This window comes from Micrasema longulum, unplaced genomic scaffold (assembly GCF_059751315.1).
Source record: "Micrasema longulum isolate JH-2025_06_02 unplaced genomic scaffold, ASM5975131v1 h1tg003349l, whole genome shotgun sequence".
Taxonomy (NCBI): Eukaryota; Metazoa; Arthropoda; class Insecta; order Trichoptera; family Brachycentridae; genus Micrasema; species Micrasema longulum.
Window position 1 is genome coordinate 1 of NW_028280425.1, and position 67,364 is coordinate 67,364.

Sequence of the window (67,364 nt, forward strand, 5' to 3'; positions counted from 1 at the left end):
AACATGGGCAGAATGGTGAATGTTACCCAGTGTGTAAAGTGGCCACTTAAACCAGCCAATGACAGGTCATAAGCCCTGTAAATGCCTAGACTTCCAGATTGCCTTCTCAAAAATTTTTCCCTCTCTGTTGAAATAAATTTAAAAGAGTAGCCACTCTCTTATTTTGCTTTTATTTATTTATACATCAACGGTTCAAAGAACCTTTTACAAAAAAATAATATACCTTAAATAAGGTATTATAGAAGTCAAGGCATTTACAGGGCTTATGACCTGTCATTGGCTGGTTTAAGTGGCCACTTTACACACTGTGTAACATTCACCATTTTGCCTATGTTTGACCATCCATTTTTCTTCAATTCTTCCATTTGTTGATTTTAGTAAAGTTAAAGAGCTGAAACCTTTATTGTTGCGAAGAGATTCATCTGACTGAATTATTTCACATACTAGGCAACGCCTGAAAACAATTTTTCAATTTTTAAACTTCTTCTTGGACCAGTTGGTTTCATTACAATATTTGAGTTTGTCTACGAACATTTGGACAAACTCAAATATTGTACTAAATATAAATATAACACAGTAAAGTTGAGAATAACTTGATAATAATAAAAAAAATTAATACAACATAAGTACTTAAAAAAATAAAAGTTTTTTTAGCAATAAAACAAAAATAAAAAATAAAAATAGTTAAATTACTAAATAATAATACCTCTATTTAGTGAAATCATCATCATCATCTTTTGTTACAATGTGAGTTAAATTTAAGTTCTTTTGGTAATAAATTTAAAAATATTTTTATACATACCTATAGATTTGATCAAAATCGAAGGCCGGGACCTTATTTTTCATCCCCATACCACCCCCTAAACAATCCAGAAAACAAGTTGATCTATTGTGATTTAAATTAACTATTGATTGAATGGAAAAACAACTTTCTATGGTTTTTTCTCAATCAAATAGACACTTCAGGGGTTTCCCCTTTACAATTCAGAAGAAATAAAAATGTACATAACCATAGAACTATGCATAGAAATGTCAGCGATTAGCCTACCATGCAAGAGGTTTCTGGTTCGTTTCCTGATATGGTTGATATGAAATATTAAAGGATGTTTTTACACTAGAATATTTCACAGTCCCTGAACCGGTACCTGAAGCGTAAGACTGATCGTCTCACCTGCTTGTAAATTTCTACTCACTTATTTCTTTTATCTGGATTTTTGGTAATACTAAACTAATATTGACTGACATTCAATACATTATTGAAAATTGCATTCCTAAATAGAGCGCACCCATGTTGGTAAGAAGATCAGAGTTTGACATTTGCAAAAATAATTCTACCTTTGAAAATTAATTATTTCATGTTTTGGAATTCAAACATAAACAAGTACTTAGGTACCTACTTAAATTCAATATTTAAATATTGATTATTTCTAGATTTAGAATACAATCATAAACAAGTACCTAGGTACCTACTTACCAATGAAAATTTACATCATCTTTTTTCTTTCTATCCGAAAAGTTTTTACAGCTTTCACACACAATAGGCATTTAGGTTTCAAATGAAATATCAAGCTCATGTCAAAACCGGCTGACAGTTAAAGAACGACTAAATACGCGTTGGCGATGACTAAGCGTTTGGGCATGAGTTAAGTGTCATAACTTTAAAGGGGTTAAGGTGCGTGTATGTGTACTAATAGTTCAATGGTTTTATTTAAGAACACCGAACCTGTTTCTATGGTTACAGAAAAGCATTATGAAGTTAAGTTTTGTAAGCATACTTAATAATGTTTTGTCTTAAGAGAAAACGCTGTCCTACTTTTCTTCATACAAACGTACTCTCGTATTTTCTCTCTTGATTATGACACTGGAGCAGTGTTTTTTATTACACACTATAGATATTTACCTGTTTCGTTTTTATAAAAATTGTTTACTATGGGAACTAGAACCATCTAAAAACTAGTAAAAAAGCACAGCTTTATCGCTGTCTTCGGGCGCACGGTATACAAATATAACTATTTTTGAAAAACGCAGAACGTAACCGATACAGAATTTTATTCTGATACTCTGTCTGAAAAATAACAAAATCGGTTAAGTTTTGAGGTGTGGAAAACGGGATAACGAAACGTCGATTTTGTCTATTCTAACAAAAGGTCTGACATGCTGTTGTCTTTTTCGCACAGTATCGGGGAGGCATTTGCAAGACGGTGACAGGAAAGCAATGTTCGAATACCTATTTATCAAAATTCTCTGTCCTCTCAATTTATGTAAACTGAAACACAAAAATAATAATATAAACGTACTTATGATATTTGGACTAAATACAATAATTAATAGCAGCCTTTCGATTGTGTTCATTTAATCCATATACGATTATGTACTTAAATCTAGCAATCGCAAAGCATTGTCGGGTTCAGCTCGTAATAAATAAATGGATAAAATTATCATATAACCTTGGAGCACTTTTAACTGGGTGCATTAAATTATGGTAATCATTTGGTATTTGAAGCAGTAGACAATAGGTCAATCTACATTTTGTAGAGCATTGACATTGTTGTGGCTAAATTGAGAAGTGAGGTCTTTGTCTGTGTGGACTAGTCATGCCGTTGGCTCTATGCCAGTTATGTGCAGAATTGGCCAGATACGGTACACATGTTACATTTACTGCAATAGGATCTTATCTGCTTGTCGCAAAAGGGAAAATTTCATTTGCAGTTCTCAAATTAGAAGCGAAGTGTGGAGTGCCTTCGACCTAATAACGCTCAGCCTCATAAAATGAGGGTTATCACTCTAGGGCTCTAGCCCGTCCAGGGCACTGCAGATTGAACAAACACCGCGCTGGAATGAACCTTTCTAAAACTTCTGGATGTAGGTTCTGCAGTGCAGATGAAGAAACAAACACCTATACACATTATATGTGAATGTGATGCTTTAAATCATAAAAGGAGCCTCATCCTCGGGGGACCACTGGTTAAACCTGAGGACGATAAAGAACTCGCCTCTTACTTAATAGCCCGATACTTTACGGATCTGGGCTTAAAGGGGGAGATTTAGCAAAATGTAAACTCTCGTCTTCCACACGATAGCCAGGCTCTTTTTAGACATGGGCTTGGAGGGCGAGAACTATTTACGGGGACCCGTCAAAATAGATCTTCACAGGTCGCAGTGACGTCAGGCGCTTAAAGCATAGCACTGACCCCTACCTCTGAGAATAAGAATAATGGAATTAGAAAAACACGGATTAAATATTTATTAACAGTTGTGGGGATCATAGTCCATTGATCGATGACACACACGCGTGCAATGATTTCACCCGAAAAAAAGAGCAACGACCGATGAAGGGAGTCTACTATGGCCTTAATTCTCCAATGACCCGTCTTTGTCGTATTGTTTACTCAAGACAAGATCTAGACTTTTTTGATTTAAGTTTACAACGATTTAAACGAGCACTAAATAAATAGTCCAGATCTTGTCTTGATCTCCCTTTGTTTGTCAATGCTTCTTTTCTTTTTTTTAATATTTTAAACTATTCTTTTATTATAATATTTAAACCCTATAAATTGTATACATGGACAATGTCCGTTAATAAATAAATAAATATTATATTCTGCAAGACTAACAGTATTGCACACAAAACGTCCGTCTACTTAAGAGTAACGTCATGCAGTACATTTACGCCATAGAGACATGAAGAACAAAGGAATGTGGCCTATAAAGAGACCAAAGGACGTGGTAATGCCCAGTCAGCTGAAAAAATCAGCTCAAGCAAGTCAGCCCAAAAAAGCAAGCTCAACCAAGTCAACTCAACGCAGTCACTCAGTTTCCGCATGTAATTTAAGTGCAGTCACTTCAACTCGTTGCTGCCAAGTGATGTATCTTATTCGACATGCAATAAATACACATTAAACACCAACATCGTTTTTTCTGTCCACCTCCAACTGGGGTAGGATCGCCAACCCTAAACCAGCGAAATCCTACACATTGATTAATCGACCAATTAATACACAGAAACGCGCTCTGAGCCCTCAAAAATTATGATATTTACTGATACCCAATCGCTCAGTGATGCCCAGCGCGTCCGTTCTTCGACCGCCAGCCAGGTGCGATGTTTGGAATCGAAACGAAAATGCCACCTTGTCATGGAAATCATTTTAAAAAGGATTGTTTATATTATCGTGTGAAAAAATGTGTTGTTCACACTTCGGCGGAATAACATATTTATTTATTTTTATTTTATTTATTCATATTTTTTGCTTACAAAATATAATTAATAATAAAAATAATGTGACCTCACTGGGGTTTCCCGTGCCGAGGACACTTAACAATATATTTTTTTTAAATTACATTTGAGGATAAACAAAGAAGACTAACTTAAAAAAACGAAGATAATTAACAAATATTTAGACAGTTTAAAAAACACTGTATTTATGTACATCTATATTTTTTATATTACAAAACACACAATGAAAATAACAAAAACCTAACATAAGCTATACACTTGTGGAGCAGTTGATTCAATATTGGTATGGGCGAATGAGACAATCCATTTTACTTCTACCTAGCTCCACTATCCATTTTTTATAGCCTTTTTAAACATTTTCTCGTTACTAATTGTTTTAATAGATAGTGGAAGTAGGTTATATATTTTAATTGAATAATGCTCAAAATCCCTTTGTCCGAAACTGGTTTTAGTTTGTATATATTGTCATTTGAAGCCTATTGGTAGAGCTTCATGAAGTTGGCTGTAGTATTTCCCGATGTTAAAAGGCTAAGATGACACAATCAGTCGGGAAACAGCAAGATCTTATTTAAGTCCATATTTAATATTTTTGCCGTTCTTATACCGTTCATTCCGCTGTACATGTCCAAACCAACGCAGAACTCCTTTCTTAATTTTGTCTAAAATGCTTGTCTAAGCCTTGTATAATGCACAGATCTCGACATCTACCGTGCATAATTTTACCACACAGAAAATACAGAGATGGCATTTCGACAGCATTCAGCCAACTTTCACCCTCGAGTTTCTGATCCCATAGTCAGCATCCATGCGTAAGGATTTTTTCCTCACTGTTTTCTAATATGTCTCATTTTTTGTTTCAGTTAACTCACTACCAGATATTCAGAAGTCACCATGATCCCGTACAAGACACCAACAATTTTAGACTATGGAGATTGTAAGTAATTTTTCTTTTTTTTCCAGAGATGTTGTGTATTTATCTATGCTCATTAAACTGGCAATCTCTGCCTGTTGCGACTCATAACTGACAGGTATCAATAGACAGAATCTATGGATTTTCTGCTTCTTTGCCTCTGCTTACCTAGTAGCTTACCTTATTTGGTACAACCAGGTACTTTGGCCAGACATATAATTTGACTAACCCAGATCATAGTACGAATGCTGGCTGTTAGGCTCTTTCGCAACTTCTGAATAAAGTGCGAGACAGTTTCTAGGAAGAGTTAGCTCGGCTGTCCGAAGCGCCACGTGTTTTGGCCACCCGGAACCATAAATCACCCCCGTGAAGCAATAACACCGACGCCTCTCAATCTGTAAAGTCGTGCTTGTCAACCCGCGTAACCAACGATATTGTATTTCCGCGTTTACATTCCTTAGCCAACAAATTTACTTGTGTAATAGACATTTTTAATACGACAATTATCAATTTTAAAACGTTCTTAAATGCACTGTTTGAAACTTATTATTGATGCCGTAATAGAACTTTTTTTTCATACAATTCTTTCTCTGTTTTTGATGTGTATTATTATTTATTATTATCTTTTTCTGAAATTGATGTATCAAATATTTTTGTCTACCAGATATTATGTTATTATCTTATATATACTTACTGTAAACTAATTTTTATTATTTGTTTTTAACAATAATTTGTTGATACCATTTTTTTTATACTTATAAGTAAATGTAAATGTAATTATTTTTTTGTTTGAATTCTTTACAAGTTATTTACAATTTGCTTTTTAATTCAATTACTTTTCTTATATCCATTTTTTTTTTCATATCCACTTTTCTTATATCAAATTACTGTAATCAGTGTGTCACTTTTCAGTAGTGATGTTATGAAACGGTTGGCGTTCTTACTTTCACTGACCGCGGAAAGTTGTATTTCTCCACCCAATAACAAAACTGACAAGAATCTATGGAATATTGCTTTGATTACTTCATTTAGTTTATCGTAATTTGCTCATTTCTATGTTATGGTTGTTTTTACGAACGTTTCGATTTAGAAAAACCTAGAAAGTTGACATAATCTCTGGTTGAAATGTCAAATTATACTCTTTTTTTTTCTATGGTCAAAACGTTGCGGGGGCTTTAAAGCGGAAACCGGAAATACTACTCGTAGATATAAGGAGTGACGTCATTATTTACGATTTTAAAACGAATACTATTTTTAACATTTTTTTATTTATTTTTGCGTGCGTTTTTGAGATATATCATCCTACTCCAAATTTTTTAAATATTCACGTGTACACGAAAACATTTTTAAAATTTAATTCCGGGTTGGGCTGGAATTCCTCATTCACACATTTAACCACCCCTCGCCTTTATTGACTATGTTTCCTTTGCGACCCCCTCACCCCACTCACCCTCTTAGAACCGCGTCTGTTAACACTCCCTTAGCCGAGCGATGTCTTCCCACACATTAAATCTTAGACTTAATTATTGTAACTTCCACTTATGTGCTAAATTTTAAGAAATAAACTCTACTTAATGTCCTGCCCGTAACACCTTAGATAAAGGGGAAAAAACCCCTGCTCTAAGTTTTACTGATTAATTTGTTAATTTTTTGTTTAAATTCTATTACATTGTGAACAATAATCTGTGTTTACTATATTAGTTTTATATCACCCGTCGATGGGAGGAGTGCTCTATATTTATAGTTGGATAATTTATATAGCGCCATTTTTGTGAAAATCACCTCAAGGGCGCTGTACAATTAATAAATATCCCAGTACGTCTTGCAGCTACAGAGCGCATGGACGGTTGGGATTCTAGTTCCTCGTTTTCAATTAAGATCAATAAAAAAATATAACCTATAGGAGCTAGATTACAGGACGTCTTGCAGCTACAGAGCGCATAGACAGTTAGAAATTTAGCCCCCATTTACACATTTTAAAAATTGACAAATAAATTTAGTGTATTAATGATATTTAAAAATAATAATAATAATATTAATAATAAAAAGAAGTATGATTACAACACGTCTTGCAGCTTCTAAGCGCATAAACGATTGGAATTCTAGATCTCATTTATAAAATTTAGGTATTAAAAAAAATATATTAAAGCTAGATAACCAATCATCGTGCAGCTACAAAGCGCATGGACGAGTGGAATTCCAGCAAAGTTAGAATGATATCAATAAATTTATAAAAAATAGAGCATAGTAGTAAGTTTGTCAAGTGTTCATGCCAAGAACTAAGCAATAAAAAACTAAATAAATAAAGCACTGTTTCAACTCCATGGTTAGCAAAGGGAGATAGATGTCCGAAGAGAATCTTTTGTAGACAGTAGGTAGATATCGTCACCATGTGATCCACTAGGCTGCTGGAGAATTTCTGGAAACGCACGTGTGTAGACTCTCCCAAAACTATAGTAGTGTTCTTGTAAAATAATAAAATTGTGTAACACTAATAACAAAGTTTTATTTTCATAATAATTTATAACCAGACGTGTTATAATTGTTATTATTTTATAGTTGTTATTATTGTATTTCTTCTGATCCATAGATGTTTATCATTTCTTCCATTTCTTATTTTTAATGTCTTTTCTGATAACAAACTGGTTATTTTACAGTAAAATAATTCATATTTCGTGTAACACAATCTATACTTTATCAGCATTTATAATGTAATAATATTGTATAAGCTCTTGGTATGTTATCAGTATTATTAACAGGTTTTTATCAGAATATTAATTGTTCACTTGTTCAACACTTTGTAAATATCGAGTACGATGCAATGGATGGGGCATTTTATAAAGCATATTCTTTTATGTATTTTATTTCGTGTGTCTGTGTGGAGCAAAGATTACAGATATTTATTCAAAATAGCATTTCTGATCTGTATTTTCTGTTTAATTTTCTAAACAATTTTATTTTATGTATGCCGACGACATTGGACTATTCTATAAAAATCAAACAGATGTATTAACAAATAATGACATAAACGAAGACCTTACTATGTTGACTAAATGGACAAACACAAACTTACTTACACTTCATGAAAAAAATGCAATATTATCCATTTTGAATCTAGAAAAATGTCACAAAGTAGATGCTTACATAAATAATGAACGACTTACTGAAATTGAACATGTTAAATACTTAGGACTAACAATAGACAGACAATTGACATGGACAATTCATATCAACAATTTAATTAGCAAAGTGGCGATATTATCGAGTCTTTTTTTTAAATCAAAAACTTTGTTCCAATAAAGGAAAAAAAATGTATAAAGCCTATGTAAAAACTAAAATATGTTATATGCAACTACTATGGGGAACAGAAAACCAAAATGACATAAACAGACTACAAAGACAGCAAAATAAAATATTAAAGTTAGTATATGACCTTCCCTATCTAACAGCAACTAAATAACTTTTTAAACAAACTAAACGATTAAATGTAACTGAACTCTTTAAACTAGAATCCTTAAAATTTATTTATAAATTAGCCACTGATGTAATTGTAGACGAATAATTAAAACTCTAAAAAAACTGTAGTAAACATGAACACAATACGAGAATATCAGAAAAATATCATATACAACCTTTTAAAACGAGAAAAGTACAATCGAGACTAATAAACCATGGACTTAAATTATACAAACTACCAGACAAAACTAAACAAAAGACTCAGACAACCTTGACAAAAGATGTTAAAAATATTAATATTAACAGTAGAATGTGAATTTTAAAAGTTTCGGCCTTTAAAACGAGTTTCGGCCGCGGCCGAAACCTGCGGTCAGGATGTGTCGGATTACGTTCGGCCGTACTAGGGTGGAAAATCAGCACTGAAGGGGCCACGTGGCCATGCGGAGCGGTACGGTGAAAGTAACGTTCTTCTAAAGAAACATTCTGGACAAAAAAACTTCGAAAAAAGTGTATTTCTCATTATGTCAAAGTCTTGTTGAGTATGGTATTATTGCGTGGGGTGGGGCCAGGAAAAGTGCTATTCAAGCGTTAGAAATTGCACAAAAGTGTGTTCCCAAGGCTCTACTCGGGGTCCCTCTCAGGATCAGGACACCTACAGCTGAGGCGTTCGAACGAGTGGGTGTTCTGAACGCCAGGCAACTGTATGCTAAGGCACTTCTCGTTCACACTCATAAACACGGTGGAAATAAAATTTACAATACTAGCTATGAAACGCGTCTTAAAAGAAAACAGCAACTGGACATAGGAGAAAGATTGATATCCATGTGCGAGAAAAGAATCCTGCTGTTTTTTGGGCATATTTCCAGGGGAGATTCTGATAGTTTGGAGAAAACTATTCTCCTGGGAAGTGTCGAAGGGACAAGGTCGCGTGGACGTCAACCGGCAAGATGGAGCGGTACAGTCACTGAGTTATCAGAATCATCACTGACGAATGCCTATAGAAGAGCACAAGACCGTTCCAGATGGAGGGAGACTGTCCACAGACGAGCCATGCCTGGAGTCAGGCATAATCACCATCCTCAGACATGAGGCACGGATTGAAGAGATACATGGCACCTAAAATGACAACATCATTTGGTCAAAGGAGTCAAATATACATTGAAACAAAAATATAAAACAATATACAATTTGCCACAAAAGCAGATAAAAATCTTGAGCAATTTAAACTATTTGTAAAAAAAATGGCTACTTGATTTGGGTCCCGGGAACTGTCTCGAGATGGTCACCCCACCAAAGCAGTAAACTTGTTAATATTTAATTATTTTTGCTTTAACTTTGGATTGAAATGTGAATATGTAATGTTTTATATGTATTTTATATATTTTTTTAGACACTATAAGTATAATATATTAAATCATGTAAATGAATGCCTCGACACGGGCTGTGCCCAGTGAGGTATTCATATTTAAAAAAAGTTTTATGTAAAACGTGAAATAATAAATAATAAAAAAAAATATATATATATATATATATTAAAAAAATATATATATAAAAAAAATGAAATAAATGAAATAAATGAAATAAATGAATTAAATTAAATAAATTAAATAAATTAAATAAATAATTTTAAAAAAATAAAAAATTCTAAGGTCGTTCATATTTATATTTTTGTAATTCCTTCATAGTTAACAAGTTAAAGTTTCTATTTTATTTTTGTAACATAATCGGCACATCTGCCTTTTACAAAAATCTATAATACTAACATATTTGGCTTAATATATATATTTTTTAAACAAATTTCCTTATACCCAAGATTTATAAAAAAAAAGTAAACCTAAAAATTAATGTAATTTTTCTTCTATCGTTAAGTTTGAACAAATTTAATGTTTTTAGTAAAAAATCGTAATTTAAAAACTCATGACTGATTCTAAGTTTAAATTTATATACGTACATCCTTCTTCTTTTGCCGCTCCTACCAGAGGTTGGCGACCATCATTCTGAATTCATCACGATCCCGAGCTAGTCTAATCAGCGCTGCTGCATCCGGCTCACAGGACCACTGTCTGAGATTTCTGAGCCATGATGCTCTTTTCCGTCTCATACCCCGCCTGCCCTCTATCTTTCCTTCCATAACAACTTAGGTATTATCATTCATAAGCATTTAAGGTGGCACGATCAGGTTAACGAAGTTAGTCGTAAACTATAAAGCAGTTTGCACTAACTTAAAAGATTACAGAATTTCTCGCCAATTAATGTTAAGCAAACATTAGTCCAGAGCTTACTTTTTCCACTCCTTGACCATGCGGATGAATGTTATCCAGATGCTAACTCTGAATTACTTGATAAGTTGGAACGATTGCAGAATGTTTGTATATGTCATATCTTCGATCTTCGCAAATTCGACCACATAACCGAATATCGCACGCAACTACACTGGCTCAGTATCAGGCATAGAAGAATTATTCACATTCTATCACTTCTTCGCAATATTTCAAATAATCCCACTTCGCCTGTTTATCTGAGAGAGCTATTCCAACCTCTATCACAACACGGATTATCTCTTCGTTCTAGTAACGAGAGAATCCCTTTACTACCCTGTCATCGCTCTAATTTTCTTGCCTCCACTTTTACAGTAGTAGCCGCTCGATTGTGGAATAACCTACCCACTAATGTTAGAGACGCCCCTTCTTTATTTACATTTAAGTCAAGATCAAAATGTCACTATCAAAACATTTCAATTATTCCTTTATCCTCCTTCTTTCCTTCCCATCCCCCCTCCTCTCTTCATAGTATAGTGTTAATTTTTATATTTTGTTAATCTTTGTTTTTAATTTTTTATAAAATCGTAACATTCAATATGTCCATGTACTTGTAATTTTCTCAAACTGAACGGTTTGGGTAGGTAGGAAGAAATTGCCTTAAGGCAATATGCCGGCCCTTATATGTATATATATTGTATGTACGAGACGCGTTTCCGCCTCGTATAAAGAATTGTGAGACTAAAAATCTCGGCAAGGCGCTGGTATTCTACTGCGAGCTTCGATAGGTATCAGTAGCCCGTAGGTATGAATATGTATTCAAAATACTGTCGGCTGTCAGTGGCGGCTAGCAGGTTGTAAATCCGCTTCTGGATTCGGCTGAGTCCAGGAAAGGTGCAGTGAAGATCTGAAGACGAAGTGACGAAGTAATCGGGCAGAGTAGAGTTAAAAGAGAGTGTTTACTGTTTTCGATCGATGTCTTTATTTCTCACATGTGCACATATTTATACAAGTTTACAAAATCTGACCCTACGGTTAACTTAGGTATGGGAATGGTGCCGGCCCCCCACTCTTGCCAAGTATTCTCCCGAGCGGCCAACGTAAATAGGCGCCCCCTAGCCAACGTATAAGCCCCGATCCCCGCCTCCGTCCCTCCATTGCACAATCGAGCGCCGACTAGAGTGGACGTGAAAGGGCCGCTAGCTTGACACGCTCCGCTCAATTCGTCCTTTATACGGCAGCGGCCGGTAGACGCGGAATTAGCCTCGCAGACTCATACATACTAGGTTACATATTAAATACAACTTAAATAATGATTGAAACATTTATACTAACATACAATAATAAAGGAAAGGACTATGACGTCAGCTACATTGTATTTGTATATAAAGTGTTGAATAAATAAATAAGAAAAGCATACTTCTCACTGCGGAATATGTGACCAAACTGTGAGGCTTTTCTTCTTTTGACAGTGGTCACTAACTTTCTCTCTTTGTTCATAATGCTTAAAACCGCTTCATTATAGACACGATCAGTCCATGAGATTCGAAACATTCTTCTACACAACCAAAGCTCGAAGGCCTCAATTTTGTTCATCGTCGAAACTAAAGAGTCCAACCCTCCACTCCATACAGCAACACTGGCAATACATAAGCTTTTATTGCTCTTCATCTTTTGCATAGTCTCAGATCTCGGTTGCACAGAAGTTTTTGCATTTTATGGAAGGTTGATCTTGCAATTTCAATTCTGGTCTTTATTTCAGAATCCGGATTCCACTCATCATTTAGCCAGCATCCTAAATATTTAAAACAATAAACCTGTTCTATCCCACTACCATCTAAAGCGAGGTTGGTGTTAATGCCTCTCCGTTTGCTGGCCACATTGACGTACATTGTAGACCTGTTACTGTTGTCGACGCGCGCGCGCGGCCATTAGGCTAACGAGAAATTCACCGGTCCGACTACTGCTCCAGTTCCTGGTTCGGGAATGTAAATCCGGAACAGAGACGGTGCGTCGCTAGCAACGGCACGTCCCTGTGATTGAATGAGACGAATACAAGGACCGCGCGCTTGGCTACGGCCTCTCTTCCCGCGGCGTTTGCCCTGCGAGAGCGGTACTAGCATTGTGGAGAGAGAGATTGCGACCAGGGGCCGCGCCGTTGCTAGTGACGGTCGATCGCCCGAACCCTGTTTCAGCTCGGAGGCCTGCAGCGCAGAACCTCGTCGTTTAGTCCGAAAGATAACCCCGTCGAGAGCCTGGCTTATTATATGAGTGAAAAGATACCTGTAACTATTGGGGTCCCTCAGGGGTCAATATTAGGCCCCCTATTGTATATGATAACATTAGACATTCAAATTTATCAGGGAGATATTTCGTGTATGCAGATGATACCCTATTGATCTATAGTGGTGATAATGAAACCCAACTGCAAAACAACATCAATGATGATCTGAACATATTTATGTACTGGTTAGATAATAACTCATCAATAATAAATACAAATAAGACTAAATGTACGGTAAACGAGTGACATTTAGTGCACAAATGCTGCTCGTTACATAAAAAATATATGCCACCCATATCTTGATTTTTCTCTATGGCTAACGCATCTAGTAATGTCCGATAAAAATATAATAATATTTGGCTGATTTATATAGCGCCATTTATGTGAAAAATTACCTCAGGGTCGCTTTACAATTGAATACTTAAACTTATATTCTAACTAAGCTTAAGTGACATTTTATATTTTCTGATTTAAGATTGAGGGTAGGATGAACTAAAGAATAGATATTTTAGTTGGGATCTGAACTGACTGGGACTGTCGATAATTCGTATGTTTCAAGGCAATCAGTTCCAGGCAGAGGGGCCGGCAACGGCAAAAGCACGATCTCCGAATCTAGTGTTTGGGGAGCGCCGGATTTCGACAAATTTTTCTCTGCCTGAATCAAAAGCTGACCTAAGAGTGGATTTTCTTTGATATGTATTTTGCCTAATACAAAGGTCCGATAAGTATCTCGGAGCCATTTCATGATGGAATTTGAATACTGTCGAGCAAAGCGTGTATTTTATTCTCTCTGGGCTTTTTAACCAGTACAAATCTCGAAGATGTTGTGAGATGTGAGAATATTTTTTTACTCCCGTGATAAGCCGCGCTACTGCATTGAAATCAGATTAAAGTATATCAGTTTGGTAATTTGGGAGATTCGCGTATATTCCATTACAGTAATCTAGACCGATCTCTAAGATTTTCTTACCGTAGTGACAAGCCGTCGAGATGGACAAAAAGCTAAGCGAAGCATAGAGGGACTACAATATTGTACAAGTCGTTCACACTATCTTAATTCATTCAAATCCATTGTTTCTAGACATTCTGTTTATGCTCGATTGAAATCCACGGAGTTCCTGTCTTCCTTGTTTTTTTAATATTTTTTTATACGGAATACAAGGTTTATATTTCAAAAAGAAGATTTTTCTGCTATTGTATTACTTTATTTTAGCTAAACTGTTGGAATCAGGAAGGACGTTCTAATGTGGGCCAATCAGGTACATCTCAGCATTTGCTCATGTGGAGAGGAAACCACTTAAAACTCTTCAGGAGAATCCGGCCTCTTGGCAGCAGTCAAGAGGCCTTCCGTTCCATTAAAGGAGTGTTCGGCATTTTGTTACCTACTTTGGTTTATTTCACCAATTGCCTGCACTAAATTGACCATGTACGATACTACTTCTCGTGTGAGTTCTTTTTCTCCCTTGTTGTAATAACTTGATAGTGACCAAAGAAAATATGGTTATTGTAGAGGTAGAGTTTAATATAAGGATATGCGTCCTACAGCTAGGCAACCCTGAATTTGAGTCCAGTCAGAATTATTTACCTTTGGCTTTCTGCCGATCGCCACATTTCACGTGGCTCCGCCCACTCCCGCGTCACATGACTAGCATAGTAGCGCCATCTTGTGGCAAGCGAGTGTCACTACTTCACTACACTTATTATTATATTTATTTATTTATTTTGAAGAAACAGTCGACAATGAAATAATGATATTTTTTTAAAAATACAGTTTAAAGACAGACCAGCAAAGTTTCTAAATAAAATCATACATATTATTAAATTGTGTTACAACAAAAGAATGTGAATGTTTATTTGTATGACAGTAAGTGTAGATGTGTGTTTATGTGTATTAGTGTGGGAGTAAGTGTTCAGGAGTGTGCATCATTAAATAGTAAGTGGGATCGTATCGCAGCCAGAAATAATAATTTATTTTAAAATAAATTAAGGGGTATGTAAAATATATCAATAGATGAAAAAAAAACATTAAAGTTAGAGCAAGAACGATAGAGGAAAGAGTGTTGTGCATAGTTAGTGCTACAGACTGGCAGATGGAATAAATACTTATTTCTTGTCACGCGATAATAATATTATAATATATCTTATTTATTTTATTATTTGTCATTTCTGGTACTGAATTTCAGTTCCGAATCGCCATTGTTCATTACCATACCAGCACTTATTTTATTTATTTATTTTTGCACCACAACAGACCAGGAGGCCCAATTACAGTGGTGAATTACATCACAAAACACTCAGTCTTGAGAAAAATCACATTTTTAATTTATTTGTTCTCACCGAAAATCGAATCCGGAACCTTCCGTGCGTGAGTCAAGCGTCTTGACCACTACGTCGCAAAGCCCGCCATTTTTGTTCCATGTATTTTCTTTTTTCATGTCTTTTAAATATTTAGGTATTGCAATCTCAAGCCACAGTGACCTATACTCCGAAGTGAGGGAACAAACTTATAAAGCCTCGGCAATATCTGACTGCCTGAGAAATATTGTTTGGCACAATAAACACTTGCGGATTGAAAGCAAGGTCCGTATATACAAAACGTGTGTCAGACCAATCATGACTAATGCAGAAGAGACGATGGTAGATACGGTGAGAACAAAAGACCTGCACATAACATCAGAGACGAGAGTACTAAAGGCAATTGCAGGAAAAACTTTAAGGGACAGAAACCGGAATCAAGAAATTAGACAGACTTGCGATACCCAAGACACAGTACGATGGACCAGAACAAGGAGAAGATTCTGGAAAGATCACGTCGACAGAATGGACAGTTCTAGAATACATTTCACCGTGGCCCATGAAATCCCGGCTGGTCGCCGTCCGCCCGCAAGACCACCAAAGAGATAGAAAGACAGCTGGAACTCAGCGTCTCAGGAATCACCCTCTAGCCAATAACAGATCAACCGATCTAAACACAGAAAAATAAGAAAAAAATATGCTGTGTAATAAAATGAAACTGAAATGTATCTAAATTGTATTATATTTAGATAAAAAAATAACGTCGCATGCTACGCAGACGATGCAACCGTAGTGGCGAATCAGAAAATGATTTATACAACGCATGTGGTGACGCGAGAGAGAGGCGCGAAAGTTATTTCTTCGATAGCTTAGAGAACGCATGAACTGATCCAAGATGGTCCAACAAGGTCAGCCAACACACACGTTATTAAGGACGTTTACTGCCACTTAATATACAATGGAAATCGACTCACCTGTGTCGAAGTGTTCCCCTCGCTCCACCAGATATTATATGCGGGAATGATGCGGATGTTAAGTTCTTTCTTTATTCGGCTTTGTGTATCAGGATTTTCGGATATTGGAAGCGGTGATGATAACAATGCTGACACTTTAGCGGTAACTATATATGATAGCCGTAGGAATATTATTTTTTGCTGTCAGTTTATCGTGCGGATCGCAGAAGGCATTCATTTGTTTTTCAGGGAAAAAAAATACGAATGTCAATTTTATATTTGAATATGGAATTAGTGAATTGTCGCAATGCGGTAGGTACTGCCAGGCTGCTCAGGTTCCTACTTCTCAAGGATAAGCCGACAACCAAAACATATAAATGGCAGTAAACATTCACGCGTAACCAGCATGTTTTGCACAAGTTTAATATAGCATCTCAGAAATCAAACATGAGCATTTACCTCAATCATTTATATATTTTTTATGTTTTATTATATAAATATTATAGCCTTTTGCATGAACGGCGACGATATATTAGTGTGGGTTGATTGCACACAGATAAAAATGTATAACACTTTACCACCATTAATCTCTTAATCCTTACTTACTAATATGGTTTTAACTTTTTACATACAATATTTAATAACTCTGATAAGATATACTGTAAAGTGTTTTGCTCAAAATTCCCTATCTCTAATACACTCCATTTTGTTATCTGATGCCATAAATTACAGCGTATTTTTAACACTGGAAAACAGAAAGTGAAATTGTCTCGGAAGGAAAAATTGTGATTCTTATAGTATTTAGTACTCAAGATTCCAAGATTGTTCTTAGAGGGCGGGGGTCAGTGCTATGCAAGCTCCTGACGTCGCTTTGACCTGTGAAGACCTATTGTGACGGGTCCCCGTGAATAGTTTTCGCCCTCCAAGCCCAGCGCCTCGATTATGAACGCTATCTTCATCTGTATATATCGAGACGGTATACTTAACTTCTGTACTATCTGTATCTACCTCAGTATGTTCTACCTACTCGTCATCTCGACATATGATCGAAACAAACCAATAAACAAATACTTGAAGATGCACGTGTCAAAAGCCGGAATAATCGGCGCCCATGCATGAGAAGATGTATTAATGTAGAGGAAACGAGATCTGTATACAGTGATGTGGCGTTCTATCCTCTCTGCCTACCCTTACGGAGAAACGGCGTGATGGTTTATTGTTGTTACATTAACTTTGTGTTCAAACATTTTGATTAATGCTAGTAAATACTAGTTTTGGAAAACTTAGCCCCTCCCCTTCCTAATCCCTACAACCACACATCCTGCAACATGTCGCTGAATATTACCAACCTAATTTAAGTGCATGTTTAGACATGATGGTGTTTGCATCCTCGGTATGTTCTACTTACTTGTCATATCCACATCATATGATCGAAACAAGCCAATGGAATGACCGCAAACAATTAGTCCGCGTTCTTTACGTCATTAACTTTTAAAATAGTTCTCATTTTTATTTTAAATAGGCTTCTGTAACAAAAAGTGCTCACTCCAAAGCGATTATAAATTCCAATAAATCCCAATTCAAGCAAAAATGCTCGCTTGAACATGAATTTTGCATGACTTTTGGAAATCACCTAGACGGTAAGCTTAACGATCGTCTGTATGTATCTACCGATCTGTACCGATCGACTACAAAGCCGGCTCCTATAACGTCTGGATACATACACTCGAAAATATAGTAAAACAGATGGAAAAAAATATAATAACTAAATTATTTTTTAAGATTGGTAACTTTCTGACGTATATAATCTGTGTGACGCCTAGATACTCTTATTTGTAATTAGGAAAGAACCTAGCGACATTATTTCCACATCTAGGCGTTCGTTATATTAATGTGACAATTATGTCGGAATTTAATTCGACTTCAAAACTTACTTATTTCTCTCTCATATTTTTAAAAGGCTTTTAAGAAAAAAAGTGCCAACTTCAAAACGATAAAATTTTTTGATAAATCATAATTAAAGGAAAAATTGCTCAGTGGAACAAAATTTTTGACACTTTAAATGCGTAGATACGCGCATCGAGGGGTTCTAGACTCGTCGGTATAAACCGATGTACTTACATCAAAACTTGATGGTGGGGGTATCGATACTATACCTTTGTAGTCGGTCGGGAGACTTTTATCTTCAACTATGACGTCATATTGAAGCTGTGTCATTTTAGAGCGTAGATAAAGAAATATGTCACCAGAAGTCAAATCTGCTATTTACAAAATCTTCTAATAGCAACTTTGGTTTTTATGCCCCAATGTCCAGAATGTGTAGATTAGTCAATTCATCACACCACTTGGAATTCTTTGGGATAGATCTTCCGGCTTTTCGTCGATCTCTTCGCGACTAAACAGTGTGGGATGAAGTTGGATTGGCATGGTTAAGCTCGAAGTCTTAGGTCTTTCGTTTATATGAATATATTGTATACAATTATTGTTTTGCCCTTGTTTGTCTTTGCTAAATAGTTTTATGTTCTTTTTGTTCAGTTTCTTGCATTTATATTTCTTCATGTAACTGTTGTAATTGGCTTAGGCCGTATATATAATAAATAAAATAAAATAAAATATGTGTACCGTGACGTACGCTTTCCATTGATTCATATCGATGTACCTACCCAAAACGTAAAGGTGGGGGGTTGGTAGTATATCTTTATAATCGCTAGAGGGAATTTATCTTCAACTATACTAAATCTCCCCCTGCAAGCCCAGATCCGTAAAGTATCGGGCTATTAAGTAGGAGGCGAGTTCTTTATCATCCTCAGGTTTAACCTGTGGTCCCCCGAGGATGAGGCTTCTTTTATGATGTAAAGGATCCCATCCACATAGAATGTGTATAGGTGTTTCCTCATCTGCACTGCAGAACCTACATCTAGAAGTTTCGGAAAGGTTCATTCTAGCAAGGTGTTTGTTCAATCTGCAGTGCTCCGGGCGGGCTCAACTTGATGAGGCTGATAACCCTCACTTGATGAGGCTGAGCTTTATTAGGTCAAAGGCATTCCGCCAGGTGCGTATTAAGGTTTGATGATGACAAAATGAACGGGGTTTTAGTCCCAACAGATGGATAGCATGGAAGTGAAACATGGAACTGGCAAAGGAAGGATGAAAGCCGAGTGAACGCGGTCAAAATGCTATCTCTTAGACGAATGTGTGAGAAAATCAATGTACGACAGGGTTACGAATGATGAAATCACGCGAGTGTAAATTTTTTATTTTTTTATTTATTTTTTATTTATAAATCATATAACACAAGGTATTTTACAAGTATAATACGTTGAATTACATTCCCAGGAGTTACAACAACTCAATTCGGGACATAAATAATATTAACATTTAGAAAATAACACAACTTGAGAACAACAAAGAAACAAAGTAAGTTTAGCACCTTTATAACTAAATATAGCACAACAACATATACGCCTAAAACCTTTTCTTACACAAGCAGATAAATATATATAAAAAAACACTTTTAAGAATAAAAAAAGTAGTGAATCTACTAAGGGAGATAAGGTCATTAACATCACATGCCATGCAGATGATGCTGCCATGGTAGTGCGGGTATGTGAGTGCGGTTATTATCCTTGGCTCTACCCGACCGAGTTTCTCCAGGGTATGCTTGGCTACAACAGTTTAGAGACTAGAAGGAATGTGTATTTGACCACACATTTTTATCGATTGTTGCGCGGTATGATCGATAATTCTGAAATTATGATGAGCATTGGTTTGTATGTTCCTGATAATTACCTAAGACAGCGTCAGCATAGATTGTTTCATATTCCGATATTCAGGACCAACCTGCCTATGGTTATGCCTGTTGGAAGAGCTACCGCTATGCTGAACAACATCGCTCTGGATATTGATCTGTTTCATGTATCCGAAGGGGTTTTCCGGAGCAGGATTCTTCGACTCCTTTGACATGAGTCTCTTTCGTGTATTTTTTTTCTTTTTTATAAAATGTACGTATTGAATATATTTTTGTAATGTATATGTTATATTTAAAATAAATAAATTGAAATTGAAAATTGAAAATGATGAGAACATATCCATGTCAGTTAGTAAACATCTGGATGCCTAAAACATGATTATTAGAAACATAATTCGGATATACAAAACGTATGTCAGACCAAATCATGGTGTATACAACAGAGGCGAGGATAGATAGAGATAAAATAAATAAAAAATACGAAAAACAAAGTAGAAAAACTAAATAGAAAAATTAAATAGAAAAACCAAATAACTGCTCAGAACGTCAGAGATGAAAGTACTAAAGGCAATCGCAGATAAACCAAAAAGAGGCAGAATGTAGAGTCAAGAAGTCAGACGGATTTGCGATACCCATTGCACAGTAAATAGATTATGTCTCCATATTACGCCAATAATTCCATTAATGGACAGCTCCGAAATTCCCTATACCATTGCCCACAAAATCCTGGCCGTTTGCCGTCTGCCCGGAAGACCACCAAGGAGAGGGAAGAACAGCTGAAACTCAGTCTCAGGAGTTAGATTTTAGCTGATACCAAATTAATTGATCTTAACCGAGAAGAAGAAGATTAAACTTTCAGAAATAATTTTCACCCAGATCTTCCAAGAAAAGGTTTAGGTAGAAGGCCTTGAGAGCCACGCTTTGCAATTTACGCATTTCATTTTCTTCAATTTTGGTCGGTAGTTTATTATACAGCGTTCGAGAGATATTCTCCAAGGACTTTTTACCAAACTTGGTAGAATGAAATTTTGATCTGATTGAAAATCTGAGTCAGGTATAATTGATAAGATTAAGAATGGCTCACTGAGATGGTTTGTCAAGTATATAGGTATATGGCGAAATTTAACGGTAAAGTGAGACGAGGACGACCAAGGAAGACGTGGCATGATCAGATAAACCAAAATCTTAGGTCTGGTCATGTCAAAAGCAGACAGAACCGAAGGGCATGTATGACAAGATGTATGAATGTGGAAGAGGCTAGGATTGTATGCCAGGATAGACGTGTGTGGCGGTCCATTCTCTCTGCCTACCCCTACGGGGAAATGGCGTGATGGTAGTAGTATTTTATTAAAGCGGTTACAAAATAAAAACAATCTGCCGGCATGATAATGACTAAATTAGCTATTCATTTTTGGCCGCTCCGTTCTCTTCCAAATCCAAACTTGAACAACTGTCAAAACTCGAGCCCGGCCGGCCAATCAGAGGCGCGGGTGTGTCGGTGACGTCACGTGATAGTGCGAGGGTCGAAGCTCGCGCTGCCGCCGCGCGCCTCGGTCCGCGCTCCGCAGCAAGAATTCGCGCCGCGGATCGCGGAGCTTGCGGGCGGGCGCCGTTGCGAGACATACGCCCGCGTGACGTCAAGCGAGTTATGTGACATTTGGAATGTTTACATGTTTAGATTTTCCAGTTTTTTCTTCTCGCGATGTCGCGATTAGCGATTAGTTTCCTTCGGGCATTGCGCGCGCGCGGACGTGTCGTGTCTTCGTACGAACGCTTTCGAATAAGAAATTGAATATTGTAAAAACAATCGGCCTTTTACCTTGAATCTAATAGCGTAAATATTATTTATAAATAACTCTGTGTCAGTTTTTTTTCCATTGTGATTTTGAAATTAATGACAGCTGTTTCGCCTCGCCAGTCTACTTTTTAAACCTAATCTAAATACGTGGTAATTTTTAGTTTTTGTTTTTTTAATTGGTTTTTTTTTTGTATTTACGCAATTTTCCAACAGAAAAATATGTAATGTTTTGAGTATGTCCAAATGTTTGCAGACAGGCTGGATTTCCTCCCTAGGGGGTTATTTAGATCTTAATTTGTTGCAACGGATAGGGAAAATATTTTGAGAAGGTAATATGGAAATCTAGGCATCTATAGGGCTTATGACCTGTCATAAGCTGGTTTAAGTGGCCACTTTACACATTGCGTAACATTCACCATTCTGCCTATTACACACGGACACAAAAATTTAATTCTAATAGTTTTTTTTTTTAAACAGGCCCATTGGGCCGATTACGCGAGGCCCGAAAGGCTGAATTCCCTGGCATGTAACAGTCGGCGAAACCAAATCGGTTCAGTTTTATTAACATTTTTAAATAATGAAATGTATTATTTTGTTTTGTATAAAATCACTTAAATATTTTTTTAATGCCTAACGGTTTCAGAACACCATTGTTCCTTTGTCAAGGCTAAACTCACCAGCCGATGACAGGTCATGAGCTTTGTAAATGCCTATATATTCATATACCTCTCTAATTCCTCCATCTCAGTCGAAATATCTATCAAATAATTATTTTATTCGTCACTATTGAGATATTGGCCTTATTAACTACTGTGTTTTAAAAAAAAAAAATGTTATTTAATTGGGTGGAAATTATCGTAATATCACAACTAAGTAAATAAAAACAGATTAAACAAACTATGAATTATGTTTTCAATGTAAATTTTAATTAATGTTAGTAATATTAGTATTTAACCACTTACCGACTTTTTATGTCTACCGGTTTCGAGATGTACCCGTCTCTTTTTCGTCAGGACACTAAGTACACCAACATGCAAATACTATAATACACGTTCACTTTTACCATCACCGTAGTATTCATAGTAAATACGAAAAAATACATAAATTACATGCAGAGTTAAAGCAGATGCAAACACCACCATGTCTGAATATGCACTAAAATTAGGTTTATAATATTCAGCGATATGTTGCAGAATGTGTAGCAATTGGGATTAGGAAGGGGAGGGGCTAAGAGGTCGAACGTTACACATGTGGTTAATTTTTAAATAAAAAATAATATTCTCCCAGTAAATTATCAAATATCTTTTCAATATAGGCCACTTTTTGTAATGTGATTAGAAATAAGTTTTTAACGTAAATTTAGAGACTGAACAATCCAAAAAATAGGTTTTTAATGTAAATTTTGAGATTGAACAATCCAAAAAATAGGGTTTTAATGTAAATTTTAAGATTGAACAATCCAAAAAATAGGTTTTTAATGTAAATTTTGAGATTGAACAATCCAAGAAATGGGTTTTTAATGTAAATTTTGAGATTGAACAATCCAAGAAATAGGTTTTTAATGTAAATTTTGAGATTGAACAATCCAAGAAATAGGTTTTTAATGTAAATTTTGAGATTGAACAATCCAAGAAATAGGTTTTTAATGTAAATTTTGAGATTGAACGATCCAAGAAATAGGTTTTTAATGTAAATTTTGAGATTGAACAATCCAAGAAATAGGTTTTTAATGTAAATTTTGAGATTGAACAATCCAAGAAATAGGTTTTTAATGTAAATTTTGAGATTGAACAATCCAAAAAATAGGTTTTTAATGTAAATTTTGAGATTGAACAATCTAAGAAATAGGTTTTTAATGTAAATTTTGAGATTGAACAATCCAAGAAATAGGTTTTTAATGTAAATTTTGAGATTGCACAATCCAAGAAATACGTTTTTAATGTAAATTTTGAGATTGAACAATCCAAGAAATAGGTTTTTAATGTAAATTTTGAGATTGAACAATCCAAGAAATAGGTTTTTAATGTAAATTTTGAGATTGAACAATCCAAGAAATCGGTTTTTAATGTAAATTTTGAGATTGAACAATCCAAGAAATAGGTTTTTAATGTAAATTTTTAGATTGAACAATCCAAGAAATAGGTTTTTAAAATAAATTTTCAGATTAAACAAATGTGAATAATTTTCAATACATACGCTTGTATTATAGTCGTGTGCGCATAGTATTTTTGACCTTCTACGTTCTACGCAATCTAGTGATTAGTGATATCTAAGTGTGCCTTTCAATTGTAGTTGTGAAATCTACGTGTTGATTTAAATATAAGGTATGTACTATTTATAATTTTGAATACTTAATTAAATATGACAACATTTTTTATTATGGTTTATAATTTGTTAATTTTTAGTTGCGTGTTATTGCTCTAAATATTATATCGTCGTTTTTAAATAAATATTCACCGTCATATCGCGGTTTTTAATGAAATAGACACCGTTTTTGAATAAAATCAAATTGTACAATAAATTACCAGACAAAACGAAACAAAAGACTCAGACAACCTTTACAAAAGATGTCAAAAATATTATCATTGACAATAGAATATGAATGTAAAAGATAAATTGTTTTATTCAATGAATGTAATAAAGGATTTATAAATAAAACCCGGAGAGTTTATAGATGCATTAAAAATAAAAATAAATACTTTTGTTTGTCCGTTTTTAATTAAATAATCACCATTACATCACAGTGTGTAAATAAATAATCACCGTTTTCAAATAAATAATCTCCGATATCTTTATATATATATATATAATTCCTCTGTACGTGTGATGTCACCGCACTCCTCCTAAAACGGCTTAACCGATTTACGTGCGGTTTTCATAGAAATATAGATCTTTGCGCTGTGCGTGTTCGTAGATATTAAAATCTTTAATCTAATATGTAAAAAATAAGTTAGGAGCATAAATGCTTTATTCATCGATCTACCGGGGTTGCATTCGAGGAGAATGCATTTGCAAAAAAATGGAAAGATGTTGTTTTTTTGTGTATAAAAAAAGTTTGTTTTTGAATGTTTACAAACATCATTTATTTTTTGTGGATCTCAATCAGATTCTTTTCTTAAACTCCTTAAAATTTCTATCCATTTATTTTTTTTATAGGATTTTTGGTAACACTAAATAATGTTGATTGAAATACATTAAAAAAAATCGTATTCCTACATAAGTACACCACTTTGTTGGTGAGACGACCGGAGTTTGACGTTTGCAAAAAGAATGCCATTTTTGAAAAAATATGTATTTTATGTTTTGGAATTCAACCATAAACAAGTACCTAGGTACCTACTTAAATTCAATATTTAAATATTTACAATTTTTAGTTTTGGAATTTAATCACAAACAAGTACCTAGGCACCTACTTATCAATGAAAAGTCTTTTGCAAACGTTCGGGAAGGACAACGTCTGTCGGGTCCGCTAGTTTATAATAAATAAATAGTCTCCGTAGGGCTGTGGTCTCGTGGTAGTATTGTGGACTCACGGACCTAAGGTCGCAGGTTCAAATCCCACTCTATCAAAACTCGATTCCCATTTTTCCAGCACAAGTTATTTACTACTTTTAGGAAATGGTCTGAAAATTGAAATATTTGAGTAAACAATAAAAACTGTAGTATTTCCCTTTCAATTAATAAAAATGAAAATATCGCATTTTAAAAATAAATAACGTTTTTAAATAAATAATCACCGTAACATCGCTGTTCTTGAATAAATAATCTCCGTTTTTAGGTAAATAACCACCGTTTTAAAGTAAATAACCACTGTTTTTAAATAAATAATTACTGTTTTTAAATAAATAATTACTGTTTTTAAATAAATAATCACTGTTTTTAAATAAATAATTATCGCAGGTAGCAAAATTCGTTCTGCCAACAATTTTCAACATTGAAATTGATTTTAAACATTGAAAACGCAATTTTGTTTAAAATTAATAAACCTAACAGAATAATTGTTTGTTTTGATAAAATGTCAGCTTCGCGGTGTAGTGGTCAGCGCGTTTGCGTACTATGCAAGAGCTCTCGGGTTCGATTCCCCACATGGTTGACATGAAATATTTATTTTAAAAGGTTTTTATACACTAGAATATTTCACAGTCCCCGGACTGGTACCTGAAGCGCAAGACTGATAATCTTCAACAATATTTTGAGTTTGTCCAAATTTTTGTAGAGAAGAACTGGATTCAACTCCCCGGGGAGCTGTTTATATTAACATATTACAAAAAAATAACATTTTCAGGCGTTGCCTAGTATGTAGGTGAAATAATTCAATTAGATGAATCTCACCCGCATAAATAAAGGTTTCAGCTCATTAACTTCACAAACATAAACAGATAAAAGAATTGAAGGAATATACATGTTCAAATATGGACAGAATGGTGAATGTTACACATTGTGTAAAGTGGCCACTTAAACTAGCCATTGACAGGTCATAAGCCCCGTAGATTTCTAGAATTCTATATTACTTTCTCTTAAATGTTCTTCATCTCTGTTGTAATATGTTAATATAAACAGCTCCCCAGGGAGTTGATTCCTGTCCTTGTCTACAAAAATTTGGAGAAACTCAAAATATTGTTGATAAATCCACCTGGTCCATAAAGAAGTATAGAAATTGAAAAAATAACATTTTCAGGCGTTGCCTAGTATGTAGGTGAAATAATTCAATTAGTTGAATCTCACCCGCATAAATAAAGGTTTCAGCTCATTAACTTCACAAACATAAACAGATAAAAGAATTGAAGGAATATATATGTTCAAATATGGACAGAATGGTGAATGTTACACATTGTGTAAAGTGGCCACTTAAACTAGCCATTGACAGGTCATAACCCCTGTTGATGCCTAGACTTCTATATTAAAATAAATTATAAACACCTCTCTCCCGCTTCCACTCCCACAAAGTCTACTATAAACCATTGAGTCTTTCTAATTTTGTTATAATAATTTTCTATGCATAAATGTGTCCATAAAAATGCCCATTGGGCGTATATATAAATAATTAAATTACCTTCTCTTTAATGTTCTTCATCCCTGTTGTAATATGTTAACTGATAATCTTACCTTCATGCAACAAATGTGATCAAAATACACTGCGATTGGTGCACCAATGCTGTGCCGTTAGGTGTTTCATTAAAAAATATTAAATAATTCAATAAAAAAATACCCACTTATAATTTTTTTAATATCGAAAATTTGACTCTCAGCTAGTCTAACAATGGGAAAATTTATATGAGATATTTTAGTTCACATTTCGTATCTTGACCTCAGAAATTCAGATTTCAATCTTTGTACCTAAATAACCAATACATATTACATATTGAACATATTCAGATTATCATGGCACTGTGTGGCATGACTCATGACGTCATAACGCATTGAAATTATTATACAAAGTTAATATTTGAAAGGTACGAAAAAAAATGTGACTCAGATAATTTGAACATTTTAAAAATATTTGCCCAAATATTAAAATTTTCGGGCCATTTTCAACGAGTTGTAAATAAACAATGTTTGAGTATGTCCAAATGCTTGCAGACTGGCTGGATTTCCTCCCTAGGGAGTTGTTCATATTTAAATTTATTTCAACAGAGAGGGAAAACATTTTTGAGAAGGGAATATGGAAATCTAGGCATTTACAGGGCTTGTGACCTGTCATTGTCTGGTTTAAGTGGCCACTTTACACACTGTGTAACATTCACCGTTCCGCCCATGTTTGAACATCCACATTTCCTCAACTCTTCCATCTGTTGACTTTTTTTTTCTTTTATTAGGAAACATACAGTACAGTTACAAAGTTTAATATTTTACACAATTAGACTTAACTCTAATGGACCGGTGAAGTTCCCCCCCCCCCTCCCCCCTCGTTTCTCTCCTGCAGAAGTTAGCAACCATTTGTTTATATAATTATTTATTTTTTTAAATTTTATTACTTCTAAAAATTTGTTTTAATGTGCCATATTTTTCTTGCTCATACTGATCATCGTGGTTTCGGATGTGACAGGGTTTAAAGAACACCTGTATATCCCGATATATTTTTTTAAAACAATACTTTGAGTGTGTATTTTTTATTTATTCTTTTTTTTCACATTAATTAACAATGGTTAATAATAAAAATAATGCGACCTCATACTCGGGGTCACTCGTGCCGAGGACGCATAGCACACTATATTAAAAATATATTTTTACATGTGGAAATAAACAAAGAAGACTTAATATCACATAATTCTTCTGGCTAAATTACAAGCCATTGGTATAAGAGATCCCTTATTATCATTTTTCAGGTCTTACCTAAGTGAAAGAAAACAGTTGATTCAAATTAATAATTCCTTGTCTTCTCCAATCACTGTTACTTCTGGAGTACCTCAAGGAGCCTACCTTGCTCCATTATTTAATATTTTTATAAATAATATTATCAATGTTTTTCGAAATACAAAATTCTGGCTTTTTGCTGATGACAACAAGGTACTTAAACTGATTGAATCTCCCAATGATTGTCTTCTTTTTCAACACGATATTAATTGTTTTAATGAATGGTGCGACATCAATTGTCTTCAACTTAACATTGACAAATGTAAAATAATATCTTTCTCGCGACGAAAAAAACCTATACAATTCAACTACAAACTAAAAAATACTTCCCTTTCAATGGTTTCGTCAATAAAGGATCTTGGCATTACTTAAGATAGTAAACTCTTCTATCGTGAACACATTGATAATATTGTAAACAAATCTCTCAAACTTCTCGGTTTTATCAATAGAGCGACGGCGGGCTTCAAAAATATTAATACCATCAAAACTCTTTATTGCTCACTAGTTCGACCCCATCTAGAATACGCTGCTCCTATTTGGTCTCCATTCTACAGGACTCATATTGACCATATCGAGTCTGTCTAACGCCGTTTTCTAAGAAAAGTGGCATGGTTGCTCGGATTACAAAGGGGTAATTATTCCTATTTTGAAATAGAGCAATATCTTAATCTGTCTTCATTGGAGGACGTAGAACTGAGATGGACCTTATATGCATTTTCAAAATACTTAATGCTTTAAGTGATGTCCCATCTCTGTTGCAATCAATTTCTTTTCATGTTCCCAACCGTGTCACCAGAAGTCAAAATCTGCTATTTATAAAATCTTCCAAGAGCAACTTTGGTTTTTATGCCCCAATGTCCAGAATGTGTAGATTAGTCAATTCATCGCACGACTTGGAATTCTTTGGGATAGATCTTCCGGCTTTTCGTCGATCTCTTCGCGACTAAACAGTGTGGGATGAAGTTGGATTGGCATGGTTCAGCTCAAAGTTTTAGGTCTTTCGTTTTTTTAAATATATTGTTTACAATTATTGTTTTGCCCTTTGTGTGTCTTTGCTAAATAGTTTTATGTTATTTTTGTTCAGTTTCTTGCATTTATGTTTCTTCATGTAACTGTTGTAATTGGCTTAGGCCGTATATATAATAAATAAATAAATGAATATACAGAGAAGAATAACAAAATGTTCAGACAGTTTTAAACACTACGTATTTATTTTTATATTTAATTTATGTATACCTATATTTTTTGATATTATAAAACGCTAAATAAAAGAACAAAACATAACATAAACCATACATTTGTGGAGCAGGTGATTCAATATTGGTTTGGGCGAACTATACATTTTTTACAGCCTTTTTGAACATTTTCTCGTTACTAATTGTTTTAATGGACCGTAGAAGTAGGTTTGGCGGCCTCCGTGGTGTAGTGGTCAAGACGCTTGACTCACGCTCGGAAGGTTCCGGGTTCGATTCCCGGTGAGAACACAAAAAATAAAATGTGATTTTTCTCAAGCCTAGGTGTTCTGTGATGTTATTCACCACTATAATTGGGCCTCCTGGCCTGTTGTGGTGCAAAAATGAAATAAAATGAAAAATGAAAAAAAAAAAGTTATAGATTTTAATTGCATAATAAATTATATTATTTTTTTAAAAATTGACTAATGTTAGTTAATATTAGTATTTAACCACTTCTTCTCTTCTTCTTCTTTTCCACATCCGCTTCTAAGTGGAGCATGTGGACATCACCAGTTGCCTCCAGGAGACCCTATCGCCAGCCAGCATTTCTGCCTCTTCCCACGTCAATCCAGCGCCCCTTAATTCTGACGAATAGTCATTCATCGTCATCGTCGATCGTCATTGACGGCCTTCCAGGACGGCGTGAGCCCGCAGGTTTAAAGAAAAGGCACTTTGGTTTAGGTTCTCCTGAGGCATGCGCAGCACGTGTCCAAAAGCCAGGTCCACCGCCGCATCCTCAAGACGCTCGTTATAGGAGGCTGCTGCGTCCGTTCTCGGACTTCAATGTTGGTTATAAAATCAAACCAGCTTATACCTAATATTCTTCTCAAGCACTTCCTCTCAAAACTCAGAAGTTTGGTGTTTTAAGCTTCGGTAAGGTGCCAAGATTCGCACCCATATAGAAGTACTGGCATTACACAAGAGTTGAATAATCGGCATTTCGTATTCGCGTGTGTAGAGGAGAATAGGTGCTGGCAGGCCATTATAGGTCATAAAGTAGTGAATAACGGAAACTTTCAAACAACAGTGCGCCTACTTTGAAATCATAAAAAAGTATATGAACCCATTAAAATCGTTTAAGAATGTATAAGTTTTTGATGCGAATGTACCAAGATTTAACTATCTAGAATACTACCTCCCACGATAAATTACAGCAGTGCTACCAAAAGTGAACTTATTGATAAATACTCGATAGATTTAAAATATTCTTTCCAATATGCTCGTACATACAAAATGATACGTCAATCCTTGAACCACTCTCATACACGCGTTTGTCTAATAATAATGTAAAAAATAAATAAAATTGAGCGGGAATTTCATTCTCATTATAAAACGAAATAATACAGACTGAAATGGATACAAAGTCGTTGGAACAATAGACTTCTTTCCCCCCTTCGGCAACTACACGTGGACCGGACTATCTTCTAGGAATTTAGCGAAAACATGTGTTTGCACATGTGCGATACTGCAACAGTGACTAGTGACCACCGAACATCTACGAAAGCCACCCTTCGGATATTTTTATCTGTCATGTCATCCATAGTGTTGAAGTGCTTTATCTGTTTAGTTTTTTATTGTTTACTCTTTAGCACGAACACCTTACAAATTTACTATTATGCTCAATGTTTGTTTTTGTAAATTTATTGATAATTTTAAGTTGCCAGAATTTCACTCGTCCATGCACTTTGTAGCTGCAAGACGATTAGTAATCTAACTTCAATAGGTAAATGTTATCAACTATCAAATATACACATTTAATAAATGTACCTTACAAATTTACTATTATGCTCAATGTTTGTTTTTGTAAATTTATTGATAATTTTAAGTTGCCAGAATTTCACTCGTCCATGCACTTTGTAGCTGCCAGACGATTAGTAATCTAGCTTCAATAGGTAAATGTTATCAACTATCAAATATACACATTTAATAAATGAGGTCTAGAATTCCAACCGTCTATGCGCTCAGTAGCTGCAAGACTTGTTGTTATCTAACTTCTATTTTTATAAATTTGTTTGTTATATATTTTTTTTAAATATCACTTTATCTCTTAACTTAATTGTCAAATAAAAAATTTAAAAATGTAAATAGGGGCTAGATTTCTTCTTGTCTATGCGCTCTGTAGCAGCAAGACGTGCTGTAATCTAGCTCCTGTATATCATAATTGGAGACGAGGAACAAGAATCCCAACCGTCCATGCGCTCTGTAGCTGCAAGATGTGGTGGGAGATTTATTTATTGTACAGCGCCCTTGAGGTGATTTTCACAAAAACGGCGCTGTATAAATTATCCAAATATATATATATATAAAACACTGTAATTATAAACACCTGATTACATTACAGCAGTGTGCATTGTGCAACTGGCGTGTTCTTTGGCGATAGTGGTTGTCCTTGGTACAACAGATCAGGGTATTCATATATTCTATAGAGAAATATACATTAACATATTACAACAGAGATGAAGAACATTTAAGAGAAGGTAATATAGAAGTCCAGGCATCTACAGGGCTTATGACCTGTCAATGGCTGGTTTAAGTGGCCACTTTACACACTGTGTAACATTCACTATTCTGCCTATATTTGAACATCTATATTCCTTCAGTTCTTTCATCTGTTGATGTTTGTGCCGTTCATTTTGCTGCCCGCATTCACTCTCCTTACAACATCTGTTTCTACTCTTCCATATCTTGAAAACATGCTTCCCAGATACACAAATTCTGCGACTTGTTCGAGACATTCGTTGTTTGCATTTATTATGCAGTCAGTAACCTCACTCCCCTTTCAAATACAAAGTGATTCAGAAAATAATTTTCAGATTGGAACTAGAATACGAGTGTCTTGCATGTTTAGCTTTGTATATTTTTCAACAGAGTATTTTAATTTGTTTCAGATAAAAATATGCCTACAAAAGACTCCGAGCCTCCGCTGATTGGCGTTATAGATGAAGGGACCAAATCAGTCCGATTTGTGGTAAGTTATTATGCAAATATCATCATAATTTATCAAATGTTAATAAATATTTGTATATAACCACTTACGTACTTTTCGATGTCTTCCGGTTTCGAGACGTACCCGTCTCTTCGTCAGGATACTAATTAAACTAACATGCAAAACCCACCACACACCTAATATTTCATTTTTAAAATAAAAAGAATATTAAAATATTTGTAGTTTATGCTATGATTCTGCAAGAAAGGAAGCAACAATCAAAGAAAATGAAATTGGATGCTTTTTTAAAAAAAGTGTGAGAATTTAATTTAGTACCAACGACCTGGTGAGTTAGTATTTATTATTACTGCCCCTCGCCTCTAAGACTCTCTCTTTCTCTCTCTGCAGATCTTCAAGAGCCAGTGCAGTTCGGAGCTGGTCTCCGCGCAAGAAGACATTACCCAAGAGTACCCTCGCGAGGGCTGGGCCGAACAGGACCCCCGCGTCATACTAGCCGCGGTGCAGCGCTGCGCTAAGCAGGCTATTTCCCAGCTGCCCGCCCTAGGTAAGGACACCTAGAACTCGTAGGTCATAAGCTCAAACTGGACAATATACGTTTTACTCCATGCCTACGAAAACATTCCTCGAGCAATGAGTAGGTAATTGGAACAACCCGCCCTCTTCATCTCGTGCCGCTCTTCACCACGCTCTTCTTCGACCATCACGTCATGTTGATGAACACCGTGGGTTCAGGAAAGGCCGCTCGGTTGAGACCAATCTAGTGGTTTCCACGAACTACGTCACAGAAGATCTGGACGCAGGACATCAGGTAGACTGTTCATATAATGACTTCGCCAAGGCCTTTGATACTGTCGACCATGATGTCTTATTGAAAAAGCTTTATGAGATTGGTTTCTCGGATGGTATGTTAAAAGTAAAACCTATAGAATAGAAGCCAATACGTCTCGTATGGTCTTTTTGCGTCGGAGTGTTTCTATACTTTCTCAGGTATCCCGCAAGGCTCTAACCTGGGTCCATTGTTGTTCTCTATTTTCATTAATAATATTTCAAATGTAATTTTGAACTCGCGTTTTCTGTTATTTGCGGATGACTTAAAACTTTTCTTAAAGGTGACAACTTTGGACGATTTTCGTCTTCTCCAAGCGGATTTATATAATATATGTGAATGAGGAAGGCGAACTTAGGGTTAATGTTTCCACGGGTTCGGTCACGTCTGTCACTAGGGCCCAAAAAAGGTTTCAAACTTTTTACCAAGCTCTTTCTTGTACCATTTTTAATATATTTGCAAGTTTTAAACAATTATTTTTTTATACTTACGCACCCACACACACGCACCCTCTCTCTCACTCATTTACGCATACACACATTAACATACACATGAATACAAACGTCACACACATAAAATTACGTTAACTCTTTTCTTATATATTATGTGTCATTAGATTTACAGTGGATTTTTTTAATTGGCTTAAGTATTGTTAACGTTTTTCTACTTATTTTGTTTATGTTATAGCTGTAAAAATCCCAAATAAAATAAAATAAAATAAAATAAAATAAAAAACTCTATTTTTTCGCTACAAAATGAATAAGCAGAATCTAATACAAACATCAAATATTAAGGATCTGGCTGTTAGATTTGTGAGCACTCTGACATTTCATGAAATCATAGAGACAATCAGTGGTAATGCATTGAAGATGTTAGGATTTGTTCTCCGTACTGCCATGGTTATTGAAAATACCCGCGCACTGACAACTCTTTACAACTCCTTGGTGCAAAGTAGACTCGAGAGTGGCTCGATGATTTGGGGGCCACATGAACTGAAGTACCGTCTTATGATAGAGCAAATCCAAAAGAAGTTTCCGAGATATATATATAGTTGGATAATTTATATAGCGCCGTTTTCGTGAAAATCACCTCAAGGGCGCTGTACAATTAATAAATATCCCAGTACGTCTTTCAGCTACAGAGCGCATGGACGGTTGGGATTCTAGTTCCTCGTTTTCAATTAAGATCAATAAAAAAATATTTATTTATTTTATTTATTTCATTTTATTTGGGATTTTTACAGCTATTACATAAACAAAATAATTAGAAAAATCTTAACAATACTAAAGCCAATTACAAAAATCCACTGTAAATATAATGACACATAATATATAAGAAAAGAAGTTTAGTAATTTTATTTGTGTGACGTTTGTATTCATGTGTATGTGAATGTGTGTATGCGTGAATGAATGAGGGAGAGGATACATGTGCGTGTGGGAATGAAAGAGGGAGAGGGTGCGTTTGTATGGGTGCGTAAGTATGAAAATAATATATTTGCTTAAAACTTGTAAATTATATTAAAAATGGTACAATAAAGAGCTTAGTAAAAAGTTAGAAACCTTTTTGTTAAAATTCAAATGACGAAATGATATAAATTGTTTTTTTTTTTTTTTTTTTAAGTATGTTAAATTTCAAAACCGTATTATGAAGAAAAAAAAAGCATTTTATTTTTTAAATTTAACTGATACACATCGAATGAATAATGTGGGACGAGTCCTATACAATACAGTAGGTAACCACAAAATGCAGTAAACACGAAATAATGACAACAATAAAATAAGGATTGACAATACGCGAACGTTGATTCAAAACGAACACACAAATGCATATTATATGCACCTACATAATATATAAATAAGAATAACATATAAGTTTAATATAAATGATTCGGATTATAAAAATCAGGTGTCACAAACAGTTGGCCCGCAGTACGGGGATACATAATTATATTAAAAGATCTTCTCACTATAAAACTTATGTATGTTCAGGGATAGAGAGCAATATAACAGATAGGAGCTAGATTACAGGATGTCTTGCAGCTACAGAGCGCATAGACAGTTAGAAATTTAGCCCCCATTTACACATTTTAAATATTGACAAATAAATTTAGTGCATTAAAAAATAATAATATGAATAATAAAAAGGAGTAAGATTACAACACGTCTTGCAGCTACTAAGCGCATAGACGATTGGAATTCTAGACCCCATTTACAAAATTTAGGTATTTTAAAGTTAATATATATCTACATGAGAGAGTGCGGGTATTATCCTCGGCTCTACCCGACCGAGTTTCTCCAGGGTATGCTCGGCTACAACAGTTTAGAGACTAGAAGGAATGTGTATTTGACTACACATTTTTATCGATTGTTGCGCGGTATGGTCGATACTTCTGAGATTATGATTAGCATTGGTTTGTATGTTACTGATAATCACCTAAGACAGCGTCAGCATAGATTGTTTTATATTCCAATACACATGACCATCCTGCCGTTGGAAGGGCTACCGCTACGCTGAACAACATCGCCCTGGATGTTGATATGTTCCATGTATCCGGAGGGGTTTTCCGGAGCAGGATTCTCCTACTGCTTTGACGAGAGTCTCTTTCATGTATTTTTTTCTTTAATTTATTTTTTTTTTAAAACATGGCTACTCTGGAAACCGGAAATCTGTTGCCATCATAATCGCCCATGGTCGCCGCAATAACATAACTACGCAATAATTTATTGGCTATTGCAAACACTACTACTACTACCATCACGCCATTTCCCCGTAGGGGTAGGCAGAGAGAATGGCCCGCCACACACGTCTATCCTGGCATACAATCCTAGCCTCTTCCACATTCATACATCTTGTCATACATGCCCTTCGGTTCTGTCTGCTTTTGACATGACCAGACTTAAGATTTTGGTTTATCTGATCATGCCACGTCTTCCTTGGTCGTCCTCGTCTAACGTTGCCGTTCATTTTTGCCATATACACTTGTTTTACCATTCTCTCGTCGTCCATTCGTTCTACGTGACCAAACCATCTCAGAGACCCTTTCTTAATCTTATCAATTGCAATCTTATAATATTGCAAACACGTGGTCACATAAACCTGTGATGTGCAAAACAGTTAATTTTTACTAATTTTTTCGCACATTTTAGAGTTACTTCACCGTGTAACTAATTGCTCTAATTTTTACCGCGTGTATTTTTATTTCCAATTTCCCTTAGTACTGAACTTCCTCATTTGCCTGTGCTAATATATCTCACGTTACCTTCTCACTTTTTATATTATTTATTGACAAATCTTTTATTTTGTATTTCAGGATACAGCAAGAATGATATTGTGACTCTGGGAGTTACGAATCAAAGGGAAACGACAATTGTTTGGGACAAACTCTCCGGGGAACCCCTCTACAATGCGATATGTTAGTATTCTTCTATGCCTTAAAGTAAAAAAATATCGAAAAATACGATCGAGCGGTGATTGGTCCGTCTTGTGGTTTAGTGATAGGCATGATCTAGAGGAGGTAAAAAATATAAAACAGATATTTTAATAAATGTTATTAAATATTTGTATATAACCGCTTACCGACTTTTCTATGTCTACCGGTTTCGAGACGTACCCGTCTCTTCGTCAGGACGCCAATTGAACCAACATGCAAACCAACATGCAAAACCCACCATACGCCTTCACCATAGTTGTTGCACAAAGAACCAACACGATATTTTAAAACTGTTAATCTTGCAAAAATTAAACTGTTACTGTAAAGAAAAACTATTCAGGATATTATTCATATTAATAAGAACAGTATGGGCAACATTTGTCGGCCTCGTGGTGTAATGGTTAGCGCGTTTACCTACCATTCAAGAGGTGTCGGGTTCGATTCCCGACATGGTTGATATGAAATATTTATTTTAAAAGGGTGTTTTCACACTGGAATATTTCATAGTCCCTGGACTGGTACCTGAAGCGTAAGACTGGTCATCTTACTTTCATGTAACAGAATTGATCAAGATACGCTGCAATTGGTGTACCAATGCAGTGCTCTATGCACCATTAGGTGCGGAGAGGGAATGATGATGATGAGTGTGGGCTAAATAGCCTACTATCTAATAGTCCGATACTTTACAAGTTTGGGCTTGGAGGGGGAGATTTCGCAAAATCAGCCTTCCACACAGTAGCCAGGCTCTTTATAGACCTGGGCTTGGAGGGCGAGAACTATTCACAGGGACCCGTCACAACAGATCTTCACAGATCGTAGTGACATCAGGAGCTTGCATAGCACTGACCGCCACTTCTAAGCAAAAGAATAAGTGTGGGCAAAACCAAATCAGTGGTCACTAATGGCCAAAAGTATTCGGTGACGCAACAGTGGATGTCAGCACTCTTAGATGATGGGTTTGTCGCTGTAACGAAGCTGAAAGACAAGCACTGTTGACTGACGAAAAGCGGAGCGGCAGGCCGTTGACTGCAGCGACTCCACGCAACATCCAGTGTGTCAATAGATAACATCATTCGTGGTGACCACCGGATAACTACAGATGAATTGTGTTGCATTCTCTCCCTCAGTAAAGGCAGTAGGATTCACTTTGAAGATTAGGAGGCCGTGAAAACTTCCATACGTCATTGGTTTAGGAAACAGGACCGTGCTTTTTACCACAATTAAATACATGCCCCTGTTAAAAGATGGACCAAAACTGTGGAAATGGACAGAGATTACATTAAAAAGTGAGAAATTAATTGTCAATAGTGTGGTTTTCAACCTATGCAATTGCATTTTAATTTCTTGACATTTAAGAGGAGAAAAAAATAGGAGGTATCAGTTTTTGACTGACCCACTGTAATTTTGTGATTGATAATCCTAAAATGGTTTTTATTCGCGCGTTATTACTCTTAATTCAGATGAAATCTTCAAATCTTACACACATGGGAGCTGTAATCTAATTAATTTAAACTTGAAATCCTTTTTAGCTTGGAATGACAACAGAACAACGGAGATCTGCGAAGACCTTCAGTCCTACGCGCCTACACTCTCCAGCCTCAGTGGGCTTCCCCTGTCTCCGTACTTCAGCGGGCCGAAGCTCAAGTGGCTCACGGCCAACGTCCGATCGGTGCGGAGGGCGCTGGCCGACGACAGGTGCCTGTTCGGCACTGTGGACACGTGGCTCATATGGGTGAGATTGTTATTATTTCATTTATGCAGCAAATGACAGTAAATGACAGGTCTTTAGTTCTGTAAATGACTAGACTTCCATATTCCTTTCTCAAAACTGTTTTCTCTCTCTGTAGCAAAAATTTTTAATAAGTGTTTCTTATTACTCCCGCAGAACTTGACCGGCGGCACTAAGGGTGGCCTGCACATCACCGATGTAACCAACGCGTCCAGAACACAACTAATGAATTTGGAAACCCTAAACTGGGATCCGCATCTTTTAAGGTAAATCAATCTTGACATATAGTATGACACGTCGCGGGAGGTAAAATATATAGTTATAAACCATATGATCAAAAATAAATGGGAATTTCTAATTTTAAATGCTCGCATTTCACCAATCAGTATTTTGTTTTGTAACCACATTGACAGCACTGTTTTTGACAATCTGTCAAAGTTTGACGGCGATCGGATGCTCAGTATTCTGTCAGCGTCCGTTTGAGTTGAAAAATTGCTGTGTGGTGATTTTTACAATAGATAAAAAATTGGCACAACGAATTTTGTGTTGCTAATTAAAGAAGGCAACAGAAAACCACTCTGGTCATTTTTTCTCAGGAATCACTACGGCTTGTACAAGTACTTGTACGGCTTGTATAAGCAGTCGTCCTGGCTGCGAAATGTAAAATTAGCTCAGGACAGATACATACGCTTTCGCTGTAGTGATCGCCAACGTCGAGGAGACCCGGCAAGGCACTAGAGGAAGAAGAAGAATAACATTTTGTGTGCCGAATCTTTGAAAATATTGAATAAAGTCTTACCCGCCCTTATATGTATATAAAGTGTAAAATAAATAAAAATTCCCGATCAACTAGCTGACAGATGTTTTATGCTTAGATCAGCTACGTCTACGGCAAGAGGAAAAGTTATACCTCTTCGCAAACAGCGCATTCAAAACTAGAACAGAAGCTGAAATTAAAATTCTTTCGGTCGGTCATTATCTGTTAATCTCGGTTGAATCTTGTATGTTTACAATAGTTTCGATGTACTCAAAATAATGTGGTTTATTTTTACAGTTTGTTTAGCATAAATTACAAAATGCTTCCGGAAATCAGATCCAGCGCCGAAGTGTATGGAAAAGTCAACGATGGATCTATTCTGGACGGCATTACAATTTCTGGGGTGAGTTGTCTCAACTCTCTTATGAGTTTGCCTTGTTTTTATAAACAAGCTTATTAAGAAATGAAAACGCGAGTGGATAAAACTGTTATGTGACAAAAAAAAAAAACCGGTATTTTTTTTTCTGAGATTAAAGTTTTGAACACCAGTAAAATGATTGATAACCCAGATGGCAATTTAAACTTGCCTCAAGCTTGTATCAAGTTTGAAGTATCAACAGTTCAAGCTTGACCCAAGTTTAAGATTGCAACTCTGTAAACTTGAGGCAAGTTTAAAGCAAACTTCCTAGTTACCATCCAACAAACTTGCATGATGTTTGTAAAAAACAAACATAGTGCAAGTTTGGATTTATTTAGCAAAAAATACAAAAAAAACAAAAAATACAAAAAAAAACAAAAAACAGAGAAAAAAAACAAAAAACAGAGAAAAAAAAAGAAAAAACAAAAAAACGAAACAAAAAAAAAACACAAACCAAAAAAAAACAAAACACACGAAGCTTCTTAAAAATATTAATATTAAATAAAATATCTTGTTTTTATTACTCAGTATATTTATTTTGAAAAAAGAATAAAAATTACGGCCTATTTTTGCCAAGAAAGTCAGATGATGTGATGTCAGATGATGTGATGACAAATAATTCATGTCAATTGACTGGAGATCAGAGTCCGGTGCTTTTTTTTGTCTCTCAACGCTGAAACAAATAAATAAAACTGTTTTATGACTTACTAGCTTTTCGACTAGCGGGATTTCTCATGGTAAAAAGTATCCGATATTCAAATCAAAATTTGTTGCAACAAAGGGAAAACATTTTGGGAAGGAAATATGGAAGTCTAGGTATTTACTGGGCTTATGTACTGTCATTGGCTGGTTGAAGTGGCCACTTTACAAACTGTGTAACATTAAGCGTTTTGCCTATGTTTAAACATCTTCATTTCCTCAACTCTTCCATCTGTTCACTTTTATGAAGTATAAGAGCCTCTGGGGTTAAAGTATTGGTTTATTATATCGGTATATTATCAACAGCCTTTTCGTTCTGTAAATAAAACATAATTTAATCAATTCAATTCAATAATAGTATAATGTTTGTGATAAATCTATTTAAACTATTGTAAGCACTATGCAGTGGATGAGATATTAATATCATACTTACTTTTAAAGAGCTCTTGACAAGACGGTTTTGTCGAATGACAGTGCTACGAAAACTCATTTTTATTGTTTTTTCCTCAGTGCCATATCAATAGTTTATCCTTTTAACTGAGTGTTAGCACTTCGACAATATTAAAAGTTTTAAAATCACCGGACCAACATCCAATGATAAATGCGTAATTAAAATACAAATTCACGAACATTCAAAATGACTTGAAACCCACAGACAAAAACGGTGAAATATATCATTTTTCTATGACTTTGATAGTATTGCCAATCTGAATGTTGTTTGGAATTAACCACTTTTTTGGATATTTTTCATGCACTAATTAAATTCGGCGGCCTCCGTGGTGTAGTGGTTAAGACATTTGGCTCACAGATGGAAGGTTCTGGGTTCGATTCCTGGTGAGAACACAAAAATTAAATGTGATTTTTCTTAAGGCTGGGTGTACCGTGCTGTAAATTCACCACTGTAATTGGGCCTCACGGCCTGTTGTGTTGCCGAAAAAAATCGGTCTTGTAGAAAAGTCCTGGGATTAAATATAACAGTTTAAATAAAAAAAGGAATTCTCTCTATATTTTTGTGTATATGGCAATGTGGTTGATCATCACTGTATGACTTTCGGATTCTGAAATACCATTCTTGACATAACAAGATTCCAGCAAGTTTGGTCAAAACTTGTCTCTTCAAATTTGACATAACAATATTCCAGCAACATTTGATAAAAACTTGTCGCGTCAAATTTTCCTTTTCAACCTTCCATCAATCTTAAATCAAGTTTGTACCAAGTTTCACTGCTATCTGGGAATATACCGCCTCGCAATATTGGTATTCTGCTACTTATGGTGTAGTCATGTGATGGTCAGCACGTTTGTCTACCATGCGAGAGGTCTCAGAGGACATGGTTCAAATGAAATGTTTATTTAAAAGGGTGTCAAAAGTGTTAAAAGCCAACAGACGGAAGAGCTGAGAAAATGTGAATTTTTAAACAAAAAAGTAAGTCTAGGCATCTACAGGGCTTATGACCTGTCAATGGCTGGTTTAAGTGGCCACTTAACACACTGTGTAACATTCACCATTCTGCCCATATTTGAACATCTACATTCCTTCAATTCTTTCATCTGTTGATGTTTCACCAGCCATTGACAGGTCATAAGCCCTGTAGATGCCTAGACTTCTATATTACCTTCTCTTAAATATTCTTCATCTCTGTTGTAATATGTTAATATAAACAGCTCCCCAGGGAGTCGAATCCAGTCCTTAGACAAAAATTAGGACAAACTCAAAATATTGAGAATGGTGAATGTTACACAGTGTGTAAAGCGGCCACTCAAACCAGCCAATCACATGTCATAAGCCTTCTAAATGCGTAGGGTTCTTAGTCCATAATCGATGACACACACATGCTAAAACGTTTCGCCTGAAATAGTGTGATGACCGAAGAAAGCCATGTCATCATTTTCTATAGAATCCAATATAACATACAATGCAACTCTAACAGTATTGCACGTTAAATCGGGAGCAGCGTTCTGCAGTACATTCACATCGTCCCTACCTTGAAGAAATGAACTACAAAGGAACGTCGCTTATAAAGAGACCTCAGGGCGTTGCAACGCCAGTCTGTCAGCCAGTTCAGTCCAGCTTGACGCAATCACTCAGTCCCAGACTGTAGTTCAAGTGCAGTCTCTTCAACTCCTAGTCGCCACAGCACTCGTGCGACATAATTCATTATTTATTCGACATGTAATAAATAAAAATCAAACGGCAACCTTGTGTCTTGTGTCAATATCTAACTGGGGTAGGAGCTCCAATCCTCTAAACAACCTATCCTACAAATGTCTAGACTTTCATACTCTCTTCTCGAAAATGTTTTCCCTCTTTGTTGCAACAACTTTAGAAGCGTTCGGTTGTTTGCGCCAACTGAACCCGCGGTATGTCCGGCTCTGTCTTTTTCTTTTTGTCTCCAAAATGGTGAAGGTCAATTAATTTGTTTTCCTTTTCAGATCTTGGGCAACCAGCAATCCGCGCTGATGGGCCACATGTGCCTCAAGGAAGGCCAGGCCAAGAACACGTACCGTTCCGGATGTTTCCTGCTGTACAATACTGGAACAAAGGTACAGTAGAACTCCAATTATCCGAATCGATTGGGTCCGGACCCCATTCGGATAATCGAAAATTCGCTTATTTGAATTTTTTCCTCTATGTATGTTGAAAATGTAAAATGAGCTTTTAGTCAATTAAATGAAAAGGCAACACTTTTATATTTATTTAGAATACAAATAGATGAATAGGTTAAATTAACCAACAATATTTTGAGTTTGTCCAAATTTTTGTAAACAAGGACTGGATTCAACTCCCTGGGAGCTGTTAATATTAACATATTATAAGAGAGATGAAGAACATTTTAGGAAAGCTAATATGGAAGTGGACTTTACATACATTCTGCCCATATTTGAACATCTATATTCCTTCTATTCTTTCATCTGTTGATGACACGATTACACGAATCTTACCCGCATGAGTAAAGGTTTCAGCTCTAACTTCACAAAAATCAACCGACGAAAGAATGGAAGGAATATAGATGTTCAAATATGGGCAGAACGGTGAATGTTACACAGTGTGTAAAGTGGCCACTTAAACCAGCCAATGACAAGTCATAAGCCCTGTAGATGCCTAGACTTCTATATTACACAAACAAACAAACCATCACGCCGTTTCTCCGTAAGGGTAGGCAGAGATGATAGAACGCCACAACATTCTATCTTTGCATACAGATCTCGCTTCCTCTACATTCATACATCTTCTCATGTACGCGCGCCGATTATTCCGACTTTTGACATGTCCATCTTTAAGTATTTGTTGGATTTGGTCATACCATGTCTTTCTCGGTCTTCCTCTATTTCTGCATCCATCGACATTCGCATTGTAAATATTCTTAGCCGCTTTATATTAGCTTTTCCTAAAATGTTCTTCATCTCTGTTGTAATAATATTATAATCTTTATTAGTGGTGCAAGATAGTGGCAGTAACGCTGTTTTGCCTATAACTCTGACAGTGGTGCGAGCTAAATAAATAAATTAATTAATAAGAATAAAAAGAATATGGGAAAATCAAAGAGATAGTGGGAAGGAAAAGAAGAAAATTGATGAGGAGTAGTAGAGGATGTATGATACTTTCCTAAGTAGGAGTAGAAAATTGCATTTTATTTGATGACGAGAAATAAAGAGAAAAAAAAAACATACGTCTATTTGATACAAAACATTACATTACATAGCAGGTTTTTTTTATATTTCAGATAGTTCATTCCTCACATGGCCTCGTGACAACGGTTGCTTATAAATTGGGGAAAAATGCCCCCGCTGTGTACGCTTTAGAAGGTAATATATTGAAATACATATTATTCTTACGCTTAGTGGTGGGGGTCAGTGCTATGCAAGCTCCTGACGTCACTGCGACCTGTGAAGATCCATTGTGACAAGTGTCCGTGAATAGTTCTCGCCCTCCAAGCCCGGTCGATAAAGAGCCCGGCTACTGTGTGGAAGGCGAGAGCTTACATTTTGCTACATCTCCCCCTACAAGCCCAGATTCGTAAATTATTGGGCTATTAAGTAGGGGGCGAGCTCTTTAACATTCTAAGATTCTAAAATTTTAGGTTTAAGACGTATTTAAATTCGTGTTTTTTCTTCAGCAGAGTAATCTCGTGCAAGTAAACATTTTACTTTTTTATATGGGAGTTGCATTATTTTTTACCTTGCTTATAATATACAAGGTTTGTATTTCAAAAAGAAGATTTTTCTATTATATTACATTATTTTAGCTAAACTGTTGGGATCAGGAAGGATATTCTAATGTGGGCCAGGTATTTCTCAGAATTTGCTCATGCGCAGGGAAACCACTTAAAACTCTTCATGAGAAACCGGCCTGTTGACAGTAGTCAACAGGCCTTCCGTTCCACTAGAAGAGTGTTCGGCATTTTGTTCCCTACTTTGGTTTATTTTACCAATTGCCTGCACTATATTGACCATGTATGATACTACCTCTCGTGTGAGTTGTCTCAAAGATCTTCACCCAGGCTTCGCGCCTCCAGCTGTTGTCTTTGAAAGCTAGCAAGCAATGGTTGGTTTGATCGGTTTAAATAACGATCAAACATGCATTGCCTTAAGATGATTGGTGAATCGGCTAGTGCAGACATAGAAACAGCTGAAGAATATCCGATAAAGTTCCTTGAAAAATCCCTCGATAATCGCGAAATTTCGCTTATTGCGGCCAAGTCCAGAACATGTCCCCTGCGATCAACCGTTGCAAGAAATTTAAGTCTTAAAATCTCTCCAGGGAGTGAATTCCAGTCTTCCTAAAAACATTTTGACATACTCAAAACATTGTTGTTTAAATAATTAAACAATTTGTATAATGAATTTTGCTGCGGAAAAGGATTTGAAATACGGATTTAAATGTGCGTGTGCAACCGACGGAGATTGAAAGAGTTCTGTGGTTGGTCTACGTTTTTCCGTGGACTGCCCGGCGGTGGTCCGAGGCTTTGAGTCACCGGCCGGGCAGTCCCACGACAGTATGTTGGTATCCGTGTTCCCAGGATCCGTGGCCGTGGCGGGCGGCGCCCTGAAGTGGATGCGGGACCGCCTGCAGATAGTGAAGGACGTCGGGGAGAGCCTGGAGGAGGCGGCCAGGGCTGCGCCCACCACGGGGGACGTGTACTTCGTGCCCGCTTTCAATGGACTGTTCGCGCCGTACTGGAGGAAGGACGCACGGGGGTAGTTATAAAATTAAATCCTAACATCTGTCAAGGGAACTTGCTCCTCAAAAGATAGATTCTCTTCTTGCATAGATTTATTTACTATTAAGCGTGTTGTCCAATGTTTATTAAAATTTATTATTATTATTAATAATAATGCACTAGCAACTATTGAGCTATCGTTATTAAACATTATACATTGCTGTGTGTATCTAGTTAACATTCACTGAACTAGCACCGATCACTCTCTTCGGAAGGCCATTCCATTTCTCCACGACTCGGTTTGTCAGGAAGTTCTTCCCGGGGTTGGATGAGAAGGAGGTAGTGTTGAGTTTCAATGAATGACCTCTGAGATGGCGGTTTTCATTCATAGTGAACATTGATTTCAACTTGGGTACATTATATGGTGGTTATTTGTTACCTACTAAACGTTGGGTCACGTCGACTGCCTATAGTCCTCAAAATGTAAGATGGTTAGAATGACAGCTGTCAAACTCAAATCAATAGTGATGGGAAATTACTGATCACTGATCATGTACTGATCAAATCGATTTTATCAGTTTTTTCATGCAAACATGAAACTCTGTTTCCGAAAATTGATACAAAAACGCAAAAACAAGCCTACTATAGTGTGCTAAAGACAATTATTCACCAAAAATAAGACATTTCATACTTTTTTCATGAACAACCTCAAATGAATTATTTTTTTGTTCGATCGATTTACATTGATTAATTTGCAATCTCTAACATTTTTGCAAAATGATGTAACCTTGTAAGAACGTCGTTAATAAATTGGGTTGTGGTCCCGTGGCTAGTGTCTCGGACTCACGTGCCAAAGGCCCATGGTTCGAGTCCCACTCTACCCCAACTTGATTCCCGTTTTCTAATAGTGAGTTATTTACAACTCATTGAAAATGGCCCTTAAAAATGGAATATTTAGGTAAATCATAAGAATGTAAATATTTCTTATTTAAAAAAATAAATTAAAAAAATAGTATTTTTAATTGAATAGGCATTCACTTCGTAACACTTCATTATAAATTATTATGAAAATAAAATTTTGTTATTATTGTAACATAATTGTATTATTTTACAAGAACACTACTATGACATTGTGAACAATATTCTGTGTTTAATATTAGTTTTATATCACCCGTCGATGGGATGGTGCTCTCCCGAAACTATAGTTGTGTTCTTGTAAAATAATAAAATAGTGTAACACTAATAACAAAGTTTTATTTTCATAATAATTTAATAATAATTAGGTTTATTTTAGTTTTAAAGCTGATTTTAAATAATTATGTTGATTTATATGTCAAGCATTGTATTAAAAAAATTCATTAACACGCCAGATATGAAATGATTTTTCGTGTGCCAATATTATTCACTCTTCAGACGTTACTACAAAGTTATGTCGTCACTTTTGCTGACAACTGTCAATCTAATCAAGCTATATTTTAAGGACTATAATGAGAGAACTAACAAAAATTGGACACAGTCCGATGTATTAAAATATGAATCTACACTCTTCTGGACTATTCTTAATTCTATGTTATATTCGTAATAATTGGCTTAGGCCGTATATGTAAATATTAAATGATTATGACGATTATGATATGTTTTCTTCTTTCAGAATTATCTGCGGTCTCACAGCGTTTACCACAAAAAACCACCTCATACGAGCTGCCCTGGAGGCAATTTGCTTCCAAACTAGGTAAAACAAATGATATAAATTTCTCAAAAGGGTTTTCCTTCTCTGTTGAAATATCCAACATCTTTTGTTTGCCCATCATCTCTGTTAATGTTACTAGGCGCTTGTGTTTCGACGAGGAATTTATCTAAAAATATTAATACGTTCAATTCAAATTTGTTAAGGCCTATTTTCCCTCACTTAGGGATATACTGGAGGCCATGCACAAAGACTGCGGTTTCCCACTGAAGAAACTGCATGTGGACGGGAAAATGAGCTCTAATAACCTGCTGATGCAACTCCAAGCTGACCTATGCGGAATACCAGTTTGTGAGTGGCTACATTTTTTAAAAATTCTTCCCATAGAATTAAGAATAGTCCCAGAAGGAGCGTAGAATCATATTTGAATACATCGGACTGTGTCCAAAAATTCCCCCACTATGCCTCACTTTCGCCGCGCGCATTCGTGATGTCGCCGCGTGATGTTGCAAGATGGGAAAAAATATAATCATAACACAAATATAAGGTAAAAAAAAAAGCAATTTGTTAATTTTTCTAAAATTTTATTGTGCACGCGGAAACATTGATTGACACAACAGAGTAGATAAGTAAAGGGTCATTTAATAAGAGTAATTTAATTAATGAATTTTGAACTTAAAATATAAAACAAATTTTATTTTATATAAAATGGATATTTTTATATTATGTTCATTAATATTTGATTTAAAAATAATGTCGGTCAAATGTCCACCACGGCGTTGTTGATTCCGAGGTCCAGTTTTCATTAGTTCTCTCATTAGATGAGCAAAGTAGGGTAAAAAAATTTACCACCCTGGTAACATTAATGAAATGTCTATTTTGTTTTCTTCGACAATCTGACATATGGAAAAATAATTCAATTTTTAGTAATGCATTTGCTACTTACAAATGCATTCGCTAATTACACATAAAATGTGATCTCATCCTGTTTCTTTAAGATCCCAGCAGTATTTCTACACTTTAAAATGACAACACGGCATAGTACTGAGCGACGCCTACAAAGAAACTAATGGGTCAAAACGTAAAACTACTCCTTTAAGAGTAGTTTAGTCGCCTTCTATTTGTATGCGGTTTCTGGACTATTCTTCATTCTATAATTCTTCCTTTTGTCACAAAATTTTCTAGCTCTGACGTACTACTGAGATTGTTAGCAATCGAAGACCAATTCTAAAAATATGAAATCTTTAAAATTTTCGAAAACGATATTATTGGATTATTAAAGTCAATTGTCCACATTAATTTATATGAATGAACCAAAAATATTCTTTAATTAGAATTTCTACCACTATGTAGCGCCACTATCGCTCGTTGTTTGACAGATCAAACATGTTCTAAATATTCTTTAATGTAGGTTTTAAGGCTTTAGGTAAAAAGGGGTTTCAGTGTATTATGTTCTGAAACAGCTAGCAATGTTTCCGTTCTGAAACAGCTATACGAGGTGTGTTCAGAAAATAACAGGAATTTTTCAATTTCGCGGGATTGGAGAGTCCGATTGTCATTTTTATTATGTTGGTATACATGCCCCTGAAGTATGCTAAAATTTTCAGATGTGTTCATTTCTTACTTTGTCTGTGGCAGCCGCTAAAGTGAGATGTGTTTTATGACCACGGCGATTTTCGTTTGTTACAAAAATGGATTAAAGAATTTGTATCAAATTTTGTGTAAAAATTGAAATAAAGTGTAACAAAGTGTGTGAAATGTTAACAAAGGCCTATGGTTACTCTGTTATGAGTAAAACAAGATTTTACGAGTGGTATAAGCGTTTCCAAGTTGGCTGTGAAGACGTTGAAGATGACGAACAGCCCGGACGCCCCAGCACATCAACAACCGATGAAAACGTGGAAAAAGTTAATGAACGATCGCCGAATCACAATCAGAGAAGTCGCTGATGATGTTGGCGTATCGATTGGCTCATGCCGTGAATTTTTAAAAAACGTTTTGGGTATGAAACGCGTGGCAGAATTTTTTTTTCCAAAATTGTTGAATTTTGGACAACACTTCATTGCTGTTTTGTGAAATTTTGTCCAAAAACAATACTGTTATGATGCTCCAGATTCCATATTCGCCAGACATGCCTCAGTGTGACTTTTTCCTATTCCCAAAAATAAATAGAACCTTAGAGGGCGGTCGTTTTACAATCATAGATGACATTAAAAGTGCATCGCTAAAAGCGCTACAGGCTATCCCAAATATGGAGTTTAAGAAGTGTTTCGAGAATTGGAAGAAGCGTTGGCACAAGTGCATAATATCCAATGGGAACTATTTTAAAGGCGACAATATTAATCCATTATTTTCTGAACACACCTCGTATAGTAGATAGATAGATGATGATCTAGCAATGATAATTTGTCTGTATTTTCAGATCGTTCCAAGGCCTGGGACATGACAGCCCTCGGGGTAGCCATGGCCGCAGGTATGGCCGTCCGCGTGTGGGACATTGGCTCCTCTCCCCTCACCAACGGGGAACCGTTCATTCCGACCACCACTAAAGACGGTACTTATTCATTATTTTGTAGAATTCCAAATCAGAATCTTAATATTTAAATCAAACACGGCTTTGAGTCTACTTACTTTTTATAAAAAACAAAAATCAAACAGTTGTTTCATCTTATTAGGGCATTTTCAAAGAAATAAAGCCAATGGGCCTGGCATTGTCACGCAGGAGGCTCACTCTCTAGGTCCCCCGTCACGATGAGTCAAGAAATGCTTCTGCACACAAAACGATCCGAAAATTCACGCTGGGTAGTCACGCAATTTTTACTCCCTCTCCATCGGTAAAAATGGCTGACCATTAGGATCCCCTTTACACGTCTGGTGCGCCAACTTTCGAATGAAAATTTTCCTGCGGCCTCAGGAGCCTTTGTAACCTTATTTTGTGGAAGTCCCAATAAGCCATGTAAGGTGGTCCCTTTCAAAAGATAAATCAAATGAGTGGAGGAAAATTTATGAAGAAAAAACTGCCAATATATATAGATAATGTAAATGTACATAATAGTTTATATTAGTTTTAATATAAGCTAACTTAAGAAATAAATAAAAATAAAAAAATAGGTGGATCAAGCAACTTTTGAGAAGCACAGACGAGCCCAAAACATTTTGGAAGCATGAAAAGCCTACATATGAATTAACTCAGGCTCTCTCGGGACATGGATGCATGAGGGAATATCTGCATCGCTTTGGGCTGCGAGACGATAGTTGCCGTCCATGTGATGGCATCACTGAGCAGACTGTGGAACATCTTATATACTGTCCAATGTTTGATAGGCCGAGGTGGGAGCTTGAATGCAAAGTAAACACTCGGATTGCCGCGACTAATAACCTAGCCGAGCTCCTGAACTGTAATGATACACAAAGAGAGACTGTTTGATTCATTACGGGGACGATCAAGCATGCTAAGTTATTTAATGGTGGTATCTAGCTCCTTTTATTTTTTGTGTCCAACTTTTACGATTTTTTATTATTTGTTAATGTAATATTTCTAGAGTTATTTTGTCTATTCTGATTCTGCTTTATTTTTATTATTGTAGTCTACAGTGAAAAATGTTAAAGTCAACGGAATATAATCTAAAGATAAATATGTTCGATAAAACCTTGCACATAACAAAAGCAAGGTACAACTAATTTGCAAATACACACATAAATACAGACATTTACCCAAGCGTCAACCACAAACATAATACAAGATACTCTAATAGGGATCTGATACCAAGTGAAGGGGTCAACACTGTTCTGGCGTTGAGACAACACTATTACGTAGGCAAAAAGGTCCATAACCTTTTGTCAGAATCGTGGAAAGACGGGAGTTTTTTTTATATAGGAGTTGCTTTATTATTTACCTTGCTTATAATATACAAGGTTTATATTTCAAAAGTGGATTTTTCTGCAATTAAATTTCTTTAAATTGATCTAAACCGTTGGGATCAGGAGGGATATACTAATGTGGGCCAATCAGGAACTTCTCAGCATTTGCTTATGTGGAGAGGAAACCACTCAAAACTCTTCAGGAGAAGCCGGCCTGTTGGCAGTAGTCAACAGGCCTTCCGTTCCACTAGAGGAGTGTTCGGCATTTTCTTCCCTACTTTGGTTTATTTTACCAATAGCCTGCACTATATTGATCATGTATAATACTACCTCTCGTGTGAGTTCTTTATTACCTATCACCGATGGGATGTTGCATAGATCTTCACCCAAGCTTCTGCATCGCGCCTCCAGCTGTTGTCTTTGAAAGCTGAAAAGGGGGCAATGCATCAACAGGTGAGGGACATCTTGAGGAGCTTCATCGTCGCATGGGCAGCTGTCGATTTCGGAGAGCTTGAAGCGATGCAGGTAGCTCATAAACCCACCATAACCCGTAAGCATCTGGGTGAGCTCGTAGCCAGCATTCTGCATTCTCCTGAAATCATAGGCATGGAAAATGGTAGGGAAAAACATTTTAGTTATACTTCCGGTAGGTTCACTTAAATAACGATCGTTCCAGACTTGAAGGGTTCTGCTTCTTATTTTCCTTTTGGCAAAACTGAGCGGGAAATCGGCAAAATCGGGGGCTGTCTTCTTGAGTGTAGCTTCCCGAGCCTTTTCGTTGCCAAGGATTCCGCAGTGTCCCCGTATCCAGCCGATGTACACGTCCTGGTGTCTGCATCGAAGCTTCTGGATATCTGTTCTAATGTCCATTACAATAGGGTTGACCGAATTTCGGTCAGTTATTGCATGGACGCCAGATTTGCAATCTGTCAGGATCGTTATTTTCTAATCTGCTTGGTGGTTTCTTCTAAACATAGACCAGGGCTTCTCTGATCGCAAAGAGTTCCGCCTGAAACACGGAGCAGAAATCGCCAAGTTTCAACTTTCTCGACGGCAGCTCTCTTCAGAAGCTCGGTCCACAGGAGGATCCCTGAACGCATCCTTTGGTCGTTACCTTTTCGAGAGTGGCATCGAAGTGTGACAATACAACTTTCCTTTGTTGATGATAGCTCTTCACCAACATGAACAAGTTTCGAGGGCACTTCTTATTGCTCAGTTGGCACATTAAAAATGGCCACCAAGCGTTATCAAAGGCTCCTCTTATGTCGAGCGAGATCGCTATGATCATTTTCTTGTCACGCAGTGCAGTCCTGATTACCTTAACTGATGCGTTAAGAGCGTCTCCTGTTGATTTCTGGGGTGTAAATCCGTATTGTTTCTGACTCAACTTACCTTTGCGATGAAAATGCCAGTTGATCCGATTGGTCGTCAGCTTTTCTAGTACTTACCGAGATAAGTCCGATCGGTCTGTAGGACTTGATGTCTTGAAGGTCATCCTTTCCCGGTTTGGGTATGACAATGACCTTCGCTATTTTCCATTGAGATGGAAAGTGGCTCACTCTGAGACATGCATTATACATACCCAGCACCAGAGACCTGTTCACATTGAAGAAGTGAAGGCAGATGTCCGCGGTGAAATGGTCTTCACCGGGCGCCTTTTCTGGATTAATATTTGATATTATATCCTCAATCTCCTCCGCCGTAAATATCGGGTCGCTTTCTGTATAAGGTATGATTTCTGCTATCCGCCTGATGTCGATTTGCTCACTAGTCTCTTGTTGTGTATTGTCGTCCGGAAAGAACCTCTCCAATAGACGTCTAGCGCTTTCCTCAGCCGAACCCAAGTATTCGCTGCCATCCTTAAGCGTCGCAAACAGAGTAGTCTTTTTCCGGTTGACCAGCACTCTGTGAATTGCAGACCAGGCGGTTTCTCTGTTTTGAGAGCCGCAGTAATTCTTCCAGGATTCCGTTTTTGCTTTTTCAATGGCGATTTTGTAGGCTTGTTTAGCCTCGAGGTACTCAGGAAGTGTCTTAGTCTCTCTACGGAGAGAACCTGAGTTTTGAAGCCTGTGCCTGCATTTCCTAGCAACTTTCTTTAGTTTATCGAGCTCAGTGTTCCACCAAGGACAGGGTTGCCTTTTGAAGGGTTTCCTGATTGGTATACTTGCTTTGCACGATTCGTCTAAAATTTCCATCAACAAAATGATTTTCTTCTCCAAATCCAGCGAGTTACTTACTTCGGAGAAAGAAATCTGTGATATTTTACGTTCCTTTAATTTACGTCGAACTTCTTTCGAAAATTTCTCCCAGTTGGCCTTTTTGTTGTTATAAATGGCCGTTTTGGTTTCCGTAGGGTTCCATATTCTGGCTGAAATTTCGAAGTATATAGGATTGTGATCACTAAGATGGTTATTGTTAGACTCCACTCTCCATCTGTCGACGGTGTCTATCAGACTTGAAGAGCAGAATGTTATGTCAATAACGCTCTTGAGGTGGAGGTGACCGCGAAAGGCCTCGAAAGTGGGCCGATTACCTTCATTCAAGGTGTGCAAATTAAGTTCAGACAAGAAATCTGCAACTTTTTCGCCCTTTCGGTCCGTTCTTGCGCTTCCCCACCACACATTTTTGGCGTTAAGATCACCTCCTATGAGAATGGGAACATCTCCCAGGAGCCTGAGTTTATCTAGTGCGGGAGCAACATCCGAGGTTGGTTCCACGTACATGGATCCGATTACCATGGGTCCGGCGTCAGTTGTTATTTGAACCAGCGTTGTATTAGAGTCACTGTATTTACTCAACAGAATTCCATTAAAAATGGGGTTGTAGGATTATAACCGCTGCTTTACAGACATGCTGCGATGATGTTACCGATTGATAAACGGTAACTCCCGATGCATTAATTTTGCCTGTGTTGCCCGTGTAAGGCTCCTGAAGCAGCAGTATATCCGCCCCCCGTCTGTTGGCCAGTGCTTCTTGTGCCGCTTTGCAGCGGCCTTGTATAACTTTAGTCGCGCCGGCGATGTGTGAATGGATCCCGGTTGTGGTTGTCAGAATGGAGCTAGCCATAATTGACTCTCTCCATAGTTCTCATCATCATTTTGATTCGATAGGGACATTCCCTATCGTTGGCCCTGTGCTTAGATGCCTCGGTTTTACCCTTAGCCATCTTGATGCAGTTCCAGCATCGATAATCGGTTTCTTTGTCCTTCTTGGTGCAGGTTATAGATTTGTGGTCTCCTGCACAATGCAAGCAACGGTCTTTCTGTCTTCGGGATTGCCTCTTTTGCCTTGGCTTGGGTCTGGCGAGTCGATTTCTTCAGTTGCTGCAGCTTCTTGGGTTGCTCGGGCTTTTTTTCCATGACGGGATTTCCTTTCTTCGCCTGGTCCTTCTTGATCTTCAGTTCCGGGCTGCTTTTCGATCTAATAATGACAGGGTGAGAACGAGGCGTCAAAATTGACGTCTCGAAGGGGTTCTTTGCAGGCGAAGGCGTCGCCGTGGCCTTTCTCTCCGGCGTCGACATTCCCAGCTGCTGATTTGCGGTCGGGATTGGACCTGGAAGGACGTCGGCGTCCCTCTTCAGCTGGAAGCTGGAGACGGAGTGTCTACACCCTCACTCGGAGATTCCGGGTGAGGTAAAACAACGCTCGACGGAAACCTTCCAATCACCTGCGCTGATTTGATCCTGTTAGTAAAAACAGGTCAAGCATCTGAGGTGGTCGACCACGAATGCGACCTTAACGAGGATCGGTGAATCTAATCTAAGCGAAAGCTGGTCACTGCAGGACTAGAGTGGGTACTCGACACCTGCGCGCCAACCCGTTACCAAACCTCGAGAATGGCCAAAAGAAAAATAAATTCCTTCCCGCCAACCGAGGGCAGCCGCAAAAACTAAACCCTAGCCCGAGGAGGATATAGCCTCACAACCGCGAACGAAATATAACCGGTTCTGGTCCGACGACCTGTCCCCGGCAACCCCGCCCGCAGCCGGACAAACCTGACACTACCCCGGGAGCGAAGTGGTTTGAGAGGTTGGGGGGTAACTCCCTCGCTCACGTACCCTCCGCCCGCAACTGATGCACCGAACACCCGCTAAGAGGGGGTGAGTCCTCTAGTTGGCGTCGATGCACAGCCGGAAAAAGCTAGCTGGTCCTCAGGTTCGCGGAGTGCCACCTACGTGACGGAAGAGTGCTCGAAAGCCGTGGGTAAGGGGAAGGGAAGGGCACAAAAGTGAAGGACGCTCCTCAAGCACACTAAGAATCGACTGCACAGTCGAGAGAACGCCCCAGGAAACAACGCACCCAAACCTTCTACCCTGTGGGACCCCACAGGTGGTTTCTCACTCAACCGACGTAGGTATAAAACCGAAAATACGCAATAACTTCCGAACCATAAAAGATAAAAATGTGCTGTCGCGGACTTAAATGTTCCTCTGGTCGAGCCGCGTCTAATAGTGTTTATTGCACAATTTTATCTTTCACCACAAAAAGAGCGTTCAGCAATAAAGGTCAATTTTTAGTTATTTACACAGTATTGTCACTAAATTTCACTTTTTTTAAATTATAAAACTAGTTTTGAGTTCGTCTTACTAATCCGCGCAGAGTTATGTATCACAACACTATGTTGCGTGACAAACGGATTTTTTCACAACCACGTGGCAAAGTGAAAAAACAGTCTGTCTCGAAAACGATAGGTGGTAGTATATATCTACCTCGGACTTTTTTAAAGGTCTTTTGACGGTGCACAAAATGAGCAAAAAATATTTATGAAAAACGCTACCATAAGGGCAGCGTTCTAAAAAACGGCACTTTTTTACTATTTTTTAACAAAACAAAACACGTACATAAAAACTAAAAACACTGTTAGACGCGCATAAAAAACACGAGTCGAACGATGTATAACACATATAAAAAAACGCAGAAAAAACCACTAATATCGCCGTTTGTAAATTTTTCACTAACGGAGCTCACGGAACGTGACCTCCCTTGGCAAAGATTACGGTGCAACTGGAAAGACGGGAGTGTTGTCAAGTTACGGAAGGTGTTGACCTCGCTCTTTCGTGACATTGGTCGTAGGGAGTCAGAAAAGTTGATGCATGCCACGGATTGGAGAACCTTACTGGATGTCAAAAATAAAATATAAAAAATAAGGAATAATTTGAAAAATATATATTTCTAGATGACAACCATGAAGTTTCGCATAAATAAATTGTCTATGTTTTTATGAAAGTATGTATGTGTATGCGCATGGGTGTATGTATGTGTGTGTGTATGTATATGTGTATTTATGTGTATATATATATATATATGTGTGTATATCTGTGTGTATATCTGTGTATGTCTGTATGTATATGAATCAAAATGTGTATCCGAATAAGTTTATATTTTGTTTGTCTGTGCTCTATATTAATTTGTTAACTATTATAATATATTAAAATGTAATTGCCTAGCTTGGAACGGGGTATGTACCCTTGTTAGCTGGGCAAAGTGAACATGGAATTGTATTTTGATAAAAAGTGTGAATAAATAAATAAATAAACTACAAAAAAAAACCTTATTTTGTGGATGACCCTCGTGTTAAACTATATAAATCTAGTGTAGTTACAATATAAATAGATTTAACACACCAGTTATAAATTCATTCCTCAATATCTCAAAATTATGTGTTTGCACATTTTCGACTTTGGCATCTGCTCGAGAAAGTATGGCGGACTTACATGTGTATAATCTTAATAGGCTATAAACTACAGTAAAGATTTGATGAAATTTTCCTCATTTCAGAACGTAACCTGAGGTATACTAAATGGAAGATGGCTGTAGAACGTTCCCTCGGGTGGGCCTATACTAAGAAATCGGTTCATATGACGGGTGAGAAAATTTATCACTCTATTACTATTTTTTTTATATATATTTGGACCCCTGTATTTAGTAGCCTTACGTGTCATGTACACGGCTAAGGTACTCGGAGAAAATCGTGTTTGTTTGTCTTGGAAATGGGATGTTCGATCACTGATTTTGGTTTATTTATTTATCTATTTATTAACGGACATTGTCCATGTATACAATTTATAAGGTTTAAATATTACAATAAAAGAATAGTTCAAAACATTTTAAAAAAAGAAAGAAGCATTGACAAACATAAGGGACATCGAGACAAGATCTAGACTATTTATTTAGTGCTCGTTTAAATCGTTGTAAACTTAAACCAAAAAAGTCCAGATCTTGTCTTGAGTTAACAATACGACTAAGGCGGGTCATTGGAGAATTTAGCCCATAGTTTGTTCTATGCTGATCGATGAACAGTACTTCATTGTTTCTCAATCTACGAGTCGGAATATCGAATTTTACTTGTCCCAGTAATGATGGAACATCGATTATACCATTACCTTTATGGGTCCAATCATCATATCTATTACTATTAAGGTACATTAAAACCAATCAGCCTTTTTTTTTTACACCACAACAGGCCAGGAGGCCCAATTACAGTGGTGAATTACATCACAGAACACCCAGGCTTGAGAAAAATCACATTTTAATTTTTGTGTTCTCACCGGGAATTGAACCGGAACCTTCCGTATGTGAGTCAAGCGTCTTATTCACTTCACCACGGAGGCCACCTTTGCTGGTGTTCCTTTGTATCATTCAAGCGGTTTATGAATTGGTGGAATGGACAGCCATGTTGAACAAGTTATTCCAGCCTGAAATCACTCTACTGGAAAGGAACTTGTTCCTGGGTTGATGTGGAATCGGGGAGGATAGATCTTCCAGTGATGGGTGCTCGGGTTGAGTCTATACATCCCTCGCAGGGGGCCATCACAGTGACCATTTCGGATCTTGTCGAGTCTCCTCTCTTCCTTGAATTGGTTGCCTCGATGACTTAATTAGTTTTTTCCCTTTCAGACGAGCGGTACAGACTCTTGGCTTCCATTCCGGGCTCCCTCTACATTATCGGCAGCTTTTCTATGCTCGTCCTGTCAGAAGTCCTCAGCAGGAGGTGATAAAGCACCATTCCACCATCACTTACACATATGACTTAATACATTTAAGGAACCAAATCAATAGATGTACGTACATACCACTGGCGGCTCTCGACCAAAACCTTTGGCAGGCATTTTGTCAACTTGTATATTAAGTTTAATAATATTATTGCAATATGATAAGTCTGACATGGTAAACGAATGATAATAATATACAGCCCACGTTTCGGCACCACGAAAGCTAAATCCACCATTGTTTTGTTTGCATGCTATTTTATACGCACATTATACATAACTAAACTCATACTAATATTATGTCTACAATGTTTGAGAATGTCCAAATGCTTGCAGACTAGCTGGATTTCTCCTGGCTGGAATCTGTCAGCTTCTCAAACATTGTTGAATTAACTACCTAGTAAAAGAAGAAGTATAAAAATTTGAAAATTGTTTTCAGGCATTGCCTAGTAGGTGATTTGGCTCAGCCGAATGAATCTCGCCCACGTGATAAAGGTTTCAGCTCTTTTACTTCGATGTTCAAACATGGGCAGAATGGTGAATGTTACATAGTGTGTAACGTGGCCACTTAAACCAGCCAATGACAGGTCATAAGCCCTGTAAATGCCTAGACTTCCATATTACCTTCTCTAAAATGTTTTTCCTCTCTGTTGCAACAAATTTTAATATTATGTCATTACGCATGTTAAAAGTGACGGTACAAACAAACTTTACAATTCAAATCTGCCCATGCGTTGGCAATGCCCGATGCATGCTTATTATCTTCTCTCTCTAACGCATGATTCACCGATATTAAACATAGTCTATTTCGCTCAAATCACGGTTTTAACTTATATGGTATTTTTCATGCAAATTCAGGGTAAAAGATTGTGCAAAACAGAATATTGTCCGCTAGAGTCGATCCTGCTAGATCTTTCGGCGCTAGTATTGAACATAAAGTAGAGTAAAATCTAAATTTGTTGCAACAGAGAGGGAAAACATTTTTTAGAGGGAAATATGGAACTGAAACCTTTATCATGGGGGTGAGATTCATCCGGCTGAACCGATTCGCTTACTAGGCAACCCCCAAAATCAAATATCATTTTAATAATAAAAATATTTTTAATGTTCTTTAGAACACTAAAAATATTTTTTTACATAAACATAAATTTTAATAACCATATGGACAACACCCAAATAGTATATATATATATATATATATATATATATATTTTTTAAAAAACCTTTATTAGCATAAATAAACAATACATTCAGTAGAAAAATGGAACACTAAGGGTTGAACTTGCCAAAAAAGAGTCTAGCTCTTGTGTTTGTCAAGTTTAAATAAATCCATGCAATGTCTCCTGCAAAGGTCTCTTCCCTTAGACAAAATCCAAACTTGTACACTTATCCTGAAAATGGCCTTCGTTTTGGAGAACTTGATATGTTCATCCGGGACATTGAAGACTCTCGTGGCCACAAAATATAAATTTCTCCGTGCGGAAGTCGCACGTGTTTTTGGCATTATATCATTCAAACTGCAGGAAAACCTCGTACGAGCATTCTGCTGGGATCTACTCTTGTAACCGCATGACCAGAAATGTGTCGAAGGTCTTTTAAAAAAAAAAAACTATTTTGTGACGATTTTCTATTTAGATTTAAACGGTCACAAACAAAGGTAAAAATTTAACCAAATCGTGATTTGTTAGGAGCGTGGCCGATGCAATGAACCGTTTTTGCGGGAATTTCAAATCGTAAATTTAAAAATATTTTCATGTTTCTAATGAATATGAAAAAAAAAAACCTTTTTTTACTCAACTGTATTTCATAATCATCATTCCCTTTCCGCACCTAATGGTGCATAGGGCACTGTATTGGTACACCGCAGTGTATCTTTATCTTTGTTGCATGAATCAGTCGTACGTTTCAGGTACCAGTCTAGGGACTATGAAATATTCTAGTGTAAAAACACCTTTTTAAATAAATATTTCATATCAAGTTGATTCGAGTTGTGGTCCCGTGGCTAGTGCTGCGGACTCACGGATCAAAGGTCCGAGGTTCGAACACCACTCTACCCCAACTTGATTCCATTTTCTAAGAGTGAGTATTTACAACTCGATGAAAATGGCCACCAAAAATTTAATTATTTGGGTAAACTGTAAGAATGCTAATATTTCTTTTTTTTAATTTGATTAAATTAAAAAACCATGCCGCGAATCAAACCTCTTGCATAGTAGGCAAATGCGTGACCACTACGCCACAAGGCCGACCGTTATTATTTATTTCATAGACCCTTATTAATTTTTAATTGTTAAAAAAAAACGTGATATTTCCCTATTGGATCCTAATAACTTCCTGGGAGAAAGTCCAGCCTGTCTGCAAGCATTTGGACACGCTCAAAAACCTTGTTTATTTACACTTTGTTCCTTACAGAATTTTTAAATTCTGCCTTTTCCGGATAGATCCATAAATTAATAATTAATCCATAATACTGTTAGGTTATCGATGATATTTACTGATATTATAAACTTAAGTATGTATCTCATTAATTATCTGATAATTTTTTTTCCATGGACTCTTCATTAATTTCATAGTCTGTCATTGGCATATTAATACACACAGACATGCCCCGAGCCCTCAAAAATTATGACACTTAACTCATGCCTAATGCGTATTTAGTCGTTCTTTGACCGCCAGCCGGGCGTTGTGTCAAGAATCAAAACTAAAATGCAGGCTTGTGTCATGAAAGCGTGTAAATACCTTTTGGATAAATCAATATGTATCTTTTTTAGGTGATTCTGTGTAATTTGGATTCGTTCCGACGTTTATTGGTATTAAGTACCGAGGTTTGTTAATCTAACTAAAAAATAATAATTTAATTTACTTAAATTATGATAGGGACTTGAACTAATTCTCGCTGTTTCCCGAGAGATACTGTTTTCTAAGCCTAATACTTCAGCCGACTCCATCGTGAAGCTCCACGATACCATTAGGCTTGAAATGATAGTTATATTATTCCGCCAAAGTGTAAACAACATATTTTTTCACAGCGTTAAATTGTGGAATTTGTGCCAAAAAAGGAGTATTTGCGGTGAATTTTAATGCATTATACCCGTATGCAGAGACAAACCTTAAAGTGAGGAGAGTACATTCTGTTGTCTTCACCTTCTGGTTATTCTCTGCATTTGAAATTAGAATGTACTTTCCTCACCTTAAGTTTTGTCTCTGCATACGGGTATTAGTCTACCAGAACTCAAACTAAAGGATGGGTCATGGGGTCTAACAAAATGGCTTGCCTACAATCTGTATTGAATGCCGCAGCGAGACTTATTTTCGGAATCTCTAAGTTCAGTCATATCACTCCACTACTTCGGGAACTACACTGGCTACGTTTTCCACAGAGGGTCGAATACAAACTCTGTTGGCTTATGTACAAGTCACCGCACAACTCTGCTCTGGAATATCTAAGGGAACTATGCATTCCAGATGAACTAGCTGACAGGCGTCTCACGCTTAGATCAGCTACGTCTACGGCAAGAGGAAAAGTTATTATACTTCTACGCAAACAGCGCACTAAATTTAGTGAACGCGCATTTGCGGTCGCAGGCCCTATGGCATGGAATGCTCTCCCAGCAGAGGTGCGAGGCTGTGAAAGTGAAGTGATGTTTCGGAAAAAACTTAACTCCCACTTGTTCTCTAAATCATTTGAATAAATCCGTAGCATGTGACAACAAAATATATTATTTTAATTAAATTACAAATTTAAAAGAATCACTATGTAAAGCGCCCTTGAGGTATTATATTATGAAAATGGTGCTATATTAGTTATCCATAATAATAATAGGTCTACCACAAACTCTGAATTCGGGCAAAGAAATTTCAGCTTTCTGGGCTGAATAATATTCAATATGTTACCCGAACATTACAAAACTATGACCCGAATTCAATTAAATAAATGCCAAAACATGCCTCGATTTGTGGATGACCTCAAAAGATGAGTCGTTCTTTCGAGATGGTATTCATATACTATAGTCTAGCGACGGACAATACTTTTAATGATGTGTTCTTTACTTTAAAACCAAATGCCGCCTATATAATGCCGGCATAGCACCAATTCTCCCCTATGGATGCGCATCGTGGCACCTCACTAGGAGCGCCCAAAACAGGGCCAAAAAATACTGAGTTTTGTGATTAGGTGTCTCAGAAGAATCTCAAGTGTGGGGTGGTTTGCCTTTGTGCGGAATGAAGTAATAAGAGAACGGGCGCAGCAAACTCCGGTGAAAACTGTCATCAAGTGGAGGAGATACCGTTGGCTTGGCCATATACTGCGGATGCCTCCTGAGAGCCTTAACCACGCTTGCCTATTTAACAAGGCATCAGGTTCTCGACGTCCACTGCTGACTGTTCGTCTATGTCAGAACTTCGGGACGAGAACATGACTTGGGAGGACGCAAAGGAGTTGGCAGCCGATAGAGATGCATGGAGGCTCTTTGTGGATACTACATGCTCCAACTAGGGAGCGGACGGGGAATGATGATGTTCTTTACTATTTTTTTTTATTTAACATTAATTTTACCAAAAAACAGCGAGAACTCATTCAAGTCTACAATATAACTCTTGTATTTTAATATAACTTATAAATTAAAAATACTTAGTACAATTCCGTTAATTTATTTGACCAATTAGCACTTTTACCCTCTAACGGGCATCTTCATACTGGTAAATATCATACCGTGAGGTAATATTACTACAACTAGTCCTTAAAATGTAGCTCGATTAAAATGACAGCTGCCAAAATAATGTCAATAGTGATGGGAAATTACTGATTGCTGATCATGTACTGATCAAATCGATTTTATCAGTTTTTTCATGCAAACTGAAACTCTGTTTCCGAAAATTGATACAAAAACGCAAACACAAGCCTATTATAGTGTGTTTAAGACAATTATTCACCAAAAAATAAGACATTGATACTTTTTTCATGAACAAATCAGATGAATTATTTTTTTATTCGATCAATTTACCTTCATCAATTTGTCCCATCTCAGCAAAATGATGTAACCTTGTAAGAACGTCGTTAATAATTAGGTTTATTTGAGTTTTTTTTTATTTTAAAGCTAATTTTATATATTTATGTTGATTTATATGTCAAGCATTGTATTAAAAATGTAATTAATATGCCAGATACAAATGATTTTTTTGTGTAAATATAAAGTTATGTCATCACTGTTGCTGACAACTGTCATTCTAATCATGTATTTTAAGGACTATAGGTATCTTTAAAATCAGCATTTTTTAGTTTACCACCAAAAACATTGATTTTTATTTTCCTCTGTAAATGTGACAAATAGACAAGTCATGCATTCGAGTTATATTACAAAAATGGCACTAAATTAATGTAAATGATGCCTCACAGAATGGAAATAAATCCGACAGTTGTTGCACTGTATAAAAATGTTGTTTTTGTTATCTATGATATTATGTTTTGGTTATGTACTTAATAAAGAATTTTATTTAAAAAGGAAGTTTCATTTCTCAATATTTACTTTCAGAACAACAGGAATTGTCGGTTGCGAAGGAGCTTATAATTATATCTTAAAGTCTTTAAAAGTAGTAGTAATTATCTTTATGTGTATAATTCTTCTGTATGTGTGATGTCACTCCTAAACGGTTCACCGATTTACGTGCGGTTTTCAGCGAAATGTAGATCTTTGCGCTGCGCATCTTTTTAGGTATTTAAATTTTCAATCGAATCTGTAAAAAAATCATTGTATGCATTTTATGCTAATTAAATTTTTTATTTTCAATTAATTATTATTTTATATATTTGGTATAGTCTTGTACAATGATTATATTTTAATGTAATTTATTTTTTTCCGTACATTTTTCATTTACTCACTTTAAAGTTTTCCTCAGTTAACTTTCTTTTGTTGCTTCCTTGAAAAACGTAAAACAGGGCTTCTGCTGTATATATAATAATACATTTATAAAACATAGAAGCAATTCTGATCTGTCTTTCCTCTTCAAAATTTTAAACAATTTTATCGATAGTCCATATCTCTGAGCGTATTTCAATCAATTGTCCCGTAAAGTCAACACGACAAGTTCATTTTTTTAATAATTTACTGCCCAAAAAAATTATGTTCAAAACTCGTTTATTTATCGTAGCTGCTCCGAATTTAATTTACTTTGTCCCCATTTAGATATTTTTAATACAAAATTTTGTGACTTAAAAAAAAAACTTTTTTAAACACTGTAAAATGAAACATTTGTCAGTGTAATAAGTTTATGTTCCTTTAAATATGTTTATTTTATTTTGATATCAAAATGTTGAATTGGTCAACTATATTATGAAAATCCCTCTCCTCCGCTGCTCCACTCTATTTCTTCATCCCTTAACCTTCTTACGAGCTCTTTTTTTTCTCATGTCTTATATAATATATTATTTTTCTCTATACTGTGTAACATTTATTTATTTATTTTATTTTGGAAAGCCAACAGATTACAATGTTTATTAATTACAGTGTAGGTTAAATTATATATTAAGATCCAATTACAGGCCTTCTCGTAAGCTAAAAGATAAATATTACCAATAAGAAGTTAAGAATAGATATTAAATTTAGATATGTATGTACATTTTACAGTGCGGATAACATAATAATAAGTATACATACATATGCAGCGAGTATAACATTTGCGATAATTATTGAGCCTTATAAGAAGAACAACTTAATTGAAGAAAATAATAATTATAAAAATAAAATAAAAAAACTCAAAAACTAAAATAAAATAAAGTGTTTATAATAATTAACCAAATATCTCTCATTATATTTGTTAAAAACTTTAACTGGATGCATGTACTATTTTTTGTATTTTGTATTCTTATATAACAACTGTTGTTTTTCCTTAATAAGTAAAAATAAACAAATAAAAAATAATATACTACATATATAATATAATATAATATAATATATATATAATATAAGAATGCAAAAAACTTTAAAACAAATGTTTAACACATTAAAACACTTTGCACACCATTGTATCATCAAATAAATTGTAGAGCGCTTTTGACCCACAGCTTTACTTTAAGATAGATTTGACAGTTCAAAATAAAGGTAATAAATTAAGGCAAAAAGTTTTCAACAAGTTTATTTAAACATTAGACATTTTTACATTTATCACAAATGCAACTTAAACATAACAATATATTATTTGAGTTAATCTTTCCATATAATTAGAGTATATAAAGCTTGACTATAGAAAGTGCGGAATAGACTATATATCAAGACTCAATGACGGTACTATCAACAATTATTATACGAACTGCAATTGGAATGATCACTACATCGCACGTCCCATAATAGAACCATAACTTTCAAAATCTGAATCATGTACTGATCAAATAAGGTCATTTGAAATTCGTTTGAAAATGCCCTAGCAAGGCAAAACAATTGTCACGAAATTTTAGTTTTAATATTTGTAAAAAAAAAATAAAGTGTTCTTATATTATAAGTTTAAATGTGTTCTACAAAATAAACACCAAATCAATCAATTAATCAATCAATACAATGGTTCAATTATGTCTATCTAATTGTCGCATTGGGGAAACAAAGATCTGTCAAACAAAATATGTTATTTTACATTCAACTTTTATTATATTTAGATTTAAATATCGGTGCTATCTTCATAAATTTTTAAAGAAAAATGAAATCAATCCTTAATTATTGTAAAGTATATTAAAAAATATAAGATAAAATAATGTCTTCATTCAAAACAAAAACAACAAACAAACCATCACGCCGTTTCAGAGAGGATAGAACGCCACAACACTCTATCTTTGCATACAGATCTCGCTTCCTCTACATTCATACAACTTCTCATGCACGCGCGCCGATTATTATGACTTTTGACATGTCCATCTTTAAGTATTTGTTGGATTTGGTCATGCCATGTCTTTCTCGGTCTTCCTCTATTTCTGCATCCATCAACATTCGCATTGTAAATATTCTTAGCCGTTCTCTCGCTGTCCATTCGTTCTACATGTCCAAACCAGCGCAGAGCTCCTTTCTTGATATGAATCTACATAGAACCTCGTTTTCCCAATGCGACGTAATGCTAGAAAATTATGTATGTATATTTTTAAGCATATTAGAGTTTTTTTATTTTCTATTCTGTTATACTTAACTCAAAATCAGAGTTTTTTGAGTTATGACTATTTTGTTATACAAATTTATTTGATAAATAGGAGAAAATTATTGAGAAGGTAACATGGAAGTCTAAGCACGGTGGTAAATCCAGCCAACCACAGGTCGAGATCCCTGTAACCAACTGGCCACAGGTCGTAAGCCCCGTAACCAACTAGTGTAGGGTCATGAGCTCTGTAACCAACTGGCGACAGGTCGTAAGCCCTGTAACCAACTGGTATAGAGTCATGAGCTCTGTAACCAACTGGCAACCGGTCGTAATCCCTGTAACCAACCGGTGTATGGTCATGAGACATGTAACCAACTAACCACAGGTCGTAAGCCCTGTAACCAACTGGCTAATCCCTGTAACTTATTTCGAGAAATTATTTTCGAGTGTTGACTCATCAATCATCAACCCCCATCCCGCACCCAATGGCGCATAGGGCACTGCGTTGTAAAACAAAATGCAGCGTATCTCGATCGTCCGTTACAAAAAAGTGAGATGATTAGTCTTTCGTTTCAGGTGCCAGGTCATGGGTCTTTGAAATATTCTAGTGTAAATAAATTGTGTAATATTTCGTGTCAACCATGTTGAGAATCGAAGCTGAGACCGAGAAATGGTAGGCAAACGCGCTGACCAATCAACCACGAGACGAATGAATAATATTTCTAATAGCATTATTCTTAGAGGTGGGGGTCAGTGCTATGCAAGCTCCTGACATCACTGCGACCTGTGAAGATCTATTGTTACAAGTGTGCGTGAATAGTTCTCGCCCTCCAAGCCCGGGTCTATAAAGAGCCTGGCCACCGTGTGGAAGGCGAGAGTTTACATTTTGCTAAATCTCCCTCTCCAAGCCCAAATCCTTAAAGTATCAGGCTATTAGGCAGGGAGCGAGCTCTTTAACATTCTCAGCTTTATCCAGTGGTCTCTGAGGATGAGACTCCTTTACGATGCCTTATTTTTCCTTTATGATCTAATAGCATGCTTTAGCATATCATTCCAAGTGTAATACATACAATTATTATGAAAAACTAGAACCTTCCGTTAAATACTCGTAACAATAATAATTTAGTATATTTTTACTTAAGACTGTATAGAGTAATTTTTTATGCTATAAAATGCAAGTTCCTTACAAAAAAACACATTTGCGGTTATGCCGGTTATA

General features: G+C 36.2%; 1 protein-coding gene across 3 annotated transcripts; it reads left to right on the forward strand.

Moving 5' to 3' along the window:
* Nucleotides 1-4,924: 4,924 nt before the first annotated feature.
* Gk2 (Glycerol kinase 2) lies at nt 4,925-58,261 on the forward strand. 3 transcript variants are annotated; one of them, XM_088242152.1, is made up of 16 exons: nt 21,859-21,972; nt 24,100-24,260; nt 32,414-32,493; nt 32,860-33,016; nt 36,609-36,710; nt 38,258-38,460; nt 38,614-38,723; nt 39,512-39,617; nt 42,765-42,875; nt 44,057-44,138; nt 45,353-45,530; nt 47,145-47,225; nt 47,407-47,531; nt 49,603-49,734; nt 56,820-56,906; nt 57,939-58,261. In XM_088242152.1, the coding sequence occupies exons 3-16, from the start codon at nt 32,422-32,424 to the stop codon at nt 58,034-58,036; spliced, it is 1,644 nt and encodes a 547-aa protein (XP_088098278.1). In that variant the 5' UTR covers nt 21,859-21,972; nt 24,100-24,260; nt 32,414-32,421; the 3' UTR covers nt 58,037-58,261. The 3 variants fall into 3 exon arrangements, 2 of the variants coding, with proteins under 2 accessions (XP_088098277.1, XP_088098278.1); XM_088242151.1 differs by lacking the exons at nt 21,859-21,972; nt 24,100-24,260 and adding an exon at nt 4,925-5,168; XR_015825269.1 differs by lacking the exons at nt 21,859-21,972; nt 24,100-24,260; nt 45,353-45,530; nt 56,820-56,906; nt 57,939-58,261 and adding an exon at nt 5,099-5,168 and having other exon boundaries at nt 49,603-49,730.
* Nucleotides 58,262-67,364: the final 9,103 nt, after the last annotated feature.

Excerpts from the sequence above, each read along its gene's own strand:
- Gk2 (XM_088242151.1), top strand. The coding sequence starts at position 5,126 with ATGATCCCGTACAAGACACCAACAATTTTAGACTATGGAGATT. Across the intron at positions 42,876-44,056 it reads TGTACAATACTGGAACAAAG|ATAGTTCATTCCTCACATGG; the intron begins GTACAGTAGAAC and ends TTTATATTTCAG. Across the intron at positions 56,907-57,938 it reads GAAATCGGTTCATATGACGG|ACGAGCGGTACAGACTCTTG; the intron begins GTGAGAAAATTT and ends TTTCCCTTTCAG.